This window comes from Homarus americanus, unplaced genomic scaffold (assembly GCF_018991925.1).
Source record: "Homarus americanus isolate GMGI-L3 unplaced genomic scaffold, GMGI_Hamer_2.0 scaffold38618, whole genome shotgun sequence".
NCBI lineage: Eukaryota > Metazoa > Arthropoda > Malacostraca > Decapoda > Nephropidae > Homarus > Homarus americanus.
In genome coordinates, this window is record NW_024745077.1 from 13692 (window position 1) to 85780 (window position 72089).

At 44.3% G+C, this 72089-nt stretch overlaps 1 protein-coding gene across 1 annotated transcript; it reads right to left on the bottom strand.

Annotated features, from left to right (window-relative positions):
- Window positions 1–9351: 9351 nt before the first annotated feature.
- On the bottom strand, window positions 9352–41906 carry LOC121878570. Its single transcript, XM_042384907.1, has 3 exons — window positions 41574–41906; window positions 34814–34965; window positions 9352–9538 (listed from the first exon to the last, which is right to left on the bottom strand). The coding sequence occupies exons 1-3, from the start codon at window positions 41835–41837 to the stop codon at window positions 9352–9354; spliced, it is 603 nt and encodes a 200-aa protein (XP_042240841.1). The 5' UTR covers window positions 41838–41906.
- Window positions 41907–72089: the final 30183 nt, after the last annotated feature.

Genomic DNA, 72089 nt, shown 5'->3' on the forward strand with positions numbered 1-72089 from the left:
AAGTGTCGTGAAGTGTGAGAGGGTGTGGGAAGTGTGGAGGTGGGGAGGTGAGTGGGAGGTGGGAAGGTGTGTGTTGGGAAGAGTGTGGGGGGGGGTGTGGGAGGGTGTGGGAGGTGTGGGAGGTGTGGGAAGGTGTGGGAGGTGTGGGGTGTGTGGAGGGTATAGAGGGAGGTGAGGTGTGGGGGTGTGGAGGTGTGTGTTGGGAGAAGTGTGGGGGGTGGTCTCTCTCTCTCTCTCTCTCTCTCTCTCTCTCTCTCTCTCTCTCTCTCTCTCTCTCTCTCTCTCTCTCTCTCTCTCCCTGCCACAGTGTCGGCCAGCACCAGACACCAAGGAGCCTCTCAACGGCAATGACCGCGGTGCTCAGTGGCCGTATGTAACCGTCGACTGTCTCTGACGCCCACACGCCGCCCACACACCCATCATGCCGCCAAACACGCCATTCATCCCGCCCACACGCTCAACATGCCCCCAGACACGCCCTCCATGCCGCCAAACACGCCCACAACGCCGCCTACCACCACCAAAGAGTGATTATTACGCCTTGTCCTTTAATTACCTAACAAGCAAAGTCTCAGAGTAATTAAGACGTCATTTTAACCACGCCATAAGTGAGGTAGTTAGGATAGTCTCGTTTTACAAGGGAAAGAATCCATACATACGAACGCTTACGAGTCCGAACGAAACCCTTTGATATTACTCCAATGTTCATATCTTAACCACGAATGAATGACTAAAAAGGTAAAATAACATTGTCAAATAACATAGTTTCGTTATCAAGTACAAATGTTTGTAAATCATGACGTTATTAAGTGAAAATGATAACACGTGACGTCATCAAGTAGGATGTAAACAATAATCGTAATACCATAGAGTGGAACGTCAACAAAGCGTGACCTCATCGAGAAGAATGTAAACATACTGTGACGTAGTGGTGATGTCATCAACTACAATACTCACACCACTTCATGATGGAATTAAATAAGAACCATTCAGCCGTCATCATCATTAAGGCTCAACGTACCAGCTGACACACACACACACACACACACACACACACACACACACACACACACACACACACACACACACACACACACACACACACACACACACACACACACACACACACACACACACACACACACACACACACACACACACACACACACACTAATATAAGTATTGCATCACTTATTATAAAATCATTAACTAGATAATTATAGGAGTAAAGGTGATTACTAAACGAACAGTCAAATACTGATTAATTACCCTCACCTATACTGTAAGACCAGGTAGGTACACCGTGTATCACCTGTGCTGAGAGATAAATACCTGTAATTATCTCCTCCTTCCTCACTACTCCACAATCATCTTACCTTACAAGACCAGTTAATTATTCCATACCTACGATAAAAATTACCTGTAATCAACCTGCGTCTTGTTTCCGCCTGCACCTCCTTCACCTGCCAGACTTAAACATAATCTTACCTGTGTCTCAGAAAAAAACAAAATGTATACACACTGTCTGTATTAACGTGAACACCAAGGGTAATCAGTAAGGTATTCTGTATACAATTTTCGGAGACAGGTATGATCCAATTTAATTAACTACACCTGGACGAAAACATCTTATTACCAAGAATAGATTCGCCTTACCTGCCTTAACACAGTATCGTAGAAATTACCATACTATCTCTACAACACTCGTCACAAACCTTTACCTTGCAGGGTGTCGTAACCACCACCTTGTCAGCGCCATTGTTGTAGCAGTAAAAGGAAGACACGGAGGAGGAGTTGGAGAAGCCGCCCCCAGACGACCCGCCTCCCCCGCTGTTGCCTCCCGGGTTAGCAGAGGAGGCATACTCGGAGTAGGAGATGGTGTCCACGAACGAGTCGAACCTAACCACCTTTCTACGATGGCGAGGAGGACACAGTGTACACATCCTCACCCCTTGACCATGGTGGCTGAGGGCGAGGAGGTGGGTGGGGGAGCTCTCTGGTGGGTGGGTGGGTGGGTTGGTAGGTGGCTCTCTGGTGGTGTCAGGTGAGTGGGCGGGTTGTGGAAGACGACGGGCGCTTGGCTGAGGGGGAGGGAGAGGAAGAGCAACGGGACTATCTGGTGCTGTCAGGTAGGTGGGTGGGCAGGTGGGTGGGTGGGCAGGTGGGTAAGTGGGTGGGTAAGTGGGTGGGTAAGTGTGTGGGTAAGTGGAAGACGACGGTTACTGATGATATACACACAGCAGCCTATTGATCTCTAATTAAGTCGTAGGTCGTTAAAAATGGAAGCCCAATTGACGAACCCCCCCCAAAAAAAACACCTTTAAAGTCGATTAATTTCTACACTACACTTGTTATGGTTTTGTCTACACCTCTTCTTCCTCCTCCTCCTTCTTCTTCTTCTTCCTCTTCTTCTTATTCCTTTTTATCATCCAGTTTCTCTTTATATATTAATTATCACAGTTCCACACTCCACCTACCCCATCACTTATAGACCACCCACATAGGTTATAGAACAGTGCCGATTATCACCACATCTAAACGGCACTGAAGTCAATAACACGTCAACACTATCGAACTCTTGAGAATATTCCATCTTGGGCAAAATCGTAAACTCACTCAGTTACTCGTCCCAACTTGGTATAAAATCTCTTGCAACCAATGAGATTAATTTTTTTTTACTAAAGTTTAGGCCAAGAATGATGGTGGTTTAAGATGCTGTGATGGCACTCCTTGGCATATGACCCTCCATGTTGGCCCTCTTAGTAGTGGCACCTCACAGGCACTCATTGTGTTTCAGATTATTTTTATTTTCCTTCTTACTGGGGTCAAATTAGGTCATATCTGTCACGTTCTCTTACTTAACACTTATATTGTCCCTTTAAGTTCTTTTTTTCCTTTACTTTATTCATTGTTACCTGTATAAGTGAAAAATATTGGAACACTTAGAAATTCATCTGATTTAAGTATTGTATAAAGTTTGATAAGTATGGGAGATAAATACTTATAAAATACATCTTCTTTAATTAATATGTATGTAGAGATTCATAAAGTAGGACACATTTAAGTAAAGGTTGATTAAGTAGAGAAAACGTATGTAAGTAACTATTCACTTTTACATAATGACGAGCACACCATACAGTACACTCCTTCCCTCACTACACCCCGCTACACCCTCACTACATCTCACTACACCCTCACTACACCCCGCAAGACCCTCACTACACCCCCGCAAGACCCTCATTACACCTCACTACACCCCGCTACACCCTCACTACACCTCACTACACCCTCACTACACCCTCACTACACCTCACTAAACCCTCACTACACCCCGCAAGACCCTCATTACATCTCACTACACCCTCACTACACCCTAATGAGACGCACCATCCATAACCTGTACCTCTGCTGTGATATATAACTTGTATTTAACAGATGTAGTTAACTTACGATACAAAGACAGACTCACAGTGAAGGAGGGAGGAGAGGGCGAGAGGAAGATGGCAAGGAAAGAAGGAAGGAGAAGAAGAAAGGAAGTGAGGAGGGAGAAAAGAAAGGAAGGAAGGAAGGAAGGAAGGAAGGAAGGAAGGAAGGAAGGAAGGAAGGACAAAACTGCTCTTTACCAAAAAAGTTACAAAAATCCCACAAGTAAATTCACATTGTTGTATACATCAAGACTTGACTTAGATCTTTCACCTCAGTCGTACAAAAGCTCTCATTCCCCCCCGACTCCCACCAACAATACTATAGTTTTGTGAGAGAGAAATAAGAAGGAGGAGGACTTCTTCTTCTTCTTCTTCTTCTTATGCTTCGTTCTTCTTCTTCTTCTTCTTCTTCTTCTTCTTTCTTCTTCTTCTTCTTCTTCTTCTTCTTCTTCTTCTTCTTCATGAGGAGGAGACTAGGAGCTTCCATAGCCCATTAATAAGTCTTATTGGGTCCCCTTTATTATTATTATTATTATTATTATTATTATTATTATTATTATTATTATTATTATTATTATTTTATTAAGTTTTGCGTGTTGTAGCTTTCCAGTGAACGATATTTTCTTTTCTTTTTACAGTTCTATAGTTTAGGTCCTTTCCAGATCCTAAATACGTCCTTTCCAGCGCCAATTACGTCCTTTCCAGAATTAATTACTTCCTTTCCAGCGCTAATTACCTCCTTTCCAAAGCCAATTACTTCCTTTCCAGATCCTAAAATGTCCCTTCCAAACCGAAACATTTCCCTTCCAATACTAGAAATTTCCCTTCCAGTACTAAAAGTTTCCCATCCATTACCCCAAAAAAATTCCCGATAGCAATATTACAAATTCCAACTCCTGATACAACCCTTAAAAAAAAAAGCCTATATATTCTTAAATTCTCCCCAAATTTCCCTCAGAATTAAGAAATTTCCCCTCTACACCTCCTCCAGTTCCAGAAATTCCCTGTTTTATTCCCCCGCGTCGTAACATAAATATCCCTGATAGCAGTTCTTTCCCTGACCTTCGTTCTCGCCCCACCCCTTGTCTCTGGTATCACTTTATCTGTCCTGACCCTAACTTTCCCCAGGTAAAAGTCTCTTACCTTTCTCTAGGCCAAAATATTAACTTTCCAAAGCTCTAATTCTTCCCTCTTGTGTCGTGGTCGCAACTATCCCCAGGTGAAAGTCCTTTACTTTTCTTCTGACTAAAATATCAACTTTCTTTTCTATTTCTAAATATTGCCTTTTATATAATGAGGTACCTTCTCTCCCATATCAAGGTACCTTCTCTCCCATATCGAGGTACCTTCTCTCCCATATCAAGGTACCTTCTCTCCCATATCAGGGTACCTTCTCTCCCATATCAAGGTACCTTCTCTCCCATATCAAGGTACCTTCTCTCCCATAATGAGGTACATTCTTTCCCCAATCGAGACACTTTCTTTTCCAGCTACAAATATTGCCTAACCTATCCCGCTTTACGACATCGTCTCTCTCTCTCTCTCTTCTTGGAGAGAGAGAAAATAAATAAAAGAAGAAAAAAAGAAAGAAAAAGAAAAGAAAGGAAAAAGAAAAAAAAAGCAAGAGAACACACACACACACACACACAAAAAGGCACCAAACCAAAACAGTGTTCGTAATTCATTCCAGGAGTGCCTCAGGAACCTACTCAAGGACACAGTGCCAATGTATTACCCTGGGAAAGAGGTTGGCACCATTCCAGAGTCATGTTGTCCGTACCATGAAGGTCAGATGGGAACGTTTCCATGCTTTCAAGACCACGTTTTCCCCATTCCTTACTTCAGGGTTGGGTGTTGGAGCCAAATTTCCTTCAAATCCTGCATACAAGGGCTCTAGGCATTTTTTTTTTTTTTGGGGGGCGGGGCTTTTCATAATGCCCTACACGTGATTGATCAATGGTCAGGGCATTTGGGCATCTGAAGAAGAATCTAATTTACCTGTCCCATAATGACTGCCGTGATGTTAATTAAAGTATGATTACATGTCTCACCTGATGTTACCTGCAAATGTAAGACATTCATCACCATCACCACACCACCATCACCATACCACCACCGTCTTCACCACAACAACCACCATCCCCACCATCAACACCATACCACAGTTTCCACAGAAATACACTATCATCACCACCACTACCACAGTCAAAAGCAGGACAGGGGAGAGGGAGAGTGGGAAGGAGGGAGGGGGAGAGAGATGAGAGGAGGAGAAGAGTGGAAGAGAGGGAGGATAGAGAAAAGAGAAAAGGATGGAAGGGATGAGAGGGGAGATGAAAGGAGAGTGGAGAAAAGGAAGGAAAGGATTGGAGGGAAGAGAGAGGAGGGGAGGATAAGAGAGAGAGAGAGAGAGAGGGGGGGGGGGGGGGGGGGGGGGGGGGGGGGGGGTTGAGTCGCCGCCACAAATCTCAACTTTGGTTTTTGCTTCAGTAAGTCAAGGAATTTATATCCGGCGGTAGAAGAGGGAGTCTTCTGCCCTGACAGGTAGTGAGTCGACCCAGCTACACACTGAGGGTCTGGTCTGGCCTGATAGCTGCCTCAAAGCTGGCTACAGGGTTTCGGCTCTTGATGTCATGTAGAGAGAGCCAGAATGAATGTAATCAACGATGTCACATGATTGGGATAGGATGTTTTGCGACGTTATATATTAGTGGAAATGGTTATAATGACGTCATATATTGGTGTGTAATGGTTAGTGACGTCATATATTGGAGTGTAATTGCAGGATAATTAGTATAATGAGAACAACATTACCAGTGACGTCACACAACACGAAATACGTATAATTTATGACGTCATAGAAGTAAACAAGAGTGTTGCACCTCAACCTAAACAATATATTATAAACAATAAACAATAATGACTAATAACTCGTTACTAGATGCGTTAAGAGACATCAAAATAATTCCCTCATGGTACAAAGAACATTTACATCAGGTCAGAAAAGGCGGAAAAATAGCTATGGATCCGAACAAACAAACACTAGACCCTAAACAAACAAGAAGATAGACCCAAACAAACAAACACTAAACCCACAAACAACCAAAAAACACAACTCATTAAAAAACAGAACAAACACACAAAAACCAACAAACAAGCAAACAGTAGACCCACAAAGAAACAAACAAACATAAAAACATGACCCAAAACAGAAGATCAAACACCCAAAAGACCCCCAACAAATAAAAACAAGACCCCAAAACAAAATAAACAACCCTCTTCACCCCTCACTAATGACCCTCGACCACTCCAACTCTTCACTCTCTCTCTTCACTCTGTTCTGGTAAAACTCTTAACTAATGACAAACCTGGGACGCTTATGGCAGACTCCATCTCCACCCTGCTAGTCTTTCACTGTCTCTCTGGGTCATAGGGTTGTCCTAGGGTCTTGGGGGTCGTTAGGGTCGTCTCAGGGTCTCTGGGGTCGTTAGGGTCGTCTCAGGGGTCTCTGGGGTAGTTAGGGTCGTCTCAGGGGTAGTCTTAGAGTCTCTCAAAGGGGGCTTTAGGTCGTCTCATTGTCTGCCAGGGGGTCTCTCTGGGGTGGTCTCAATATCTCTCCGGAGTCTCTGGGGTTGTCTCAGTGTGTCTCAAGGGTCTCTAGGTCATCTCAATACCTCTCGGGAGTCTCTTATCTCTGTGTGTCTCTCCAGGTCTCTGTGTCATCAAAGGCGGTGGTCGGGAACAGCTGCTTCACGGACCAATAGCGAGAGAGAGAGAGAGAGAGAGAGAGAGAGAGAGAGAGAGAGAGAGAGAGACAATCAAATACACACCCGCCAACCTCCCTCTCGCGCATACACACACACGCGCACACACGTACACACACACACACATGTACGTTTCAACATCTGGCTTAGTTACTAAACGTTCCGACTCGAAACAAGATGGCGGCTCATCATCGTTATGACTGTAGGCTACACAGCAACTCATTAGGTAAATCTCCCCGTGAAATTACCGCCATGTTCCCCCTCGAGCAATGAAGGTAGGAGGAGAGGGAGGGATGGAGGGAGGGAGGGAGGAGGGAAAGAGGGCGGAAGGAAAAATGAAAGGAAGGGAGGGAGAAACTCTCTCTCTCTTTCAGTATTCCTCCTTCCACTCTCTTTCTCTCCTTTCCTCCTCTCTAATTTCCCCCCCTCTCCCTCCCTCCTTCCCTACCTCCACGTCACGAGGTCGGCAGCACCTTATAAAGACGTCGTGAAGGAGTTGGGTATTAAGCTGATCACCTACCTGGCCCGACCATGGTCTATTGGCCGTTCATGATATATAATTCTACGGTCAACTAAACCCACATTTCACTACACCTCAACGTCATTAGACATACATATGATGATTACTCTCTCTCTATTATCCCAGACAGGCAGAAGGTGGTCTTGGAAGCTCTTATTAATTAGTCATATAAATCATTATTAAAAAAGTTTTACCACAACCAAAGTCTTCAGGAGGGGAGTGGATGAGGGAGGGTGGATGGAGGGAGAGGGAGTGAGGGGACGGAGGAGGGAGGGAGTGGAAGGATGTTGAGATTTACTTTTATTATTACATTAGATACCGAAGAGAGAGAGAGAGAGAGAGAGAGAGAGAGAGAGAGAGTGTACTGACTGACCAGTGGACTCAAATGCAGTAATTCAGGCTAAGGTTCTGCCCTCAGGGTATAGTGACTCAAAACAGAGACAATAATGAAAGATAGAAGAAGAAAGAAGGAAGTAGAAGTGGAAGAAAGACGTGAATAGAAGAATGACAAAGATGAAGCAGGAAGAGGATAGAACAGGGGTTCTCAACCAGGGGGGAATTCAGGTTTTCAGGGGGGGGGGGAACTGATTCGGGAGCAAGAGATATGTTCGATGAGAAATCAGTCACAGAATTTTGGCCTTGATGTGCGATTCCTACCCAAAAGTGGCAGAAAGAGCTATCCGTGCATTGCTTCCGTTTGTGTCGACATATCTTTGTGAGTCAGGCTTTTCAACTCTGTTGCAAATTAAAACGAAGCAACGTAGTAGATTAGAGGTAGAAAATGACCTGCGCTGTGCCCTTTCAAGCACTCCTCCGCGTATCCCAGAATTGGCGAAGAAAAAACAATCACAGGTTTCTCATTGACTGTAATTTTCATCTGAATAAAATTAATTACAAATTTACAATATCCTGGTATTCTATTGAACTTTTTGTTTATTGCATTATGCTTCAGTTTGGTCTGTTAAGTAATTCATTATAAATAAAAAAAAAACTATTTTACTTTTATTCAAGTTTTATAAATCCATCAACATTTTCAATTGGCATTTAATATGTAAAACTCCACTATAAAAATAATCCATGTAAAATTTTAAATGTATCTGTACTAATATGGAAAAAATAAAGGATTTTCAGTATTATATGCATATTATTTGGAATGCACTTTTTGAGGCAGACAATCTTGGAAAGGAGGGGGGAATGACATTCTGACATATGGTGAAAGGGGTGCATGGGGCAAACAAGGTTGAGAACCACTGGGATAGAAGAAAGAGAGAGAGAGAAGGAAGAAAAAGGAAGAAGGAAGAATGAAGGAATATAAAATAAATGTGGAAGGAAAGGAATACAAGGAGGAGAAGGAGAGAAGGCAAGAAAGAGAAGGAGAAGAAGAGGAGGAGAAGAGAAAGAGGAGGAGGAGGAGGAGGAGGTTGGAAAGCGAAGGAGGAACCTGCTGGTTGTGGCCTTCGCCAGAGACGTCCCACTGTATATGGGTGTTAAAATACAGTTACTGGTAGCTCTGGGGCCATTGGCATAGCCTGGGGTCATTGGTAGCCTGGGGCCATTGGTAGCCTGGGGCCATTGGCAGCCTGGGGCCATTGGTAGCCTGGGGGCCATTGGTAGCTCAGTCATTGGCAGCTCAAATATTGGCAGCTCAGTCATTGGCAGCCTGGGGCCATTGGTAGCCTGGGGCCATTGGTAGCCTGGGGCCATTGGTAGCCTGGGGCCATTGGTAGCCTGGGGCCATTGGTAGACTGGGGCCATTGGTAGCCTGGGGCCATTGGTAGCCTGGAGCCATTGGTAGACTGGGGCCATTGGTAGTCTGGGGGCCATTGGTAGCCCTGGAACAGTAATAGCCTATGACCTCAAGAACAACATGATATCCCGGTGACAAGAAATAGCCCTGGAATTTTGGCACCCATAAGAAATAGTAGCTAGCAGTTAGAAAAAAATAACCCGAAACAATAGCCCGGAATAACACACAGACTACCCCACACCATAAACAAAGTAGCCTAGACTACTAAAAACTACTACATACATCTATACATACTTTAGTCAACCAAACGGTAATAGTATTGTACAGTAATTGATGTCAGCGAAGGTGTGTGTGTGTGTGTGTGTGTGTGTGTGTGTGTGTGTGTGTGTGTGTGTGTGTGTGTGTGTGTGTGTGTGTGTGTGTAAGTTTTAGTTAAAAAAAAAGTCAATAATGTCTAGAATTATCACAGTCATCTAATAATTCCAATAAGTTGTAAAGATTATCATTATTATTATTATTATTATTATTATTATTATTATTATTATTATTATTATTATTATTATTATTATCGTCTTATTTCTTGTCATTTCCATAAAAAAATCATGGAAATTTTTTTTAATTAACACAATCAACTCAAGAGATAAAATTAATTGCCTTTTAACAATTTTTCCGCCCATACTGACTTGACCATTTACCGAAGCAAATAATTTCACTGTCGAGGCGCAGTCATTTAATTTGACCATTTTCTTTTTACTAATTGATAATAATTAACAAAAAAATATTCGTATTGGTTAACTGTGTGTGTATGTGTGTGTGTGTGTGTGTGTGTGTGTGTGTGTGTGTTTCTCTCTCTCTCTTTCTCTACTTTTGTTTCTCTCTCATCCCTCTCTTTCATTGACCTCCTTAAGGCCCCTCTCCCTCCCCTACCTCTACCTCTACCTCTCACTGCTGGGAGAGTGATATGTGGGAGCAAATTATTCACTCCCACAAAAGGTTCTTGGGTTATCCCTGAGAGAGAGAGAGAGAGAATCACACACACACACACACACACACACACACACACACACACACACACACACACACACACACACACACACACACACACACACACACACACACACACACACACACACACACACACACACCTCCCCCACATCACAGCAAATAGACAATAAAGAGTAACTATGAGAGAATGAAGAAGGTGGATAGTGGCGAGGGGAAGAACAAGGAACAATGATGAGAGAGAGAGAAAAGAGAGAGAGAGAGAGAGAGAGAGAGAGAGAGAACTGAGGAAAAAGAGAGAGAGAGAGAATGGTGGAGTAATGACCAATGTTTTCGCTAATAAATCCTCAGTGCCCTTCTGACTCTCTGTTACGGTCTGTCATAAGTGTCTATATGTGTCTGTCTATTTCTGTGTCTGTCAGTTTGTTTTATATTTACACTACAACTATTTGTGTGTTGTCGAAATATGTCTCTCTATCTGTCTGTCTGTCTGTCTGTCTGTCTGTTGTCTGTCTGTCTGTCTGTCTGTCTGTCTGTCTCTATCTGTCTGTCTGTCTGTCTCTCTATCTGTCTATTGCCTGTCTGTCTCTATCTGTCTGGTTGTCTGTCTGTCTGTCTGTCTGTCTTCTATTCATGTCTGTTCAGGTCTGTCTTTCATCTGTCTGTCTTGTCTGTTCCCCATTCGTCTGTCGTTGTCTGTCTTCGTCTGTCTGGTTCGTCTTCATCTGTCTGTCTGTCTGTCTGTCTGTCTGTCTGTCTGTCTGTCTCTCTGTCTGTCTATCTGTCTGTCTGTCTGTCTGTCTGTCTGTCTGTCTGTCTGTCTCACTACGCTTCCTTTAACACAAATATTTAAGTCTCCTTCCGATATATCTTTACTTAATGGTCCGTAAACCCATCCATCAACGGGCTGAAGGAAGGACTGAAGGAAGGACTGAAGGAAGGAGGAACGAAAATAAAGAGGGGAGGAAGAAAAGAAAAAAGGAAGAAAAGAAGCAAAGAAGAAAAAAAGGAATGAAGGAAGGAAGGAAATAAGAAATGGATGAAGGAAGGAAGGAAGGAAATAAGGACTGGATGAAGGAAGGAATGAAGGAAGAAAAAAGAAAGAAGAGAAGAGGAAGCGAAGAAGCGTTAAGAAAGTTGAAAGAAAGAAACAAACAAACAAACAAGCAAACGGAAGGTAGGAAAGAAGGAAGAAATGAAGGAAAGATTAAAGGACAAGCCAAGACCAAAATATCCTTCAATTTTTCCAATTGACTGGATAATAAGGTCAAGTCTATACCTCTATTTCGGTCTACAGTGACCTCTAAAAGCTTGACCTCGTGACCTTAAAAGCTTGACCTCGTGACCTTAAAAGCTTGACCTCGTGACCTTAAAAGCTTGACCTCGTGACCATAAAAGCTTGACATCGTGACCTCTAAAAGCTTGATCTCATGACCTTTTAAAGCTTACCTTCATGACTTTTAAAGCTTGACCTCTTTAAAAGCTTGGCCATTTGACAATTCATGACACATTAGAGCAAAGTATAAACAAATTAATTCTATTTTGAGCAACATTGAACCTCACCTCTGGTCCATCAACAAGAAAATCAATAATCTCTCTCTCTCTCTCTCTCTCTCTCTCTCTCTCTCTCTCTGGACTGGGGGGAGACATGAGGGAGAGGGGGAGAGGTGGGGGGAGGTAGCGGTCATGAGGTTCAGTGATAGGTTAATTATGCAGATCGGAAACAGGTTGTCTAGAGACGGACGGGCAGGCAGACAGACAGACAGATAAATGGACAGACAGACGGTATAATTATTCTATTTTTTATATATCTCTTTTGTCGGATGAAAAATAACAGTAGGAAATAACAATAGGAAATAATAATAATAATAATAATAATAATAATAATAATAATAATAATAATAATAATAATAATAATAATAATAATAATAATAATGGCGCTTTAGGGACAGGTTATGCTTGAGTGTATTCTGAGACGATCACTTAACGAGACAGTTGGGGATCTCTCAGCACTTATCTCCAATACGGGCGAGAGATCTTCATATGACGTCAGTGTGATGACCTTTGCTTCCGGGGTAATCTCTCTCTCTCGTTTTACATGATCAAGTTTTATTCTTGTACAGTATTAATATTTATTCTTAGTAGTAGTAGTCGTAAAAAATTAGTAGTAGTAGCAATAGTAGTAAAAAGTAGTAGTAGTTGTAGTAAAAAAGTTGTTGTAGTAGTAGTAGTAGAGTATATAATTCGTGTACATATAGAAATTATTGACATAATCATTGTCACCATAATTATTGTTGACCCTAATTGAGTTTCCAGACAAGAACGACAACTCAGACAATGACGACGAGTGGCGGAGGCTCCATCCCCCACCCCCCATTTACCCGGCCACCAGATGTTCGATAATCAATAACAGGTTCGAAGACAATACAGGAGAACTAGTGCGTTAAATAATGCAATATTGGGAAGAATTCATTTTTGTCTCTTTAAAACTCTTATCATATTTTTGCTTTAAACTACAAAAAATACTATTAGAAGAGGATTTATGTATCGTTTAGTCATTGAACTGAATTTTCGACTTGGTGAATATTGCCATCGAGCAGGTTATGTTTTTTTTTGTAGCTGGGAGTAAATTCCTTATAAAAGTTAATTCATGAGGTGATTAGCGCTTTCTTTTATAGGTAATTACTCTTAAACTTATTTATAGGATAATAATATATGTCTCTGTAATTTTTATATTGAGGAATAATATAAACTTTGATCATTATTGGCAAAGTCTTATGAAATATACAAAAGTTACTGAAAATGAATCGAGTAGAGAGAAGCAATGATATAGATAAAACGTATATTACTCTTTTAATATTTAGTAAGATCTAACAGTCAACAGAAGCAACAGACACAACAGAAATCAACAGAATAAAACAGGGAAGGAGCATTAATAAACAATCGTGGTTCCTCATTGCCTTGCGGAACACCACTTAATACATTATGTGACGGGGTGAATGCTAGCTCAAGGTGCCGTTCCATTCTGTTCCGTCCTCCTATTCCGCTCTGTTCTCCTCTATTCCGTCCTTCACCATTCTATTACATCCTGCTTCCCCCTATTCCGTCCTGTTACATCATGTCCCATCCTATTATTGCCTGTCCCATCCTATTACGTCCTATTACTGCCTGTCCCGTCCTATTCCGCCCTATTACTGCCTGCCCCGTCCTATTCCGTCCGTCCCAAGTAAGACAGGTTTCCTCTCAATGGTGAAGACTTCAAAGCGGCCTTTTCCTGTCCATCACGCGTAATGCAATTCACATCCGAGGTAAGCGTGGCGGTGGTGTGTGGTGGTGATGGTGTGTGATGATGGTGTGTGGTGGTGTGTGATGATGGTGTGTGGTGGTGTGTGATGATGGTGATGGTTTGTGGTGATGGTGTGTTGTGGTGTGTGATGATGGTGATGGTGTGTTGTGGTGATGGTGTGTGATGATGGTGTGTGGTGGTGTGTGATGATGGTGTGTGGTGGTGTGTGATGATGGTGATGGTTTGTGGTGATGGTGTGTTGTGGTGTGTGATGATGGTGATGGTGTGTTGTGGTGTGTGATGATGGTGTGTGTGGTGGTGTGTGATGATGGTGATGTGTGTGGTGGTGTGATGATGGTGATGGTGTGTGGTGAGGGTGTGTTGTGGTGTGTGATGATGGTGATGGTGTGTGGTGGTGATGGTGTGTGATGATGGTGTGTGTGGTGGTGTATGGTGGTGATGGTGATGATGGTGTATGGTGATGGTGTGTGTGGTGGTGATGCAGGTGATTGTGTGTGTGGTGGTGGTGGTGGTGGTGATGGTGTGTGGTAATGGTGTGTGGTGATGGTGTGTGATGATGGTGATGGTGTGTGTGTGTGTGTGTGTGTGTGTGTGTGTGTGTGTGTTTGTTCTGTGTGTGCGTATGTGTGTGTGTACATCATCTGCTATAAACACAATCACTGGCCCTATTAGTTCGTCGTCCAATCTTTATTCCAACATTACTCCAATCCTTAGTCGAGTCAGAAGTCCAATCAATATGCCAGTCATTAGTCGAGGCAGTTATTGAAACACCACTCCAATCCACAGTGCTGCTAATGGCCTAATCATTGATCGTTGTCACCACGCCATATTAAATCAGTTCACGAGCGTAAATGGGATGACTTTGAGAGAGAGAGAGAGAGAGAGAGAGAGAGAGAGTTACTCAGGTCATCTACATATTAATTCCTCAATTACACTAGGTCACTGGCACAATTCTCTCCCCTCACTCACCCTCTTCCCTCTTCGCCCTCTCACTTACTATAACTTCCCCTCACTCTCACCTTCTCCCCTTCCCTCACTATCCCATCCACCCACTCATCTCCCCTTACTTACTCTCCCACTCACATCCCCTCTCTCACCCTCCTTCCCATCCCCTCACTCAACTTCTCCCCTCATTCACTCCCTCTCACTCCATTTCCCACCTCCCACTCCTCCCACTCTCCTCCCACAGTTGAGAGGAAAATCATTTTGGTTTTCACCGAATTTGCGACAAATTTCGCCAAATTATTCTCCTAATGAACTGACACAAAAACACGTAATTTTTCCTTCATACTAACATTGGCGTTAATTTGGCGAAAACAAATAATTATAAAAAAGTTTCCAGAAGGATAGTTTTATATTCTGACATACATACATACATACATACATACATACATACATACATACATACATACATACATACATACATACATACATACATACATACTCTCAGGTGGAAAGACTCAGCGCAAACCTAAAAAACAAACAAAAACAAACTGTCAACACCAGATGACGTCATACCAAGTTAATCCCACCCAAGTGTGTTTACACAGAAGGTACGAGTCTAAAATGTTTTCTGGGAACACAAAATAAACATATCTCGACGTACAGTAGGAGTTGACATAATGCTACTTTGGCAACATAGGGTTAAGTTAGGTTAGGTTAGGTTAGGTTTAAACCCCGTGACGATCATAGCTAGACCCGGTGCAGACGGTTAGGTTGTGACACTCACCAATACTGACCTTCAAAAGACAAATGATACCAACTCACTACCACCTCCCAACTCAGATGACCCTCATATTGATTCAATCTCTAGCCGCCAGGGGGAGGGAGGAGGGGATTTATTTTAGTCTTTCGATGTGGTAACTATGTTCATGTTTCACCTTCCTAATGATGTCAAGTGTAATAGTTATTATGTTATTAAGCTTGAAAGTTAATATCGTAAAAAATGTGATAATTCGTAATAACGCCTGAGGATAGGACGCGGAGATGGCACCACTGACTGAGGCGCCATACCGCTCTCTCGCGTATATATATTTTTTCCCCAAGACGAACAAAGACCAATACACTGTCACTCAAGATTTAAGATTATCGAATAAAAACTTCAAAACATAAATTTACCTCAAGTTAGGACATGACAGCTGCAGGGAGGCAATTTTATGCTACGTTGGCACTAAAGAAGTTCATAACATTGGGTCCAGTACTACTTGAACATTTTCCAGAAGGTTGAATTAGAAGATAGTTCTGTTTACTCTGGGAATTGCAATTTCCCTCGCAGCCCAGCCAAAGTGGTGAGTGATCCGAGACTGAGAACGGACCTTGTAAGATGCTAAAGTCCCTAAGAGTCTCGAACTGGGTTATTTTAGTTTGAGAAAATATCCAGTAAATACAAACTGAGAATGAAAATACGATGCTGGAGGCGAACCATCAACCAATCAATACCCCGAGATTGAGAAGAAAGGACAATTTTGCTTCCAGAGTCTTCAATTGTTTTTTCTCTGCAGACCCGAGTATTCTGAAAATAATCCGAGACTGAGAAAGCACTGTCTATACTCCTCTTGAAAGCTTCCAGAGTCTCGAATTGTTTTTTTCTTGTGAGCCAACCATCCGGAAAATAATCCGAGACTGGGAATGCACTAGCCACATACTCCCCATGAAATCTTCCAGGGTCTCGGATTGTTTATTTTTCCCTCGCACTTCTAAAAAAAAAACCACGTGAGAGAGAGAGAGAGAGAGAGAGAGAGAGAGAGAGAGAGAGAGAGAGAGAGGAGAGAGAGAGAGAGAGAGAGAGAGAGAGAGAGAGAGAGAGAGAGAGAGAGAGAGAGAGAGACATTTTCAATCATTTCGCCTTATCTTCCATCACTCGTTAATAGTGTGTGTCAGGCGCCCCCAAAAAATTCACATTTCATTCACACAAAAAAAATAAATTAAAGCAGTGTAGTTGTTTGTTTTTGTTATTATTTTAATATTTTACGTCTGAGAACACAATGAGCACATCCTATTTCACCCTATTTAGAAACTCTATAATGCCACACCCTATTTCACCCTATTCTTAGAGTCTAGGTAATTCCCACGTGCGTCAATAAGGACGAGGAAGATGAGGAGGAAGAGGAGCAGGAGAATGAAGATAAGGAGGATGAAGAGGAGGAGAAGGAAGAGGAGGAAGTATGGAAAGGGCACAGAAGATGACCCATGATGACGTCATAGATATTAGTCAATTGGACCAGGATGACGTCACAGATAATCGATGAGGTCAACGCGTTTCCGGGACAACACCTCAGAGGATAAGTGACTCCCCCTCCCCCACCGAAAAAAACCTTGGACCCTCCTAATGGCAATGGGGGGAGTGGGAGGAGGGGGGGAGTGGGAGGAGGAGGGAGTGGGAGGAGGGGGGATGGGAGGCGGTGGGGAGGAATGGGGATGGAGATTTGAGGGGGAAGGAAAGGTGGTGGGAGGGAGAGAGAGAGAGAGAGTAGAGAGAGAGAGAGAGAGAGAGAGAGAGGAGAGGAGAGAGAGAGTCGCCCTCAACCTTCTGGCTCCACTCTATCACCACCACCACCACCACCACTCACCTCATCCTATATGACCTCCTTCAATTTGCATGACTCTCCTCACTCCCTATGAATCTCCCCCCCTCACCCCATGACTCCCTCCTCACCCCATGACTCTCCCATCACCTCACCCTGAAGGACTTTCCTCACCCCATGACTTCCTCACCCCATGACTCTCCCCTCACCCCATGACTCTCCCTCACCCCATGACTCTCCTCACCCCATGACTTTCCCCCTCACTCCATGACTCCTCCCCTAATCCCAAGACTCTCCTCACCCCATGATTCCCTCCCCCTCACTCCCATGACTTCCTCACTTACATGACTCTTCACCCCATGACCTCCCCTCACCTTCTATGACTCTCCCTCACTTATGATATTCTCCTCACCATGATTCCCCACCATGATCTCCCTCACCTCAGACTCTCCCTCACCCCATGACCTCACCTGAAGACTCTCACCCCATGACTCTCACCCCAAGACTCTCCTTCACCATTGTCAAGTGCCCCACAAGAGGACTCAGAGCCTGGGAGAGGAGTCAAGTGCCTCACCGTCGGGAGAAAGGAAACTCGCGTAACTGGAGACGCAACAATGCTTCAAATCTTCAGATGACGTCATTAAACTGAGGAACTGAAAGAAACATCTACTATGGTTTGGTTAGGTTAGGTTAGCAGCGCGCGCACACACACACACACACACACACACACACACACACACACACACACACACACACACACACACACACTTCGTTAAAAAAAATTATAGAAACCACATTAAACCCATGAACTAGCCCATTAAACCCATGAACTAGCTCATTAAACCGACGAACAAGCTAATTAAACCCACGAACTAGCCCATGAGTAAATTTACTAAAGACTCGACCAGGTGATTTCCCCACAAACCACAACAACTGTACACACCTGAGCTAATAAGCGAGTGATTACCAGCAGACAGATGTTCACTGATCAGGTCTTAACTAACTAACTAACTGACTGACTGACTGACTGACTGACTGACTGACTGGCTGACGGACTGACTGACTGGCTGACTGACTGACTGACTGGCTGACGGACTGACTGACTGGCTGACGGACTGACTGACTGGCTGACTGACTGACTGACGGACTGACTGACTGACTGACGGACTTCTTGTAGGGGTTGTCTAACTTGTCTCACTCCAAACTACTTTGAGGTAAAACTCCAGTGAGGTATTTGAAGGCCCACATCTCTCTCCAAAAGACCACTTCACCTCTGCCACTGATGTGTCTATCAGATAAGTGTTGACTGAGGGAGGGGTTGAGGGGAGGGGTGGTAGGGAGGGGTGAGGGAGGGGGTGATGGGGAGGGTTGAGGAGGTGGTAGGGAGGGTTGAGGGAGGGTGGCTGGGAGGTTGAGAGGAGAGGGAGTGGTAAGGGAGGGAGTTGAGGAGGTGGTAGGGAGGGTTGAGGAGGGTGGTAGAGAGGGTTGAGGGAGGGTGGTAGGAGGAGTTGAGGAGGGGGTGGTAGGGAGGGTTGAGGGAGGGTGGTAGGGAGGAGGTTGAGGGGAGGGAGTGGTGAGGAGGGTTGAGGGAGGGTGGTAGGGAGGGGTTGAGGAGGAGAGGAGTGGTAGGGAGGGGTTGAGGGGGGGAGGGGTGGTAGGGAGGTTGAGAGGGGTGGTAGGGAGGGGTTGAGGGAGGGAGTGGTGGGAGGGGGTTGAGGAGGAGAGGGAGTGGCGGGGAGGGGAATAACAGGTAGGGGAAAGTATCGAGGAGGGGAGAGGAAGGACGTGGCTAAGGGGAGTGGCAGGGAAGGGGGCAAGAGAGGAAAGGGGAGTGACAGGAAGGAGAGTGGCAGGAAGGAGGAAGGGGGGTTGTAGATCGATTTGGGTACAATGAATATGCAGGAAGGGGTCAAAGGGGGTGATTGGGAGGGGGTGAAGAGGAGGAAGAGAAAGATGAAGAAGAGAAAAGAAAGACGAAGAAGAGAAATAACTAATGCAGAAGGAGGAGGAAGAGGAACGGAGGAAGAGGAAGAGGAGGAGGAGGAACAGGAGGAAGAGGAAGAAGAGGAAGAGGAGGAGAAGCAGAAAATGAAAACTAGAAAGGAAGGAAGGAAGAAGAGGAGGAGGAGGAGAAAGAAGAGTTAGAAGAAAAAGTGAAGGAAAACCGAGGAAAAAAAGAAATATCAGGTAATGAAATGATGAAACGCTGATAAGGGGAGGAGGAGGAGGAGGAGGAGGAAGACGAAGGAGAAGGAAAAAGAAGAGAACAAGAACAGGAGTAGGAAGGAAAGGGAGGAGGAAGAAGGAGGAGAAGCCGAAGTTGAAGTAGAAGAAAAGAAGAGAAGAAGGAGGAGGACTTAAAGTAGAACAGGGAGGAGACGAACGAAGAGAAGCACAAGAGAAAGAGAAGAGAAATAGAATGAGATGAAGAAATACAGATGAAGAGATGCTGTTATAACATGTAGCTGCCATCTACCTGAACACATACCTTCCAGCGAGTTAATTAAGCACCTGAGGAAGGTTTCATTACCCGCTGAGAATACGTCTTCCTTCCAGTACCTGTAAATAACTTTCATTCCCATTAAATTCCAGTCATGCCTTTCATTCCAGTTAAATTCCAGTTTATGTAGAAGTTAGTTACAGTCCAGTTAAGCTTTTCATTCCAGTTATATTCCAGTTCCAGTCAAGCCTTCCATTCCAGTTAAATTCCAGTCAAGACTCAATTCAATTCAAGTTTTTAGTCTTTCATTCCAGTTGTATTCCAGTTCCAGAAAATATACCAGAAGGACATTTTTTTCCAGGAACTTAAAGCGATAATAAATCCTAAAGGCCACCTAACCCACTTGACCTGAGCCGTTAGGGGCCATAGAAGAGGCCATTTGGACCATCGATGGCCCTAATGGTCCTTCAGGCTGACGACCATATCCTGCCAAATCACATAATGGTAGTTTATGACTCGAATGGCCAGTTGTTTACATGGGTGATAGTGACATCTTGTGGGGAAGAAAGGAACTATTTTTTTTTTTATACTTGGAAATATAAAATGGTGAAAAAATAGTGAAAATAGTGAAGGAAATTAAGTGAAAGAAATATATTAGTGAATTACATGAAGGAAGAAAAATGAAGAAACGGATAATGAAATAGAATAAATAAATTAAAACACAAATTAATGAAGAAATTAAACAGACGAACATAAACCTAAATCGGGAACAAATTAACTAAACCATTAATAAAATAAAACACCCTAAAAGAAAGTAAAAACAAGGAAAAAATTAAATAAGAATAAAACACAAAAACACAAAGACCATAAAACTAGCGTTCAGAGTCCTTCAGTTCACCGCCTTCACCCAAGACTCAAATTCCAAGTTGTTCTCCCCACGGACCCGGGGCGACCCCTCCTCCCACTCACTTTTACTTTCTTTCTTCCTCCTCCTCCTTCTTCTCCTTCTTCTGCCCGCCCGCCCGCCCACTCTTCCCTGGAAATGAGATTGGAATCGCCGCAGGAGCGAACCTTAGCCAGGTCTACAAAGTCGTGAATAGGGTGAGAGACACGAGTACCTCCAGCGGTCATCTGACACACTCTGCAAAGACCAGCATGGTGTGGTCTGGAACATGATTATGGCTTACTGGAAGGGTGGTCTTTTGGTGGTCTGGGGAGGGATATTATGTCTTACTGGAAGGGTGGTCTTTTGGTGGTCTGGAAAACGATGGTACTTCCAGCAGCCATCCAGAGGCTCTGCAAGGTCATGGTATGGTTTGGAAGTGGACTCTAGCTACTGGAAGGTGGTTCTTGGATGGTCCGGAATGCAAGAACAATGTTGGTCTTCGGATGGTTTTCAAAATCTTTGGATGGTCTAGAACACAATAAAACTCTTGTCTTTTGAGAGGTCATAAGTTGGATCCTTGTTACTTTTGTGTAGCGAATATTGAGTTGCCTCTGAGGTGGTAGGGAGGGAGGTGGAGGGGAAGGATCGAGGAAAGAGGGGTGCAGTCGAGGAGGAGGGGGAGGTCGAGGAGGAGGGGTCGAGGAGGAAGGGGTGACAGTCGAAGAGGAGGAGGGAGGTCAAGGTGGAGGGGGAGGGTCAAGGTGGAGGGGAGGAGGAGGGAGGTTGAAGTGGAGGGGGTCGAGTGGAGGGGGGTCGAGGTGGAGGGGGAGGTCGAGGTGGAGGGGGAGGTCAAGGTGGAGGGGGGAGGGTGGAGGAGAAGAGGAGAATCAAGGAGGAGGAGGGGAAGGGACAAGGAAGGAGGGGGAAGGAACGAAGATGGGGGTGGGAGGGTCGAGGAGGAGGGTCGAGGAGGAGGTTCAACTACGTCACAATAACACTTCACCACTGTGCTATTTTGTAACAACTGGGTCGAGTATGAGTAACACTTCAACCTTGAGTCGATCCTTGGTACAATGTATACAGCAGAACCTTGACTCGACCGCTGAACAAATGAAATTCTTCGAGTCGACAATTGACAATACCCAAAGACCAAAATATTCCGTCTTGCAATAAATACTCCAAAATATTCCCCCTGTCTTGGTAATATCCGAAGATCAAGACTCGTGGCTAACAATGAGTGTCTGGGCAAGAAACATAAACCCTCATTATTACCGTCACTCACGCACTGAGGGCCGCGTTACTCCTAACTTACACCATTATCGAAGAGGCTAAATGAGTCCAGTTGTATCTGATGGTCTTGGGATACGCGGGAGTTTCATTATACTTTTGGGGTTAGGTTAGGTTAGTTAGGTTAGGTTAGGTTAGGTTGGTTGTTGGTAGGTTGGTTGTTCTGTCATCATTGAAGGTTAGGTTAGGTTAGGTTAGGTTAGGTTAGTTCTGTCATCGTATACTGAAGATTAATGGTGAAAAATTCTTAAGTTAATATTTATTAGTTTTTTTGTTTTTGTTCAATGTTAAAAATTCTCAGGTTAATATCGATGTTAGTATTTTTGTTCAGGGTTTTATTGATGTTATATGTTAAAATAATTCTCCTGTTAATGTTCATGTTATTATTTTTGTTTAATGAAATATTGATGTTAATAAATTCTAAAGTGGGTATTTTTATTATAAATTGGTTATAATTCTCAGTATTTTGTTTTGGTTTTTATTACAGTATGGGAGGGAAGGGGGTGGGTGGATGTTGGGGAATGGGTGGAGGAGGGAGAAGTGGGACGATGGGGAATGGGTGGAGGAAAAGGGATGGGTGGGTAGGGGTTGGAGGAAGGTGGAAAGGGTAGGGTTGAAGGGAGGAAGGGTGGGGTGAAGGGAGGAAAGAGGTAGGAAGTGAAGGAGAGGGTGAAGTGAAGGGAGGAAGGAGGGTGGAAGGGAGGAAGGGGGAGGTGAGAAGGGAGGAAGGGGGGGGGGAAGCTGGACAGGTGAGGGCCATCCAAAAATATCTTCAACTCGTGACTATTTCAGCTACTCGGCACCCTCCCTCCCACCCTCCCTTACCCCTCTTTCTCCCCCTCCTTACCCTTCTCTCCCTACCTCCCCACCCCAGTGCCACAAAAACACTCTGCTGACTTAACACCGGCACTCGTTCACGTAACCAAATTAAAAAAAAAATTAAGTACATGAATTAAAAACAAAATGATAACTAATTCCATAAACCGGTGATACAAAATGGTAATAAATTAAACTAAATGAAAAAGTAATTAAATATACGAAGAAAGAATAAGAAAATAAATAAATAAAAGAGGAAAACGAAGAGGGGAGGAAGAGAAACAGTAGTAGGAATAGGAAAATGAGGAAGAGAAGAGAAGATGAGGAAGAAGAAGAGAGAAGGAACAAGGGAGAAGAGAGAGAAAGAAGAAAAAGAAGAGAGGAAAATCAAGGGAGGAGAGAGAGGAGAGGTAGACGAAAAGGAGAGGAAGAAGAGTAATATAGGAAGAGAAGGAGGAAGAAAATAAAAAGAGGAGACGAGAGGGAGAAGAAAGAAGAAGAGGAGGAGGAAGAAAGAGGGAAGAGCAGTAGGAAGAGGAAGAGGAAGGTCATTGACAATTATCTTACACAAACTCAATTAATTAACTACAGCACAGATGGGAGAAGCCTTCATTAGCCTCTGTCTGTGTCTGTCTGTCTGTGTCTGTCTGTCTGTCTGTCTGTCTGTCTGTGTGTCTGTCAGTCTGTCTATATGGGATATGTGTGTGTGTGTGTGTGTGTGTGTGTGTGAACTAAAAACAAACAAAAACAACAAACAAACAGGTGTGAGGGAGGTGTTTATTTTACACACACACACACACACACACACACACACACACACACACACACACTATCAAGAAACAAAAAAAAAAAAAAATAACAAGGAACAATTACAAAAAAAACAAAAAAACAATTGAACAAAAATCTCTAGAAACAAAAATAAAAAAAAAACCACAAAAACAAATTATCTGCGAGACAAAGAAAAAGGGGACAACAAATATGAAAACAATAACAAAACAAAAAGAAACAAAGAAACGAAGAGAATGGAAAAACGTATCAAAAACAAGAGACAATGGAGAGAGGAAAAAATGGAGAGGAGACAAAATAGAGAAAGAGGGAAGGAGAAAAATGGAGAGAGGGAGGAAAAATAGTGAAGAAAACATAGAAGAGGAGAAAATAGAAAGAAGAAGGAAAAAAATGAAGAGAGGTGAAGAAAAATTTAATCTCCAGGGGTGATATTGCCAAACAGGTATGTCAGCCAGGTGTGCGAACTGCTACAGTGTTGATGATTGTGTTTCACTTGGATAAGCACCCCTTACCACAGTCCTAGGTCCTGAGGGGGTAGAGGGAAGGGAGAGGAGGAGGGAGAGATACTGGATGGGAGGGTGTTGGGAGATACGAGCTGGGGTGTGTGTAGGGGAGGGGGGAGGAGGGGAAGAGGGCAGGGGAAGGAAAAGGGAAAGAGAGGAAGGAGAGGGAAGGGGAGAGGACAGGAATAAAAGTTGAGATACAGAGAGAGAGAGAGAGAGGGAGAGAGAGATAAATATTCAACTTATCATTACCTAAAAATCATGACATTCCAATAAAAAAACAATAACAAAGCAAACAAAATTAAAACAACAACAACACAAAGAAAGACTCAATACAATTAATAATGTGTATGGTAACCCTCCATACACCCATAAAGACCATACTAACATACTAAGCCTTTTAATAATAACCTTTACAGACTTTATACCCTTATTTACCCTTTAGACACATGACCTAAAGACCTGACCTAAACTTACACGTCCCTTTAAAAAATACAGAAATATCCCCTAAAATACATGTCCCCTTTAATATACATAAACACTCGTGCCCTAAAACTCCATTGTACCTTAAAACACTCGTGCCCTTAAAACACTCGCTGTGCCCTTAACACTGTGCCCTTAAACACTCTCGTGCCCTTAAAATACTCGTGCCTTTAAACACCTGTGCCCTTAAAACACTCGTGCCTTTAAAACACCCGTGCCCTTAAAACACTCTGTGCCCATAAAAACATCGTGCCCTTTAAACACCCGTGCCCTTAAAACACCCGTGCCCTTTAAAACACTCGTGCCCTAAAACATACGTGCCCTTATACACCTCGTGCCCTTAAATCCCGTAGAGTCAATTAGGGCAATATAGACGTCGCTTGACAATGGACATACGAAACGCATTTAGGTCTTTTTGTTGTGTGTCTCGGTGTGTGTGTGTGTGTGTGTGTGTGTGTGTGTGTGTGTGTGTGTGTGTGTGTGTGTGTGTGTGTGTGTGTGTGTGTGTGTGTGTGTGTGTGTGTGTGGGGGAAGAAAGTTGGGGTGTGATGGAGGGAAGGTGAGGAAGAAGGAAGAAGAAGAGGGAGAGGAGAAGGAGAGAAGAAGTCTATTGTGTTGACCAGAAGGAATCGTGGACAAATTTCTAACTGTAGGATCTCTCTCTCTCTCTCTCTCTTAATCAACAAGTTGGACCAGCCCCCGCTCTCTCTCTCTCCTCCACACATTGATATAGTGAAGAGAAAAATGTTGGTTTTATTGTATTAAAGGCGATAGGCAGGACTGTGTGTGTGTGTGTGTTCAGTACTGTATACGCAAGTTATGTAGGTTGTGTGTACGGGGAAATATACGTACACAGAAATATTAGGCATTTTGATTGTACGTATACCATACTTACATACATACATACATACATAACCATTACATGTAGTACGGTATACTTGTGTATTTGTTCATGCATTATATACACAAAAGCAAACATACACGTACACTGTATGTCTACGGTAAAATTTACACACACACACACACACACACACACACACACACACACACACACACACACACACACACACACACACACACACTATAAAGCTGAATTTGGGTGAAGAGCGATTCTTGTATCCCCTTAACGTCTTAAAGTTGACCGACTCCTGCTGCCAGTCACCACCACTACCCACCTGTACCACCACCACCACCACCAGTACCACCACAACTACCACCACCACACCACCACCACAACCAGTACCAGCAGTACCACCACAACCACAACAACCACTGTCACCCTCTAATAACCACCACCACAATTACCACCACCAATACCACAACTACCACCATTACCCCACTACCACCACTTACCCGTAACCCCTAACAATGAAAATAGTATACAGTATACATACAGCATACAGTATACTAACTCTTCAGTATACAAGAAGACACTGAACTCCACCACCTTCACTTCCTCAATGGTAAAGTCAGGTCCCTGTACCCATTTACAATTGGGTGGACTAGGAGTGCCTGGGAACGAACCAGCGACCCCATAAAACGTAATTACCCTACGACAATTCTTCCCTTAAAACGTAATTAATACCGGATTATCAAAAGTCCATACCAAACACCATTAATCGAGCTCGCGATACATGACCGAACAGCCTTAATCCCCCCGCTTAAAATAATCGGATATCAACTATTAACCCGATAACCCGATAAGGAATAGCGTGTTAATGAACTTGTCTCAACTCCTAGGAAGACAGTGCACACTTGACAAGTTCTCAGATCATTCGTCATCACTTCACACACACACATTTAACTCTAATCAACTCTTCATAATTAATACCAAACTTCTCCCTCCCCTCTCCTTCCCCCCTCCCCTCTCTCCTTCCCCCCCCTCCCTCCCCCCTCCCCTCCTCCTTCCCCCCCTCCCCTCTCCTTCCCCCCTCCCTCTCCCCCCTCCCCCCTTCTCTCCAAACACCGTATTCTAAAACAAGCTCCAGAGTGAACTTGACAACCTCTTGTTATGAGATATTCAATACCAACCAACACAATTTCTCCCTTATTATACCCCCACCAACTCTGTATCTCACTCTAACAAAGTGCTGAGTTAATGTACTGGGCGAGTGTGTGTCTGTGTTTGTCTGTTTCTATGTCTGTGTGTTTTATATTTGAATGTCTGTCTGTCTGTCTGTCTGTGTTTTTATAATGGTGATTTAACCCACTGTCTTTCTGTCTGTCTGTCTGTCTAATGTTTCTGGAATGATGACCTAACGAGTGAAAGTTCTGTCTGTCTGTCTGTCTCTAATAGATACTGTATAACCTTATTCTCTTTCTCTCTATCTCTTTCCATCCCCCTATCTGTCTCTGTCTCTCTCTCCTTTCTCTATCTCCTTTCCATCATCCATCTAGCTATCTCTCTCTATCTTCGTCTGGTTGGCAGTGGTTGGCAGGACATGAGATGGATGAGTGAAGGATAACGAGAAAATAAAGCAAAATAAATAAGAAAGAGAACAACAGGACAAATGAAAATATAAAAAGGAAAGAAAAAAGAAAAAAAAAAGACTAATTAACTCTCCTCTCCCCAACAAACTCATTTCAGTTCTCATTACACCTGAACACAAACACAAAAACAAACAAACAAACAAACTGTATATATATGTTACTCCTGCTAGACGTACATTAGGTCAGCCCTGGAGAAGGTCACAAGGGTCCAGGAGCCCTTCAGAGGTCAATCTCAAATTACAGTGTTACTCAGGTCAAAACATCTAAGCATATTTCATTAAAATTGGTTTGACGTCAAAAGAATGATTGTGTTTAAAAGATTCCTGACAGGTGTAAAGACAGAGTAATAGACAGGTAAATAGATAGTAAGACAGACAGACAGTAAAACATACATAGACAGAGATCCAGAAAATTCATTACAACCTAACCTAACCTAACCTAACCTAACCTAACCTAACCTAACCTAACCTAACCTAACCTAACCTGAGTAAGACAAGGAACACAACTAAAGAGAATGACTAACACACACACACACACACACACACACACACACACACACACACACACACACACACACACACACACACACACACACACACGGGCTTAATGAAGGTGAGGTTATTATACAGAATAGTAAGGTAACCTCTCTCTATATCTCTCTCTCACACCAATACAGTCTCTCTCTCTCTCTCTCTCTCTCTCTCTCTCTCTCTCTCTCTCTCTCTCTCATGCACACAAGCGCAGTCTCTCTCTTTCTCTTTCTCTCTCCCTCTCATGCCCACAAAGGCGCAGTCTCTCTCTCTCTCTTGCCACATACATATTAATTTTATTTCTCACTAAATCCTTCTCTATTATTTCTCAAGGCACAACAAATACCTGACACATTTACGTGGATTCTCTCTATTGCAGACATAAATATCTCTCATTTAAAATTAACTCTCATAAAAGGTGCTCTTTCTCATTCTCTCTCTCTCAAAACGTCTCTCAATATCTCACATAAATTGTCTCTGTCTCTTACACAAATCTCCCTCAATTTCTCACACACATATCTCCTATCTCCCACACGTCAGGAGAGAGAGAGCATAAAGACGAAAGGAAAAAAGATCCAATAATCCATAAATACGAATTGGAGAAAAAGGGAAAATAGAGAGAAGAAAGATGGAATTGGCAGCGTGGATAAAAGATGAGAATAAGAGAAGATGGAGAAGAAAGATGGGATAGACAGTACGTGAATAAAAGACGAGAATAAGGGAAGAGAGAGACAAAGATAGATAAAACTGACATAGTAAAAATAAAGACGTAAGAATTTAAAGATAAGAAACAAGGACATAAACTTTCATATCTACAGTGAAACCTTTATTTAACGGACTATATGGAGAGAAAAATCCGTTATATAGAGGAGTCCGGTATATAGAGGAGTCTGGTATATGGAGGAGTCCGGTATATAGAGGAATCCGGTATATGGATGAGTCCGGTATATATAGGAGTCCGGTATATAGAGGAGTCCGGTATATAGAGGAGTCCGGTATATAGAGGTTTCACTGTACTCGCAAATGAGAATAATGAATGAATATCGTGTCCCTTCAGATTATTTACAGCTACAAAGACAAATACATTGTTGTTTTGTTTCTAAAAAAATATTAGACACTAAGGGAGCAGCTGCCAGGTGTTATGTTCTGTCAGCTTGTTCGATGTCAGATTTATGTGTGTGTGTGTGTGTGTGTGTGTGTGTGTGTGTGTGTGTGTGTGTGTGTGTGTGTGTGTGTGTGTGTGTGTGTGTGTTGCTTTTGTATGTGTGTTTTAGTTTGTTTTATTTTTTCTGTATAACACTACACAAATATCATCACCCATAATTATATAAACACAAATACATAAGTTCATATAAATCAACCGCATTAAAGCTGAATATCTCCTGTATATACCATAATTAAACAAACACATTCTCAGGTATACAGAAAAAATACATCAATCATAAATCACTGTATAATAAAACTACTGAATTATCTTGTATTACGTAGATATGTCAGATTTTATAGACTACAGTAACTTAATATTTAGTTCTGTAGTGTCTGAGAATTTCTAAACACACACACACTGATGGCCTAACACCTGGTCTGGCATCCACTAATTAACCTGTGTATTATTTTTTACCTGTACGTTCAAAAAACTCAAACGTTATTTAATCACAAAGACAAGACATAAGGAACACCAATTACAGTGTGAGAACCTCTATTTAACGGACTTTTTGAGGTTAGATTCCGTTATATAGAGGTTCGTTAGCTGTGGACCCTCTATATAACGGACTATACCCGTTAGTGATATCCGTTAAATGGAGGGTTTATTGTACACACACACACACACAGTTTAAGCCTCTACATCTTAATCGGGACAACATAACACTCGTCTCCATTATATTATGAACACTGATAACTACACAGGATAACCAGTTCTCTCCTATTGGCTCCTGTACACGAAGCAAACTACGCCATCTCGCCGTAGTTCAAATTTACTGGGAAATTTTCATCTCTGTTTGTAAGGTTATGGAAGAGGGAAGAAAGAGTTGGTTCTTTACATTGTATACTTGGAGATAACGGGAGATATTTCTTCTTGTATCTCTTTTATAACTGCGAGGCACTTGGAGATGTCGGGAGAGATAGTTCTTCTTGTATCTCTTTTAAAACTGAGAGAAAAAACGCTTGGAGATACCGGGAGGGAGATTCTTTCTTGTATCTCTTATAAAACTGGGAGGAGAAGCACTTGGAGATATGGAGATCTCTACCGTCAACAGCGAAGGAAAATACTGTCGAATATTTACCCAACAATGTAAAAATTACACTTCCAAACCCTTTTTTTTCCTTTCGCCGGTAAACACACTCGTTACAGCTGAAGAATACTCAGGAAAACCAGAGCTACACACACACACACACACAAACACAGACACTTCCTCGACACTGAAAAAAAAAATCAACTGGGGGTGTTAACTCTGCCAGTAATATTCCTTACAACAAAAACATAAATGCGCGGGAACACTGGGACGTCTTGTTGACATCCTTAAATTGCGCGGGAAAAATCACGTGGTGGTTCGTAGTGGTGTGGGGGCAGAGAGGTGGTGTGTGTAGGCCCCGAGACACAGAAGGATCTAGGCATTACATCAGTGGCCTCTCGTACATAACACGGCTTTACTGCTCCCTCCGCTCTCTCTACCGTACCGTAAGGCTCGAGATGGCACACCTCCCAGAGCTTAAATTAAACCCCTCGTATCTCATAAAGTGGATATACATCACTTCCTTTAATATCTAAGGAAATATTAATCATAATCCGAGTATTTTTCTGTAATAGCTTAAGATGTTTTATTCATTCATCCATGCTGTTAAGTTTTAGGGTTGCATTGTTTACAAATTATCAGTACGTGTTAAGAGGAGCTGATGAAGGCACGCAATACTATATAACGCTGGCCCCTCCTCCTTGTTGGGTCTGTGAGGGAGCGACGGTGTCCACGATGAGTGAATGTCAGGAGACCTTTTGATCGTCTCAGTGTGGAAATATTGAACACAGGAGGTGAATGCACAACTCGAGAGAGAGAGAGAGAGAGACAGAGAGGGAGTGAGAGAAAGGAGGAGAAGAGTTGTACGCTACCACTACCGGGGCTGAGGCTACTGAGCTCTGTCTGGCGGCGGCGTCACTGACTGCCTGGCCCTGGCCTCCCTCCACTCCACCACCACCACCACTACCACAACCACCACCACCACCTCCACCTACACTCCCTCCCTCTCTCTGCCTCTCACATATACTTATACATGTACACGTATACACACAGAGGCACACACGGACATTACCTTCCCTCTCTCCCTCTCTCTCCCCTCTCTCTCCTCCCCTCCCTCTCTCCCTCCCTCTCTCTCCCTCCCTCTCTTTGTTTGCCTGATTCCCGCCTTACATACTGTATATACATAAACATACACACGCACGTGCACTTAAACTCACTCACACTATACCACTAACGCCTCTCTCTCTCTCTCTCTTTTTTTTTTTTTTTTTTTTTCTTAAACACACACAATACACTCATCAATTAGTCATTAAGCCTCACGTTTCAACACACTTTCAGTCAATCAATCATACCGCCATTATTACATGTCTGAGGGATGGCGACCACAGCCCTCCTACCCTTAGTTTTACCCATTAATATCTCAACCATTATCTCCTCATCCCTAATTATATGACACCCACTTCATATCCACATCTCTACCATATCCACACCTTCCTACTATATCCACATCTCTACCATATCCACACCTTCCTACTATATCCACATCTCAACCATATCCACACCACTTCACCACATCCATCCACACGTTTCCCTAAAGCAAGAAACTGGTGGGCATGACTCACTCTCTGTCCGCTCGAGGTGGCAGAAGAAATGAAAACAAATGAACAGATGACTCGAGTGTGGCCAAGTGATGCATAAACAACACCCGACAATACCCGACAATACAAAACAGCCGACAATACCCGACAATACCCGAAAACAGCCGACAATACCCGACAATACCCGACAATAGCCGAAAACAGCCGACAATAGCTGATAACAGCCGACAACAGCCGACAATAGCCGATAACAGCCGACAACAGCCGACAATAGCCGATAACAGCCAACAATAGCCGACAATAGCCGATATAACAGCCGACAATAGCCGATAAAAGCCGACAATAATCAATAACAGCCGACAATACCCGACAATAGAAGGAATATTATTCGACTTTTTTATTATCCTTCTGGAGGTTGGGGAAGGGTGGGTGAGGGTGAGGAGAAGGGCAGGGAGAAGAGATGGGGGAGGATGGAGAGATGAGGAAGAGAAGAAAGGGATGAGGATATTATGCTATCAATGATGTTAACTCTACAGGAAATATTTTGATTAATCTCTTAACTTACGGGAACAACAGGACTGCAATACAGATTTGGGTTAATATACGATTTAATTTTTTTAACTTACGATTATTTTTTTTTCACGTAAACTGTTGAGAAATAAGGTGTTGTTGGGTTAATTGTAGAGTAAATATTCACGTTAGAAAAGAATTAAAATTTATCAATGTATTTAAATGTGAGGGAAAAAATAGTGAAACCTCCATATACCGGACTTTTCTCTCCATATCATCTGTTATATGGAGGTGTCACATTTAACGGACCCTCGATATAAGGGAATTTCATCCCTCTCTAATCCATTACAGGGAGGTATCACACATAACAAACCCTCTCAATAACGGACTCACCATATAATCCGTTAAAAAGAGGGGTTTATTAACTATATCCAGACATATGGCTCAATCTACGACAACTCCCACACGATAGATATTACATGACTTAAAAGAGAAGACAATTGTAAACACTAAACACAATGGGTCACTCCTCTGTGTTGACAACTATTAGGTGCTGACGTCAAGGGAGACGCCGCAGTCAGGAAGTCATAACAGGGAGAGAGGGAGGAGGGAGGGAGGGAGAGGGAGAAGAGGAGAGGGGGAGAGAGATTCATAGTAGGGAGAGAATGTGTTTGTCAGGTGTGTGTGCGTGTGTGTGTGTGTGTGTGTGTGTGTGTGTGTGTGTGTGTGTGTGTATGTGTGTGTGTGTGTGTGTGTGTGTGTGTGTGTGTGTGTGTGTGTGTCGTGACCTATACCTGTGTGGAGTGACTCCAGACAAAATGTAAACAAACGGTTCAAGGTGACTTCGCGCGTGTAAACAAGAGGCTCATAGTGAGGCGCTTGAGGGTAAACAACTTCTTGCTTTCCTCTTAGCATGAAGATGCAGTACAAAATCTGCTCTCTCTCTCTCTCTCTCTCTCTCTCTCTCTCTCTCTCTCTCTCTCTCTCTCTCTTCATCTCCCTCCTCCTTCCCTCCAGACGTCCACCCTCTCCATGATCATTCCTGAAACCATATCTCACTTCCTTCCTTCCCTCCCTCCCTCCCTCACTTCCTCTTCCCTCCACTCATTTCCCTCACAGCCAGCTATTTCCCCTTCCTTCTCCTCCTCCCACCCACCCGCCTTCCCTTACTTCGTCCACCCTCCCCTCCTCCCCTTTGACCTTGGGAGGAAGGAGGTCACGCCATCAGAATGCAGGACGAGGCGTGGAAGGATCCTTGATACGAATCTCGGATCCTACACGACAAGGATTCCCCGGCGTGTGTGGGGTGTGGGCGTGATGGGCTGGGTGTGGGCGTGATGGGTGGGTGTGGGCGTGATGGGTTGGGTGTGGGCGTGATGGGTGGGACGTGGGAGTTATAGATGGAACGGAACAAATATATGAGAGAGAGAAACAAACATTCACAAAATAACATAACCTCGACTTTCCTGTCTCCCAGTTATTGACCAAGTCCCCCCCCACCCCTCTGTCCCTTCCACACCCTCTTCCCTCCCAAACCCCTCCCCTACAATCCCCTCCCAACACCCTCTTCCCTCCCCTACCCCAATATTCCCCTTCCCTACCTCCTTTCCCTCCACCTACCCCCTCCCCAATCTCCCTACCCTCTTCCCCTCCTTAGCTGCCCCCACCCACCTGTAATTAATGTTGTCAATCACTCGGTATTAATAAAACTCTTCCTGTCATATTATTAAAAAAAGGTGAACGGAATTGACACGAGGCAGAGTAATATATAATGTAATATATAATGTAATCTTACAGATGATGTATATTTTTAATACGGTCATAAACTGAAGGTGACTGATATATTATGTAAAATTCACCCACTTTACGAATCATTACATGAAATATTCCTTTAAAATGTATTCTAATATGAGGAAATTAAATAAAAATAATAATAATTAAAATAGCGACTCGAGGACAACTGGATAAGCACTAGGCGGTTTAAGATATCATTTTAACTACAATCATCGTTTACCTACCGATTATAACACTTCTGTTGCACTTAGAATATAACATAGCCTTAACACCTTCCTCTTAAATAAATCTAAGTAGCGTAGGGATGTTAAACGTGGTGATATAAGCGAGTTTTAATATAATTCAAGTTACCCTTAAAACACTCTCAGGCTGTGTCCGTTTCTTCTTATCGTAGAAAATGGTCCCACTTTCCTCTGTAGCGTGAACTAACTTACTACACTGTTTTCCGTCCTGTAGCGTATGTATTCACCTTTAAAACTGTATTATGTAGCTTATATTCTTACTAAACTACAAAAATTAAATAGTACTTTCTATCACACGAATCAATCTCTATCTATCACACGACCAGTAATCTTCACAATGTTTCGTATTTCTGAGAATTCGTAAAAAAAAAGTAATAAAAATAAGGACAACTTTCTTTCCTGCCATTTTCCTCACGATCAATAATACCTCCGACCTACCAAACTTTTCCTCCTTTACCTTCGTTATCATTCGCTATCCCCCCCTGGCTATCACCCACGCCCACCACATAATACGATAGCTCCCCGGGTTATGATATCGCAACTGTATTCTAATTTTCATAATGGATTTAGTATCGTAGGTATGGATACTAGGATAACATCAAGGTATATAACGAAGGTAGAGATTGTGGATGTGGGAGGGAGGGGGGGTAGTTAGTTATGGGTAAAGGACATTTATTCTAACAGATGCCGTGGTTATGGTCGTGTTTAGGACATTGAGTGATGTTATTATTAGGACATCAGTACCTTATGACACGTTGAGGATTTTGTTATGGTTGGGACATTCAGCTTAAGAGATATCGTGGTTTGGGACACCTATACATCCAGCCGACGTGGTTAAGGACATGGTTATGGTCATGGTTAGGACACTTACCTCGGAGACGATATAGTTTGGACATCAACTTAGAGAAACCGTAATTGAGACACGTACCTTACAGAGAGTCGTGATTCTGGACATGGGACATTCACACTTACCTTGGACACGTCGTGGTTGTGAGCGTTGCGTGGGACACCGTCTAGAGAGGACATGTCAATCATCTGGGAGGCGCTGACAGGTGGGACACTGTCATCGTAACGAGACTTCTGTTGACAAGAAGAGAAAGAGAAACGAATTTTAATCAGCTGTTTGGTTAGGTTAGGTTAAGATACGTTAGGTTAAAGTATAGTAGGTTAGGTTTAGGTGAGGTCAAGTTAGGTCAGGGTTAGGTTAGGTCAAGATACGTTAGGTTAAAGTATAGTAGGTTAGGTTTATTAGTGGGTTAGGTCAGTTAGGTTAGGTTAAGATACGTTAGGTTAAAGTATAGTAGGTTAGGTTTAGGTGAGGTGTTAGGTCAGGGTTAGGTTAGGTCAAGATACGTTAGGTTAAAGTATAGTAGGTTAGGTTTAGGTTAGGTCAAGTTAGGTCAGGGTTAGGTTAGGTCCCGGTTAACCACAAGGATCCAGGGTCCAAGGGTCCATGGTCATAAAGACAAAGTGGGCCATAACTTCAAATTTAGGAGGAAACAGGTGACTATTGACCTTATACCTGACGTAATTGCTTGACTTCCAGGTGTACAGGTTCATTAAAAGCTACTTATATTTGTGTGATTTATGACGCTCACATGATGCCAGAAAATACACCCCCCACACACACACACACCGGTTCCAATATCGTAGCAATATATTAGTAAACTCTAAGGTAAGATGCCTCCAGTTTTGACCTGAGAGAGAGAGAGAGAGGGAGAGAGAGAGAGAGAGAGAGAGAGAAATCTACCCTCGTATCTACCAAAGGCCTAAACATCAATGCACCACCATTGATTACTTCCTCCTCCTTCGCCTCTTTCTCCTTTGCCTTCTCTCCTCCTCTCTCTCTCCTCCTCCTTCCCTCCTCCTCCCCAGAAGAGAAACAGAGACAGAACGTATCTTTGAGAAGTTGAAAGTTGATTGGTTGAATCCTGAAGAGATCCTTAAGAACCTGAGCGTTGATTGGTCGACGCCTGAACAAACTTTAATAACCTGAGTGTTGATTGGTCGACGCCTGAAGAGATCCTTAAAAACCTGAGCGTTGATTGGTCGACATCTGAACAGGCAACTATACAAGGTTCTCTGATTGGCCAAGGCAGCTTCATATAATAGGCTTCACTGAGTAGGTTTTAAAAGACACAAAAATGGACTTTCGTGACAACATTAAATGGCAGGAAGATCTGATTTCCTCTATTTATTTATACGATCAGATAAGAGGGAGGGAGGGAGGGGAGGGAGGGGAGGATGCAGGAGGAGGGAGGTAGAGGGAAATCATGACTGTTTCACTATACACACACACACACACACACACACACACACACACACACGAGAGAGTATTTTAATTGGCACTACATAATGGCACTGGTCACTGGTCAAAACATCATTAATTATACCCATCTTGGCACTGTCCTTGGCACTGTCGTCAGTCCTGTGCCTTCAAGATGTTCCGCTAAATTAACTGCCTCGTTAATATCTTGTTTATGTTCATTGTTTATTGTGTTTAATGGTGTAAACAAAACAAAACAAACACATAGAGGTATAATACACACACACACACACACACACACACACACACACACACACACACACACACACACACACACACACACAGGTACTTGGCAAGTAGACATGATCGAGTGAGTCATGAACACTCTCTCTCCTCCTCCTCCCTTCTACCCGCATCTCTTGAAGATAAGGAAAATAAAAGATAAAACAAGAGGAAGAAAATCGGAGGAGGAGGAGGAGGAGGAGGAGGAGGGAGGAGGAGGAGGAGGAGAGACACATATCAAAGCGTCAGTCTGGTGAGAGCTATAAATAGAACACCTCTCATACGCCCCTCTCACCTCCACCTCTCTCTCATACGCCCCTCTCACTCCTTCTCCACCTCCCATACGCCCCCTCCCACCCTTCTCCCTCTCCACCCCTCTCACCACCCTCACCTCCCACGCCCTCTCCACCTCACCTCACCTCCCACGCCCTCCCACTCCCTGTCATACCCTCTCTCTCTCCCCATTACCTGCAGACCGCCCTCCTCACCTCACCTCACCTCCTCTCACGCCCTCCACCTCCTCTCATACGCCCTCCTCACTCACCTCACCTCCCATACGGCCCTCCCACCACCACCATACGCCCTCCCACCCCCTCTCACACACCCTCTCTCCCCATACCTTGCATACGCCCCTCTCACTCACTCACCTCACCTTCCATGCTCTCACCTCACCTCCCACAGCCCTCACTCACCACTCACCATACACCTCTCACTCTCATACACCTCTTCCCCATTACCAGATACGCCCTTCCACTCTTTCCTCACCTCTCATACGCCCTTCACTCACTTCCACTCCACTCTCCTTCACTCATCTCCCTCTCACTCCACTCTCCTTCCACTCCCTTCACCCACCTCTCACTCACTTTCTCCCATATGTTTTACAAAGATAAAACATAAAAGAAATAATGAAATAAAAATAATAATGATGTGAGGGGTGAGGAAGGGGGGAGGGGGGGGGGAGGGGGGGGGAGGAGGAGGAGAGGGGAGAAGAGGAGGAGGAGGAGGAGGGAGGGAGGAGGAGAAGGAGGGGGGAGGGAGGAGAGGAGGAGGAGGAGGAAGGTGAGGGAGGAGGGAGGAGGAGGACGAGGAGGAGGAGGGGAGGAGGAGGGGAGGGAGAGGAGAGGAGAGGAGGAGGAGGAGGAGGAGGAGGAGAGGTGAGGGGAGAAGAGGAGGAGGGAGGGAGGAGAGAGGTGAGGGGAGGGGAGAAGAGGAGGAGGAGAGGAGGTGAGGGGGAGAGGAGGAGAGGAGAGGAGAGAGGAGGAGAGGAGGGGAGGGGAGGGAGGAGAGGGAGGAGGAGGAGGAGGAGGAGAGAAGGAGAGGGGGGAGAGAGGAGGAGGAGGACGAGGAGAGAAGGTGGTGAGGGGAGAAGAGGAGGAGGAGGAGGAGGAGGAGGTGAGGGGGGAGATGAGGGGAGAAGGGAGGAGGAGGAGGAGGAGGAGAGGTGAGGGGGAGAAGAGGAGGAGGAGGAGGACGAGGAGAGAAGGTGAGGGGAGAAGAGGAGGAGGAGGAGGCATAGAAAGGTAGGAGGGGAAGGAGGTAGAGAAGTGGAGTAAAAAAAAATGCCATCTAGCAAAACAAAAATATAGTGACGTCACAGAAAATATAGTGACGTCACATTGTCATGGCGGAGCATTTATTTATAACATACATACATACATACATACATACATACATACATACATACATACATACATACATACATACATACATACATACATACATACATACAGGCGCCAAGAGAAACTCGTCAACCTATCAGTAGATAACACGTTAATTAAGGTGACAGATGTAAGTGTCGGAGGTGTGTCAGGTATGTCAGAAGTAAGATATCAAGTGTGTCAAGTGTCAGGTGTGTCTAGTGTCAGATGTGTCTAGTGTCAGGTATGTCAGAAGTAAGGTGTCTAGTGTCAGATGTGTCTAGTGTCAGGTGTGTCTAGTGTCAGGTGTGTCTAGTGTCAGATGTGTCTAAGTGCCAGGTGTGTTAATAAGTCTGGGGTGTCAGGTGTCCAGTGTCAATCCCTCACTGAATCCCCCAATACGTCCTAATCCCATAAAAATTCCCATTAATCCTCAATTTTCCCGAAATCCCCCAATAAAGCCAATATATTAAACCCTATATCACCATGTAAATCCCTTAATCCTGAACTCTCGTTAATCCTCAGTTGAGAGAGAGAGAGAGAGAGAGAGAGTGTATGTGTGTGTGTGTGTGTGTACAGTAGATGTGCGTATCTATGCCTACTTTTAGCGTCCTTAGCAACCGGATTCTGGCGTGTTGATTGGTCGATGGTTGCTAAGAGAGCTACCTACCTGACTTACCTAGCAACAAGCAACCAATCAACACCCAAGGATTACATCTGGTTGCTAAGGACGCTAAAAGGGGGCGGGGTTTGGTTGTATCAGCTGGTCTATCAACACACTTGTTGTTTATAAGCAACAGGAGCTAAGAGTCCCATAACCTCACCTCTCACACTGGTTTCTCACCTCTCACACAATTCTCTCACCTCTCACACTGGTTTCTCACCTCTCACACAATTCTCTCACCTCTCACACCCAGATGAAAATAAATTTGCCACAGGTAAAAAATTAAACCGACATTTCATCCACCTGTCCACCCTCTCTACCTGTTCATAATAAGTTAATTACTAATCCCTACCTTAAATTATGGACAATTAGTACCCAGACTACCATATCTACTAGAGTAAAGATGTTAATATTCTGAAGTTAATATATCTAACATGTTTTACAGGTAAGAATATTAATACTCTTTGGGCTAAAGAATTTAACACATCAATGAGTAAATATTTTAACACATTCCGTAGTTAAAATATTCAACAAATTCCAGTGAAAATATTCGTCGCAATACAATGTTGAAATATTTAACACAATTTAACACAATTTAGCTTAGAGATATTTAACCTTACAGACAAAAAAGTAAAAACATTCAATTTAGCTTAGAGATATTTAACCTTACAGACAAAAAAGTAAAAAAAACATTCCAATGTTAATGTTAAAATAATAATCTTTACATCTGTTAATGGTTAATTTCAGGAAAGATTAACATAAGCTCACAAAGGCAACTAACACACGCTTGGAAAATACGAGAATGATAATAATTACAAACAGACGTGATAATTGCTATAGAAGAGGTAGTTTACATAATAACGAGGGGAGAGGGGGAGGGAGTTAAGTGAGGGAGGGAGGGAAGGAAGGAAGGGGGAGAAGGGAGGGAGAGGGTTACTGGGAGGGAAGGAAGGGAGGAGGGAAGGAGGAAGAGAAGAAAAGGGTTAATGCGAAGGAAGGAGGGAAGAAGGAAAGGAGGGAGTGAGGGAGGAAGGGAGTGAGGGAGGGAGGGAAGCATTGATTAGATTAGATAAGGTAAATTAAGGTAAGCTAAGGAAAGGTTAGGTTAGGTTAGGTTAGGTTAGGTTAGGTTAATCATATCACAAGTCAGAAAAATTTATTACCCATTATCCCACCTTGCCTGAACCAGCTGTCTCGAGCCACCTAACCAGCTGGCCTAGTTATTAATATGGGAGTCTCAAAGACACATGTGTATATATATAGTCACATCTGCACACGTCGTCAGTCACGCTCATAAATCACACCAGGAGTGACGTGTTGTCATCCTCGTCCAATACACAAACACTAACTGGCAACCCTCTACCATACATACATACATACATACATACATACATACATACATACATACACACATACATACATACATACATACCCCGATACATACATACCCCGATACATACATACATACAGAAAGAACATACCAATTTACGTGAAGATTAGACACCCCAGCTTATTTCACTTGATGATTAAGCACCCTAATCTAACCTAACCTAACCTAATCTAACCTAACCTAACCTAATCTAACCTAACCTAATCTAATCTAACCTAACCCACCAAGTAGCAAGCGTTAGGATGTTTTAATCATCAGGTGAAATAAAAAGCAAGGGGTGTCTAATGTTCAGGTGATCATAGTTATCACTCGCTACCCACACATCTACCATCTGGGTACGTGGTCTCAACAGGGCATGTTCACCCCCTACCCTTCCCCTACCTCAACAGGGCATGGATACCCCCTACACTTCCTCTACCTCAACAGGGCATGGATACCCCCTACCCTTCCCCTACCTCAACAGGGCATGGATACCCCCTACCCTTCCCCTACCTCAACAGGGCATGGATACCCCCTACCCTTCCCCTACCTCAACAGGGCATGGATACCCCCTACCCTTCCCCTACCCTCCTTCCCCCTCCCTTGGGATCAACTACCCAATGATTCGCTCGTTAAAAATATTTCACCTGCCAACTCTGGGGAGGGGGAGGCAGGAAGGGGAGGGGGTTATGGGAGGAGGAAGAAGGAGGACAAGAAGGAGAAGGAGGGGAGGAAGGAAAGAAGAGAAGGAAGGGGAAGGGAAAATCTTAAATGCACGAATGATTGAGAATTTACGAAACACACACACACACACACACACACACACACACACACACACACACACACACACACACACACACACACACACACACACACACACACACACAACACTCTTGACGTGGCATAAATAGACGTGTTCCCGAGATTGCCAACAGATCAGTCTCGCCATATTATTAAACCTTTATAAGATATAAAAAAAAAATACTTATATTCTCCCGGTAAAAAATATTATACTTTTGGCGGGAAATAGTAGTTTGTGGTTTTAATTACGTAGTGAATTAATCCTTGAGTACGGTATTAACTCTTTGAGTACGGTCATTAACCCTTTGAGTACGGTACTAAACCTTTGAGTACTGTCATTAACCTTTTGAGTACTGTATTAACCCTCCGAGTACTGTATTACCCCTTTGAGTACTGTATTACCCCTTTGAGTACGGTGTCAACCCCCCCTGAGTACAATTATTAGCCCAAAGTATCATATTTGCTTGAGTACGATGATTAAAGTTGTATTTAACCACAACAACTACAACCAAACTCTGTAAACAAGAATACAACTGGAACACGAATCAACGAAAGTTCGTAAACAAAACAATCCATATGTGTAAACAAAATCACGAATGGAGGAAATACCTGGAAGTATCTCAATGTCTGTAAACAATAAAGTACACATTCATGACGGTTGGTACTTACGTATTTCTTAGGCAGACAACCACAGAGATCACAGGGATAAAACAAGCCCACTAGTCCTCCTTGTCTGCCTTCCTCTTCCTCCTCCTCCTCCTCCTCGTTCTTCCTGTCTCCTTTAACCTCTGCGGCGAGGGAGGAGGAGGCGGCGGCAGCGTGGGCAGGTAGGATAGGTTTCTTTCTCCTCCGACGCACCCTGGAGGGCCCGGCGTACATGTAGTTGCTGAATCTACGCCGGGAGTGACGCACGATGCTTACCCAGTCAATCATGGTGGTGGTGTGGTGCTAGTGGTGTGGTGCTAGTGGTGTGGTGCTAGTGGTGTGGTATTATTGGTGGTGTGGTGCTAGTAGTGTGGTATTATTGGTGGTGTGGTGCTAGTAGTGTGGTATTATTGGTGGTGTGGTGCTAGTGGTGTGGTATTATTGGTGGTGTGGTGCTAGTGGTGTGGTATTATTGGTACAGTGAAGCTAGTAATGTTGTGTGGTTTTAATGGTGCTGGTAGTGTGGTTGTGGTGTGGTGTGGTGTTATTGGTGCATTGAAGTTAGTAGTGTGGTGTGGCTCTGATGGCGCTAGTAGTGTGGTGTGGTGTTAGTGGTGTAATGACGCTAAGGGTGTGATAGTAACGGTGGTGTTGTTATGTAGCAGTAATAGTGGTAGTAGTAACAGCAATAACAGTAATAGTGGTAATGGTGGTGTGGTGCTAGTGGTGTGGTATTATTGGTACAGTGAAGCTAGTAATGTTGTGTGGTTTTAATGGTGCTGGTAGTGTGGTTGTGGTGTGGTGTGGTGTTATTGGTGCATTGAAGTTAGTAGTGTGGTGTGGCTCTGATGGCGCTAGTAGTGTGGTGTGGTGTTAGTGGTGTAATGACGCTAAGGGTGTGATAGTAACGGTGGTGTTGTTATGTAGCAGTAATAGTGGTAGTAGTAACAGCAATAACAGTAATAGTGGTAATGAACTTGTTACTAATAGATGACGCGTTAGATACATGTTGATGACCTCTTGGTAACAGGACTTGTGATGGGTGGGCGTAACGCAGCGTAACGTGACGAACCAGCGGCCTCTGAGTAACGAAACTTGTGACGGAAGTGGGTAACGTCACAGGCATTCGTCACCACAATAAGACAGGTGTGTAGTAATTAACGTCTAGCTCAGGTGACGTCTACTAGGATATCTTCACTAGTTTTCACCTTGAAGCAACACTCAAATTCTTTACTTCACTTCCCTACTTCACGTCTCATCATTTTTCTAGCTTCAAGTAAATGTATCTTCGTAAAATTATCTTCAAATTACATTTTTTTCAATCTTTAATTAAAAAAAATCAAATTCCATTACTTCACACAGCATTCTAATTATCTTCACGTAACATCACTATCTTCAGGTAAACGTAACGAATTACCTTAAAAAAAAGTGTTTGTACGTAATTTCTATACACTACTTAGATTATATTCTCGTGAGGATTTAAGTTTTATAAGTAACATCACAACACACTTAACATTGCCTTCACTTAGAAAATGTCACTAGTCACTTCAGTAAATTAATAATAAAGTATTTTTTTCTTTCCTTTTATTTATTCTATTGCGAAATAAGATAACAAAAACCCTCCTATTCAGACATTTTCATCATCTTCAGTAAAAAGGGATAAATTATCGTAAGGTCCGCCAGTAGTGATGTTATTATGTGTGATTGGCTAGGGATACCTACCTTTAGGGACCCCAGCTTATTTTACCTGGTGATTAAAACACCTAATGCTAACCTAACCTAACATAACATAATCAAACATAACCTAACTTAAGCTAATCTAACCTAACCTAACATAACATAATCAAACATAACCTAACTTAAGCTAATCTAACGTAATCTAATCTAACCTAACCTAACCTAACCTAACATAACATAATCAAACATAACCTAACTTAAGCTAATCTAACGTAATCTAACCTAACCTAATCTAGCCTAAACTAACCTAACCTAACATACCATAAGCTAACCTAACCTACGCTAATCTAACTCAACCTAACTCTAACCTAACCTAATCAAACCTGCTCTAATCTCACGTTTAATCACCTGGGTTGTGTTAGGTTAGATTAGGTTAGGTTAAGTCTGGTTAAAGTGTTTAATCATCCTGGTGAAATAAGTTAAGGGTGATTAATCTTCATGTGAACCCTTCCCTTATGAGCTCTTATGGGCTATCTGGCAACTCTTTGACGTCACTGTACATTATTAACATTGTATGACGTCACTGTACATTATTAACATTGTATGACGTCACTGGTGGTATATAATGTGTTTGTTTTTGTTGTGTTTTTGTTCTTTGTAGTTTTGCCTTCTTTTTTATTTTCTATTTTTCTCTCTCTCTCTCTCTCTCTCTCTCTCTCTCTCTCTCTCTCTCTCTCTCTCTCTTTACCTTCTCCTTCTCACCTTCCTCCTTCATTATCTCTCCCAACCTTCCCTCCTCCTTACCACACGCCCCCTCTCCCTCCTTCTCCCCCTCCCTCCCTCTCTCTCCTCCTTCTCCCCTCCCTCCCCTCCCTCCCTCCCTCCTTATCTGTCCATCCTTCAAGTCAAATCGATGCCACTTCAGCCATTGACAAGGTAGGGAACACTCTCCTACCTCCACCACAAGCAACTTTCAACTCACTATTTCTCAGGATGATCTGCTATACCTAGTGAGTCAGTCGATAAGTCAGTCAATAAGTGAGTCAGTTAATAAGTGAGTCAGTCGATAAGTGAGTCAGTCAATCATTCAACTCATAAAAATTTTTAATATTACGACTCTTTTTTTTTGGGGGGGGGAATGTCAGTCTCTCTCTCTCTCTCTCTCTCTCTCTCTCTCTCTCACACACACACACACACACACACACACACACACACACAATAGACTACCCTAGCCAGCCAGTAGGCGTCTAAAAGCTCCCCTTTCTACAGCTTAACTTACTCCAGCTGCCTATGAATGAATGACCCTTAGGCTATTTAACCCTTTTATTTAACCCTTTTCCTCCTAATTACCTTCCTATTAAAGGGGCAATGGGGTTCAAATGACCTAATGAGACCTAGATTGAATAATTACCCTTAGACTGATTGAAATGTTAAAGTCTCAGTATAATTGCAGCGCCATCTTGGAACTATTCGTTATGTTAAGTGTTTATGAGTTTTTTATTTACATTCTAACAAGAGAAATAAGTTTAGGTATAGTCTCAATGTCATATCGGCGCCATTTTGAAAGTTATCTCTTGTGTTAGAGCTGAAATGTGTCTCTTTTGGGATTCTATTCTTAGCTCTTAATTCTTTCTCCTTTTTTTTCTCATCTTTTTCTTATTTATAATCTTTATCTCAACTGGTTATTACATTTTCTCATCTCTCTCTCTCTCTCTCTCTCTCTCTCTCTCTCTCTCTCTTATTCTCTCTCTATTAAGTCCAATCACACTCTCCCTCTCTCCATCTCTCTCTAATTCCAATCTCCCTCTCTCCCACCCCCTCTCTCTCCCTCCCCTTCTCTCTCAATATTTACACTTCCTTCCCCCCATCTTTATCAAGTGTTTCCACATCTGCTCCACCCTTAAAAACAGACCCCTTTACTATTTATAGGTCGCCAGCTGGTTTACTTAAAGGTCTGTTTACACTTATAAGGTCTGTGTATGTCGCGCCCCTTCCCACCTGTACTTAAGAGTCACTAACAAGGTGTGAGTCTTTAGTGTACCTGTACTTAAGAGGTTAATTAACAGGTGAGAATTGTTTTGTGTTTCTGTCTGTCTGTCTGTGCTAATCTTCTCTCTCTCTCTCTCTCTCTCTCTCTCTCTCTCTCTCTCTCTCTCTCTCACCCAATACATGTACCAAACAGAGTTACGACCCGGGGAAAGAATTTAATGCCGTGTAAAGTCTCGTCTCTCAGCATTTTGTTCACGATGGTGAGTCAAGAGACAAAATGGTGAGTCAGTGGTGAGTCAAGAGACAAAATAGTGACTCAGTGGTGAGTTAAAGCTGAAATGGTGAGTCAGAGCTGAAATAGTGAGTCAGTAGCAAGTAACAAATGTAAATGTCTCTCAGTAACAAGTGAAAATGTCTCTCAGTAACAAGTGTTAATGTATCTCAGCCATAAATGTGTCTCGTTACTTACGTTTAAATTTTTTTTCTCTCTCAGGATTATAAGACGACAGGTAAAGTGAGTCAGCAGGAGGGTGAATCAGTGAGTCAGCAGGAGGGTGAATCAGTGAGTCAGCAGGAGGGTGAATCAGTGAGTCAGCAGGAGGGTGAATCAGTGAGTCAGCAGGAGGGTGAATCAGTGAGTCAGCAGGAGGGTGAATCAGTGAGTCATCATGAGGGAGAATCAGTGAGTCATCATGAGGGAGAATCAGTGAGTCAGCAGGAGGGTGATCAGTGAGTCAGCAGAGAGTGGTGAATCAGTGAGTCATCATGAGGGAGAATCAGTGAGTCAGCAGAGGATCAGTGAGTCAGCAGGAGGAGTGATCAGTGAGTCAGCAGGAGGGTGATCAGTGAGTCAGCAGGAGGTGATCAGTGAGTCAGCAGGAGGTGCAGTGAGTCAGCAGGAGGTGAATCAGTGAGTCAGCAGTAGAGGGTGAATCCAGTGTGAGTCAGCAGGAGGGTGAATCAGTGAGTCAGCAGTAGGGTGAATCAGTGAGTCAGCAGGAGGGTGAATCAGTGAGTCAGCAGTAGGGTGAATCAGTGAGTCAGCAGGAGGGTGAATCAGTGAGTCAGCAGGAGGGTGAATCAGTGAGTCAGCAGGAGGGTGAATCAGTGAGTCAGCAGTAGGGTGAATCAGTGAGTCAGCAGGAGGGTGAATCAGTGAGTCAGCAGTAGGGTGAATCAGTGAGTCAGCAGGAAGGTGAGTCAGTAAATCGGTCAGTGAGTCAGTGAGTCAGGACCACCACACCATAAAGAAAATTTATCTCTTCTCTTGTCTTCAGTTCACACTTCATTAACCTTCAGACTTTGGCCTCTCTCTCTCTCTCTCTCTCTCTCTCTCTCTCTCTCTCTCTCTCTCTCTTAAAGTCTTTCTATTTATCTTATTAAATTTTCCCTCCATTCTTCCTTCCTCTCTCTCTTTCTCAGTCCTTCCCTCCTTTTATCCTCTGCCTCTTCCTTACCGCCCTTTATTCCACCTTACATCGTCCCTCTACCTCTCCCAGTCTTTCTCTTCTCCATCTACCTCTTTCTTTCCTTCCTTATTCCCTTCCCCCTTCTTTTCCTTCATTACTCCTTACTCCTCTTCTTTTTTTCCTTACTCCCTCCTCATTTTCCTCCTACTCTCTTCCTTCGTTCCTTACTCCCTTTCCTCCTACTCCTCCTCTCCCCCACATCCTTCGTTCCTACCTCTTCCTTACTCCCTCCTTCTCCTCCTCCCACCCCTCCTCCTCATTTTTCCTTCCTTCCTTCCTCCCTTCCTTCCTTCCTTCCTTCCTTCCTTCCTTCCCTCCTTCCACCCCTCGACACTTCCTTCGGGAGGAAAAAAGTTGAAAGAAGAGAAGCCGTAAAGTGGGAGCTGTCTTTTTACCATCCTGAGGAGGAGGAGGAGGGAGGAGAGAAGAGAGGAGGAGGAGGAGGAGGAGGAGGAGGGAATCAAGAGGAGGGAGGAGGGAAGGTCAGAAGGAGGAAGAAGAAGGTCAAGAGGGAAGGAGGGAGGAGGAAAGGTGAAGAGGAGGAGGAGGAAGGAAGAAGAAGGAGGAAGGAGAAGGTCAAGAGGAAGAGGAGGAGGAGGAAGGTCAAGAGGAAAAGGAGGAGGAGGAAGGTCAAGAGGAGGAAGACAATGAAGAACATGAAGAGGAAGAGGAGGAAGAAAGAGAAGAGGAAGAAGAAGAAATACAAAGAGAGAGAGAAAGCTAAGAAAGCAAAGAGACGAAGACGATCTCTCTCTCTCTCTCTCTCTCTCTCTCTCTCTCTCTCTCTCTTTCTCTCTCTCTCTCTCTCTCTCAGGTAGTTCTCAAAGGCCGCGTGCTTTAACTGTGATAAATCTTACTAACCCGTGTCTAAGAGGAGGAGGAGGAGGAGGACAAGGAGGGGACGAAGAGGAGGAGGAAAAGGAGAAGGAGGAGAAGGATGAGAAGGAAAATGGAGAAAAAGGGGAGGAAAGGGATAAAGAAAGAAGATACCAAGGAGTAAAAGGAACAAGATAACGGGAAGGAAGGAAGGAAGAGATAAAATAAGGAAGGAATGATGGAAGGTATAACACTTAATAACCTTCCTCCTAACCTAACCTAACCCAACACTAACTTAATCCACCCTAACCTAACCCAACTCTAACCTAACCTAACCTAACCTGTCCATCAGCAAGGGTCTCGACTCCCCCGGGGACCATCAGCCAACCATCTTGAGTTACCAATAATAGGAATTTAACGAGGAATAAATGGATGTCAGTCAATGTGTGTGTGTGTGTGTGTGTGTGTGTGTGTGTGTGTGTGTGTGTGTGTGTGTGCAAAACTAATTAGTAAACATGTCATGATAATATTTTACGAAGGACAAAAAGAAACGAAATAAAAACAATAATAAGAGAAATGAATGTGTATTATGCTGATGCTCTCTCTCTCTCTCTCTCTCTCTCTCTCTCTCTCTCTCTCTCTCTCTCTCTTACTTTCTCTCTTTCTTTCTCTTTTTCTCACTTTCTCTCTCTTTCTCTTGCTGTCTCTCTCTCTCTCTCTCTCTCTCTCTCTCTAAGTTTCCTTTCGTCTATCTTTACTTTTATCTTTCCCCTCCTCACCCCTTATCTATCACTTGCGTTTCCTTCTCCTTCTTTCATTTCCTTCTTTCTTCTTCCCCTCTCTCTCTCAAACCTTCCCTGCCTCCTTCACTCCCTTTCCTCTTTCTCCTCCTCTCTATCCTTCTTTCCTTCCTCTCCCTTCTCTCACCTTCTCTCGCCTTCTCTCTTCTTTCTTATCCTTCTCCCCCTCCTTTCCTCTCCCTCACCTCTCTCCCTCCCTTCTTACGCGTCAACGGGATCAGTTTTTATAAAGCTTACAACACACGAACGAAACCTCGAGTCATAACAAAACATTACGTACCAAAATACATCGTCCGTAATTCCCAAACTTTTCGTCCCACTCTTGCTGTAGTTACTGGGAATTCGTCGTATTTCATGTGTAGAGAACGAAACTATTTGGAAATAATTACGATCCAGAATGTTTCGTCTCTGAACTTAGTGAACGAAATCTTGTGAATATCTAAGACACAATGTAAAGTGAAATTAAGTGTGAATTGAACGAAATATTTGATTATTGGTATAATTCAAAGTCATTCGTGCTTATTTTCTAAGAATTTCGTCCCACTCTAGGTATGGTGAACGAATTATTACGGAAAATAGTGTTAATGTCCAAATATTTCCATCGTAGAAGTTTTCGTTTTAGTTTTTTGGTGTAAACGAACGAAATCTTACGAATAATTATAACTTAAGGAATGATTAACGAGTATTTTCTAAACACACACACACACACACACACACACACACACACACACACACACACACACACACACACACACACTTCATTCACCCTTTCAAATTTCCTTCAAAGAATGCAATTTACAATCACTATTACTGACAGGTGATTGAAGTGAAATTGAAGTGTGATGTCAGCTCCCCCATCACCACCAGGTACAAGAGGAACCATAACTCTGGGAAATAATCATAAAATACACTCATTATCCAACTTGACCAAGATTTCTGTAGTATGAATCTAAATAATAATATTCATTTCGATCGGCCAATTATTTTTTTAAGTTTATAACACGGACACGCCATATTCTACGAACTAACGGACAAACAGACGCACGGACGGGGCTAATTATCAAACCTGACTTAGAAACCCGTAATACAAACCTGAAAAAAAAAACATCTACGAACGGACAAACAAACAGACAAGGTTTATTACCCCGTCTTCCAAACCTCTCTCTCTCTCTCTCTCTCTCTCTCTCTCTCTCTACAACATTCTGACACCCCCAACAAGCAAATACCTCCAATTTGACCTCAATTAATTACCTCACTGTACCTTTACATGTGTGAGTGATTAAAACACCTTTGTGACGTAAGAGAAAGTTTAGTAAAGGTGTGAAAACATCTCACCTGAGCTCTGAGTTAATGGAGCTAATGAGGCGTGTTCGAAGGAGCCATTAAGCACCAATGAGTTAAAATGAATGGCGTTACGGGTAGATGTATGTTGACATCAAAGGTGGATAAGTTTTAAGTCTTACTGGTTTATTTTTTGTGGTTTAAGGTAAAGATCAGTGGGGTTTTTTTTTGGTGTGTTAGGTGATGTAGTCTTTAAGTGGTTTAAGGGTTAATCAATGGTTTAGTTTTTTGGGGGGAGGGAGTTAGGTGATGTAGTGTTTAAGTCTGGTTTAAGGGTTAATCAATGGTTTAGTTTTTTGGGGGGAGGGAGTTAGGTGATGTAGTGTTTAAGTCTGGTTTAAGGGTTAATCAATGGTTTAGTTTTTTGGGGGGAGGGAGTTAGGTGATGTAGTGTTTAAGTCTGGTTTAAGGTAATGGTTAATGGTTTAAGGTTTGTTTTAGGTGTGTTAGGTGACGTGGTTTTAGTCAGGTAGGATAAATTTTCAAAGGTTTATTTATGTTGTTTTTTTCCTAAAGTCAGTTTTAATAAATGACTTCCTGGTTTAATACACAATGGTGATGAGTTTTATTATCTTAATCTAGTTTTAAAAATTCTCTCACCCACTCACTCTTCTCCCCCAACACACACTCATTCCCTCTCACACACTCCACCCTCTCAGAAGCTCCTATTACGCGTTCTTTTGCTCACTCCCAATTTCACGTTTCATCCAATTTAATAGGGAGGAGGCGAGTGAGTTATTTAGGGTGGCCAGTGAAAGAAGTGGAGCCAAAAAAAATCAATAGGAGTTATTTTTAAATACCTCTTACCGCCCGTGGCTAAGGTGAGGGGTGAGAGGAAGGGAGGGGGGAGGGTGAGAGGTGTGGAGGAGGGAGGGAGGAGAGGGTGGAGAGGGGGGAGGGTGTGAGAGGTGGGGAGGGGGAGAGAGGACGGGAGGGGGGGAGGGTGAGAGGCGGGAGAGGTGAGAGGGGGAGGGGGGGTGTGAGAGGGGTGGAGAGAGGGAAGGGAGGGTATGATAGGGTGTAAGGATGAGAGGGAGGGTGAAAGGGAGAATGAAAAGGGTGTGTGAGAGGGTAAGAGGGAAGGGAAGAGGAGGAGGGTGAAATGGAAGGAGGTGAAAGGAAGGGAAGGGAGAGAGGGAGAGGGCGAGAGGGGGTGAGAGGGAGAGAGAGGGAAGTTTGCTTTCTACGTCTCTTTCTATTCTTAACTCGGTTCGTCCCACCCTCCTCTCCCCTCCTCCCTCTAACCTTCCTCCTCTCAATTCCTTATTCCTCCATCCTCTCTTCTTCCCCTTCTCCCATTCCTCTTATCTCTTCCTTCCCCCACTCCCCCTCTTCGTCTCTCTTCTTCACCCCTCCCTTCTTCCTCTCCTTCCCCCACTCCCCTTCACCCTCTCTCCCCTCCTTCCTTTCCTTCCTCCCCTCCTTCCTTCTACCCCCCACCCCCCAACATTCATGATTAGCCATAATTAAGAACGTGACGTCATAAAGGTTTAAGGATGCAATTTAAAGGATAAATGACTTTAATTTTAAGGAGAGATGTGTGACATATCTTTAGGGAGGTGAAGACACATACCTGCTGTCTTACAGGTGATGTGGGCTAATAATTCCTCTACCTGTAACTATTACCTTATGAGTGTGACTAATTGTTCCCTGATCTACTTGACCGTGACTATCAGAGTAAAATACAGGTAAGGACCAGTTTATTAATGTGTCACCTGTGCGTCAGTACCCCTTTTCTCTCTCTATTCTCTCTTCCCTCTCTCTCCCACTCACCCTTCCTTTTCCATCATCGCCTCCCCTACATCTCTTATTCTTCCTCCTCTTCCTCCTCTCCCATCTGTACCTTCCTCACTCTTTCTCTCCCAATCACCCCTCCCCAACCTCTCCTCCTCTTCCTTCTCTCTCACTCCCCCTCCTCCCTCCCTCCAAACCTCCATTGAGTCGCTAACACATAAAACGATGCTGATGAAACCTTGTAGACGAGGTGGAGGAGGAGCAAGGCGTGTGGCAAGGTCAAGGAGGAGGAGCAAGGTGTGTGGCAAGGTCAAGGAGGAGGAGCAAGGTGTGTGGCAAGGTCAAGGAGGAGGAGCAAGGTGTGTGGCAAGGTCAAGGAGGAGGAGCAAGGCGTGTGGCAAGGTCAAGGAGGAGGAGCAAGGCGTGTGGCAAGGGAGGTGGAGGAGGAGCAAGGCGTGTGGCAAGGTCAAGGAGGAGGAGCAAGGTGTGTGGCAAGGTCAAGGAGGAGGAGCAAGGTGTGTGGCAAGGTCAAGGAGGAGGAGCAAGGTGTGTGGCAAGGTCAAGGAGGAGGAGCAAGGCGTGTGGCAAGGTCAAGGAGGAGGAGCAAGGCGTGTGGCAAGGTCAAGGAGGAGGAGCAAGGCGTGTGGCAAGGTCAAGGAGGAGGAGCAAGGCGTGTGGCAAGGTCAAGGAGGAAGGATACCACGGAGGAGAGGCGCAACAACAACAACAACATCAACAACAACAACAACAACAACAACTACGAAAACATCACCAAAGTAAAAATAATAACAACAACAACGAGAACATCAAAATCAAAACAATAAAAAATCTAAATATTAATAACACAAATAACAAAATAATAACATCAATAATAATAAATAATAATAAAATGTACTAACAACTATATTCTTACAACCTCTAGAAGCATTTTCACCAATTTTGATGACACAGCTTTGTCTTGACATCTAAACACTGGGGAGGGGGGGCGGGGAAGGGGTAGGGGTAGGGGGAGGGGGCGGAGGGGGAATTGGAGGGGGGAGGGAGGAGGTGAGGGAGTAAGAGGGAGGAGGGGAGGATGTGGGGGGTGGGGGGGTGGTGGGAAGTAAGGGGAGGTGAGGGAGGGGAGGGGGAGGTGGGGGGAAAGGGGGTTTGATTTTGCCCTAAACGAAGTAAATACAGAATTTAATGAAGTTACGTGACGAGCGGTAATGAAATTGAGAGAGAAAGAGAGAGATAGAGAGAGGAAAATTGATAGAGAAAGGGAGATCGAGAGAAGGAAAGGGAGATAACATGGATGTAAGCTAATAACACAAAAGAAAGACAACTATCTTTACTTTCTCAATTAAAAAGTGACCGTTATTACGACAGACCTAAATAATTGGCAAAATTGGGTTAATTTCCTGCTGTTTACACCTGAACACACTTTAACGCTCTCGTAAACCCTAAAATTTGATGTGTGTGTGTGTGTGTGTGTGTGTGTGTGTGTGTGTGTGTGTGCGTGTGTGTGTGTGTGTGTGTGTGTGTGTGTGTAAAACGCTAATAATCAACATAAAACAGTAAAAAAAAAAAATAATATCTCGCTAGGGGACAGGTGAAGGGCGTAAAGGCAGGACTATCAGAAAGGGGATGAGCCTCAGAAGCCACAATAATACTAAAAAATATTCAACTCTAATGAAATATAAACTTGTATGATGACCTACACAGTATATGGAAAGGTATCCCAATTAACAGTAGAACAGACTATATACAAAATCAACGTTATGAAATAGGTTAAGTGGGTGAATATAAACCTGGAAATAAGAAAAAGCAGAAGAGGAGGGAGGTGGGAGAAGAGATGTTTTGGAAAGACCTGAATAACTGTATTGAATGGTTCTTTGTTATAAATAGACTACAGGTGAGAGTTGAAATGCAGAGGATTGTCGATGGTAAATATGGAATGGCAGGAGTAAATGGAAATGGAAATTGAGAGACAGACGTTGAGAAGAGATGATTGGTATTGTGAGGGAAATATGAACTGCCAAGAGAATGGACACGGAGAGAAGGTTGGGTTGTGGGGTGTATACTGTATATGTATGAGTGGCTGTAGAGGTAACATTATTGTGAATTGACATGGAGTTGAGGAGGCGAGGTTGAAGGTAGAGGAGTGTAAGGTTTGTGTTTTGGTGGATGAGAGATTGATTTCTAAAATCTAGAGGCATCTCGCTAATTTTAATCGACCAAATCCAAGACCCTCTAAAAATGTCAAGAATTCCACCAGACTCAAGGACCTACCTCCCCCACTGTCGCCACTACCACCATCACCACTACTACTACCACCATAACCACCCCTTCCAAGACAACAATTCTCCCCAAATCCTTTTACAGTGCCAAATGATAGATAATTCTGGAGGCGGTAGAGCAATTTCTCGCTTCATGAGACGCCCAGGAACTATAAGAACCAATTGTCCAAAAATGCTGAAGGAAAAATTTCTTTCAGGTTTAAAATTCTCGTTTTTTTTTTCTTTTTACGGGGATTAGCCCACACAGGCACAGGTCACTGATCCACATCGGGGCCTAGGGGGCGAAAATATAATAATAATAATAATAATAATAATAATAATAATAATAATAATAATAATAATAATAATAATAATAATAATAATAATAATAATAATAATAATAAACCACAAAGAAATACAAAATGAAAAAAAATCAAGTGAGAAACAATATATGAATGTTGTGTTGTCAATATCAAGCAAGAGAAACAATTGAGACCCTGCAATTGTGTGTAAATGAGGCAGAAAGTCAGATCAGCAACCTGGGACTTGGTCACAATTTTCATCCGTCCGTCCATCTATCCACCCGTCCATTTATCCATCCGCCTGTCCGTGTATCATTCCGGCCGTCTGTCCGTCTATCTATCCACCCGACAATTGACGTTCCGTGACGAGATAAACTACATCGCCTCCACAACAACACAGTGACCAAGAGTCTGTCACTGGCTATTAGTCTTGTGTAAGTTACCCCCCCCCCTTCCATCCTCTCTCTCTCTCTCTCTCTCTCTCAATGATTGAACTCTACTCCACCGCCCACTGGAATTTGCTGTGACCGCTGACCGAGATATTACCCACAAACTCTTCAGTCCCATGACCTCTTACCGCTAAATTACACGCCAATCTCCCCTCCTTTGTAATCTTTAACCGCGAACTCATCATTCCATCGACCTCCATTCGTCAAAGACCAAGCCAACTCTCCCCCCCCCTTTATAATCTTTTACCGTGAACTTTACACATTTACGACCTACAACCAAAGCATTCTCCGCCAACTCTCCTTCCTCTCTCCCACCACCGCCAACTCTCCCTTTCAACTATCGCCAAAAGGCTTCTCACATTCTTGGCGCATTGGCAAAACGGAAGGCCTTAATATTCACGAGACCCCACGTTCGAGCCCCAGGGATTCATGAACTAATGGTAGAGTTGGCTGGTGGGGAGAGTCAACCCGCTTGTGGTTCAACTCGTAGATATTAATGGAAGGGAAGTTGGAGGGAGGATGGAGGGAAGGAGGGAGGGAGGATGGAGGGAAGGAGAGAGGGAGGGAGGATGGAGGGGAAGGAGAGGGAGGAGGATGGAGGGAAGGAGAGAGAGGAGGAGGACGGAGGGAAGGAGGGGAGGAGGATGGAGGAAGGAGAGAGAGAGGGAGGATGGAGGGAAGGAGAGAGGGAGGGAGGATGGAGGGAAGGAGGAGGGAAGGATGGAGGGGGAAGGGAGAGAGGGAGGGAGGGTGGAGGGGAAGGAGGAGGAGGGACGGAGGGAAGGAGAGAGGGAGGGAGGGATGGAGGGAAGGAGAGAGGGAGGGAGGATGGAGGGAAGGAGAGAGGGAGGGAGGATGGAGGGAAGGGGATTGAGGGTAGAGAAAGAAGGAGGGAGGATGGGAGGGAAGGAAGGAGAGAGGGAGGGAGATGGAGGCAATAAGAGAGAAGAGAAAAAACAGAGAGATAACCCCAGCCCAATTCTCCTCTGTGACACCCGCCATCATCCTTCATTATCTGTCCACTTCCCTCTTTTAATGGTATTTGTCTCTTCCCTCTTCGCTTCCCACCTCCCCCTCTGCATTTACATAACACCTCCTTATTCTCCTCATCCACTCTCTCCCTCCCTCCTTTATCTAATCCTCCCTTCTATCTACCTTTAAGACAATAACCATAAATCCTCCTCTTTTTTTAGTCTCCCCTCCAACGATGCGCCCGTTTTCTATATCCTCTTCCTCCACATTCACGTTATTTCTTTACTAATTATTATCTCTTTACACTTCTATTTCCTTTTATCAATCTTATTTATTTTCTTTTCCTTGTCTGCTATTTTTTTCCCACCAAGTTAAAGAATAAATTGATGGGAATTTTATCATCCAAGAATTTATTTATCTTTTTGTTTGTTTGATTTTTTTTTACTTTGGTGTAATTGTTTTTGTTTTTATTATTGTCTTAACTCTCTCTCTCTCTCTCTCTCTCTCTCTCTCGAATAAAAGTTGTTCGATGTTCCCTCACTTAATCTTCCCCTTCAGTGCAGCAGTGTTTATGTGCGTGAGACCTGTACACACACACACACACACACACACACATTGGGGTCGAGTCTCAGAGTAACTTAGGAGACATCTTAGCCACCTGTCATTGAAGGCCGTGTAGATGTGATCTTAAACCCTAAAGTTACGAGACAAAAATTTATCTTACGATGTTTTGATAATCCTGGGCCAAGAGAGGGGTGGGGGAGAGATTGAGGGAGGGGAGGAGAAAGGAGGTGGTAGAGAGAGAGAGAAGTGGCGTGTGAGGAGAGGAGAGAGTGGTGAGGGTTAGGGGAGGAGAGAGATGGAGGGGTGAGGGTAGGAAGAAGGAGAATGTGAACAACTCTTCCCTCACTTTTCCTTCTTCTTGTTTATCTATCTCTTTCCTCCTCCCTCTTCCTAATTACCTTCCATCATTTATTCTGTTTCTCTTCCCCCCCTTTCACCCTCTCTCACTTTCTTCCTCTCTCTCCTCCTCCTCTCCTCTCCCTCTCCTTTCTTCCTCTCTCTCTCCCTCTCCTCTCCTCTCACTCTCCCTCTCCTCTCCTCTCCTCTCTCCCTCTCCTCTCCTCTCTCTCCCTCTCACTCTCCCTCTCCCTCTCACTTTCTTCCTCTCCCTCTCTCTCTCTCCCCTCTCCCTCTCCCTCATTCTCCCTCACTTTCCTCGCCTCTACCGTGTTCCCTCAGTAAGATGCCCCAAAATAAGCAGAATCGGGTGTATTTTTGGGAGATAAGACTCACGTTTTTTTTTTTTAATCTGATATTTTGTCTTTGTTTAATGTTTTGTTTTGGCTCTGTTTTATTTTTAATTGTTATTGTTGTTATTGTTATTGTTGTTATTGTTATTGTTGTTGTTGTTGTTATTGTTGTTGTTGTTGTTGTTGTTGTTGTTGTATTAGTACCTCTCCTCCTCACCAACTTGTCCCTCTTATCCATCCCTCCCCCTCCCTTTCACCTCTCACCCATCCCTCTTTCCTTACATCCTACCCACCTCTCCTTCCTTCCTTCGCTCCTCTCTTCTCCTCCTCCTCTTCCCTCTTCTCACCATAAAGAAGTAACACACGACATAAAACACAGAGACCAAGACCCAGGGATAAGGAACGCCTCACCCTGGTCTGGTGTGAAGCCAGGATGGAGAGACGCCAGAAATTTGGAACCAACCAACCACCGTCTAGACTCCCAGGAGGACAGTCAACCAGTCTCCTAAAAACAACCTGACATAAAACTAATTCAATATTTTTTTTCTTCCACCTTAAAGCACATGTTTCTTTATTCCTGGTTGATTTATTCTTCAATGTATTTTAAAATCATTCGGAAATTATGAAGTTTATTCTGATTTAATCATCCATAAATAGAGATAAAATCCTTTATTTTTTCATACACGTTTATATTTATTCTAATTTACTTCCTTAATAAATGTAACGAAAGTGAATAAAAAACTACATGAATTACCCGATAAAATAGAGAATAATGGCAAATATTCAGTAAAATTTCGAACGTGTAATCTGAATGTGGGATAATTCAGGCCGTCAGATTTGTTTACAAAATATTAGACGCTGCCAGGTGTACGATAACGCTAAACACACACCGTACTGAGTTTCAACAACTGAGAGAAAGTCAACAGCATCACGTTTGGTTCTTGTACGGGATAAAAATGCGACCTAACCTAAACAAACCAAGCGTGACGTTACAAACCAGACCAGTGACGTCATCAACCAGACTAGTGACGTTATAAACCAGACCAGTGACGTCATCAACCAGACTAGTGACGTTATAAACCAGACCAGTGACGACCTAAACCAGATTAGTGACGTCATAAACCAGACTAGTGACGTCATAACTACACTAGTGATGTCAAAATCATACTAGTGATGCCATAAACCAGACTAGTGATGTCATAAACCAGACCAATGAGATCATAAACCAGACTGGCAACGTCATAAAGACCAATGACGTCATAACCTGATGTTGATAGTTTGTTTCTCTCTCTCTCTCTCTCTTCCCATTTATTCCTATCTTCCAGTTCCGTCTTTCTGATCGTTTTCTTCTCCATCAACTTCCCTCTTTCTATTCTTCCTCTTCTTCATTATCCCTATCTTTATTACCTCTTTGTCTTACGCCCATCTTTCCTCTATACTTTTTCTTCGTTCCTTATCCACCACATTTATTTCCTTTCCTGTCCCTTATCTCTTATTTCCTCCTCATTAACTACCACCCTTATCTCTTCCTTGTTATCTCCCATCTTTATTGTCGTTTTATCTTCCACCTCCCTCTTCACCCAGTATTTTTACCTCCTCATTTTCTTCTTCCTGTTCTCTTGACATTTTTATCACCTTCTCCTGCTTCTATTCTTCCTCCTCCTTCTTTCTCCTCTTCTTCTCCTTCTTTTCTTTCTCTTTTATCTCCTCCTCCTCTTTTATCCCCTCTTCCTTATTTATCTGTTCCTTCTGCTCTGCTTCCTCCTCCTAGTCCTCTTTTATCCCTCTTTCTCCTCCTCTTATTCATTTATCCCCTCCTTCTCTTCCTCCTATAACCCTCCTTTATCACCTCCTTCTCTTCCTCCTATAACCCTCCTTTATCACCTCCTTCTCTTCCTCCTATAACCCTCCTTTATCACCTCCTTCTCTTCCTCCATAACCCTCCTTTATCACCTCCTTCTCTTCCTCCTTTATTCCTTCCTCCTCCTCTTCCTCCGTCGCCCTCTCAACACCCACACAGACTTGCATTTCCATCTTTCTACCTGGTAAGCAAACTCTCTCTCTCTCTCTCTCTCTCTCTCTCTCTCTCTCTCTCTCTCTCTCTCTTCATCTTCTCCCCTCTTTAACCTCACCCCCTCACCTCTTTCCTTAGCCCCTTTTATCCTCACCTCTTCACCTCCCCCCTCTTTAACCTCTTATCTTTCACCCCTCCCCCTCTTACCCCTCCCCCCCCTCTTCTCCCCAGCAGCCATCTTGGAATGCCGGTTCCTATGTTCATCTGGCTGCGTGGCCGTCATTCCCGTTTCCAGTCAAATAAATCGGCCCTTATCGCCTCCAGGTTCAGAGTTACAGTGACGGCATATATTCTCTCTCTCTCTCTCTCTCTCTCTCTCTCTCTCTCTCTCTCTTTACTGTTTTTAGTTTTTTATTTGCGTTAATTCCTCCTCCCGTATTTATTAGGTTTTTTTGCTATTAATTTTCTCTCTCTCTCTCTCTCTCTCTCTCTCTCTCTCTCTCTCTCTCTCTCTCTCAATGGGACACGAAGCAGAAGGGTGAGATAAGAGATAGGAACGGGTCTGTCTTTCTCCTAAACTCGACTCCAATTGGTTAGGGCTAAACGTGACGTCATCGATCAGCTGATGGTTTGTTTACATAACGACAAACGGCTGACCTACCTTTACCACCACAACCCGCGCTCACATATGTAGGTGGTCAAAAATAATCCACTAACCTAACCTAAGCCAACCCAACTCAACCCAATCCACCCTAACCTAACCTAAGCCAACCCAACTCCACCCTAATCTAACCTAACCTAACCTAACTGGCTGACAATTGTTGGAATTAATGCAAATATTAATTTTTTTTAGGTAATGATAAAAAATTCAGGAGTTGTAAATAGTGAATTAATTGAGCTGTGAATTAATGATGACTGCTTGTATCTCTCTCTCTCTCTCTCTCTCTCTCTCTCTCTCTCTCTCTCTCTCCTCTCTCTCTCTCTCACTCTCTCTCTCTCTCTTTCTCTCTCTCTCTCTCTCTCTCTCTCTCTCTCTCTCTCTCTCTCTCTCTCTCCTTTCTTCCCTCCTTCCACTATAAAATATCTCCCTCACTCTTCTTCCTACTTCCCTCCAACACTCCCTCCTATCCTCCCTCCATCATCAACTCCTTCCCTCCTCCCTCCATCCTTCTGTCTCGTGTCACTAACCACCTCCCTATTTCCCTTACCCCCCTCCCTCTCTCCTCACTAATCACCCTTACCTTACTTCTCACCCTCACCATCCTTCCTTTCTCTCCTCCCTCACCCCCTTCCTCACCCCCTACCCCCCTCACCCCCACCCTTCCTCACCCCCACCCCCCTACCACCTCCCCTACCTCCACCCCCCCTCACCCCTCCCCACCTCCCTCACCACCCCCTCCCCACCTCCCCTACCACCTCCCCACCTCCCTCACCCCTCTCACCACCCTCCCCTCCCTCCCTCACCCCCTTCCTCACCCCTACCCCCTCACCACCCTACCACCCTCCCCCTCCCTCACCCCTTCCCCTCCCCTCACCCCTCCCCACCCCCTACCCCCCCTCACCACCCCTACCACCCCTCCCCTACCTCCCTCACCCCCCCCTCACCACCCTACCACCCTCCCCTACCTCCCTCACCCCCTCACCCACCTCCCCTCACCCCCCCTCCCACTATTCCCCCCTATCTCCCACCCCTCCCTCCCTCACCCCCTTCCTCACCCCCTACCCCCTCCACCACCCTCCCTTACATCCCTCACCCCCTCACCCTCCCTTCCTCACCCCTACCCCCCCTCACCACCCTCCCCTACCTCCCTCCCCCCCCCACCCCCTTCTTCACCCCCCTCACCCCCTACCCCCTCACCACCCTCCCCTACCTCCCTCACCCCCCCTCACCCCTCTTCACCCCTCACCCCCTACCCCCCTCACCTCCCCTACCCCCTTCACCTCCCCACCATAACATACCCCTAAAGCAAGAACAAACTTGAACAAACTTTGACTATAAAACCATCCGATATATTACCCTCTGAGTATAACCTAATATACTCAGACCCAACTAGACTAATATACTATAACTTTAAGCTCGTGTTATATGCTGTTCCTATATCACCCCCACCATATAACACTGTCGAGTATAACCCTAAGTATAACAGTAGTATATAAGGGTTAAATATATACTCCTGATATATTTAGTCTATTATAACATTATGGGATATACTAGGATGTGGTATATCATATAGGATGTTAAAGGAAGGAGAGATGGAAGTGAATGAGGGAAGAGGGAAGGAAAAGAGAGAAGGAAGGGAAGGAATGAGGAGGGAGGTAATGAAGAAAAGTAGAGAAGAAAAATGAGAGGAGAATGATAGACAAACACAAGGAGGGAGGGATGGACTGTACACACACACACACACACACACACACACACACACACACACACATAAGCGTCGTTATGGCAACACAAGTGGTTTTCTCTCTCTCTTGTCTCCCCCACCACAAGAATGTCCCCTCCCCTCCCCTACCCTCCCCTCTAATCTCCCCTCACCTCAACAATTTTCCCTCCCTTTAGTGAACATCTTCACTTATCACTTCCCTATTCCCTCCCCTCCTCACCCCTCCCAACACCCCTCACCCCTCCCCACACCTCCACCCCTCCCTCACCCCTCCCCACCCCTCACCCCCCTACCCCTCAACCCCCCCCAACCCCTCATTTCCCCTCATAACAGATCTCAGGCGTCGTGTTTTGCTTTGTAAGACTCGAGGATATAAACACAACATGTAAACAGATGTACGTGTGTGTGTGTGTGTGTGTGTGTGCGATATGTCTCTCTCTCTCTCTCTCTCTCTCTCTCTCTCTCTCTCTCTCTCTCTCTCTCTCTCTCTCCTCTCTCTCTCACTTTAATGATGCATTGTTGCCGGAAGTTCCAACGAGGTCCATCTCTCTCAATTTCTTCATCGATTTGCTTCCTCTCCTTAGCTGTGGCCTGCATAGCTGTGGCCTGCTTCATATCCTTAGCTGTGGCCCTAAAGCTTCCTTATCCTTAGCTGTGGCCCCCTAAGCTTCCCTTACCCTTAGCTGTGGCCCCCTTAGCTTCCGTTACCCTTAGCTGCACTCCCTTAGATGTGACAACAATAATACACAAATAATAATAATAATAATAATTATAATAATAATAATAATAATAATAATAATATACCAAAACTAAGTATTTACGTTTAAATTTGTACAAAAAATATTAAAAAATCAGCTAAAATTATAAAAATCCTTTAAATTTGAAATAAAAAATAAAAAGTATTAAATGTATCTGTAGTTAATTAGCACACACACACACACACACACACACACACACACACACACACACACACACACACCAGTGACATATGTGTACTGTAGCATCATACACCTAACCTACCTCACATACTTGTATATCTTAAGGAATATATCAACGTCATACTCAAAATATACACAAGACATACACCTAACCTTGTCATCATACCAGAGTATAACCCAAACTCATTATCTTCTGAGTATATTTACATTATACTTTCATTATGTATACAACATTAATTTTACTGCTTATTTGCATTAATGTGTATATTTTGTCGTTATAATATCCAGAAAATATTTACACAGTACTTTGGTTTGGTAAAAATATATATATATACTTTCCTCACCCTTCTTAATCCTATGTTGAGGTGAAAGTAACTCGATTATACTTTGATAAAAATACTAAAACATGTATTACTTTGTATCGTTTCACTAATAAACTTGAAACTATAGATATTTTTTCTTCTCGTCTTGTACTGAAATGTCACACAAAAGTTATTTCAAAGTTGTTCAATATTCTTCTTAAAATTTGGGGGAAAACTTGAGAGAAAAGTTAAAAGGAAAAATACTCAGACACTGGACATAAACTTTTGGGTAAGTTCCTTTAGAAGTGAAAGTAATAAAGTTGAGAAAAAAATATAAAAAAAATGAGAAAAAGTTTAAAAAATATATTGTTTTTCGACCCATTGTGATTTTTTTTATAAAATATATATTTTTAATTATTTTGGTTTTCTTCCCTATAGACCTATATGGATTTGCGTTATATACATAACTATATAAATTCCTAATGAATATACATACAGGAAATACAAAACATATAATTTATATTCATATATATATTTTACCATATATATATAACACACTATAAGGTATTTTGAGCTGAATATATTAATACGTAATACAGAACAAATTATACATGAATATTCTTTGTTATTTGGGGAGGATTTATGTATTTTCATCATCGTCTGACAAGTTTTAATACGATAGTGAGGATGTCTTTGTGTATGTCGTGTGTATATATAAGTATGACAGATATACACCACCATACACAAGGAATGAATTATGTCGTTATCACCTTCACAAATTGTACATAAAGTTGTATATTTCCAGTATACACCATCGTTATACACACACTATACTTCCATACACTATACATTTCCCCAATAGTATAATATTTCCCTTATAAAAAGTATATCATGTTATTTTTTTCCTAGTGTATATAGAGAATATACACACTATAATCTATACACTATGTACCCCCAGGGAGTCACTTGTTCATCCTGGGGTAAAGAAAACAACATACGTAAACATCTATACACAGAGAGGTACTGTGTGTGTGTGTGTGTGTGTGTGTGTGTGTGTGTGTGGAGGAATACTACAGATACGAGAGCCACACATACACAGGCATAATCTATTATACACATAGAGGTACACAGTGATATACACGGCCATAAACACATACACATACACACACAGGCCATGACGCCATGCACACACACACACACACACACACACACACACACACACACACACACACACACACACACACACACACACACACACAAGGTTCAACCCAGCACACGAGATGCACTTACACCCACACACACATACCACTACACCCAGCCCACACACACACACACACACACACACACACACACACACACACACACACACACACACACACACACACACACACACCCAAAGCAAAAGAAACATCACGACGCTTTATACCAAAACTAAAATCAAATACACAATTTTCTTGAAGCATTTTTTTCCATAACGTTACACAGATTCCACTACACCCAGTACACAGGTGACACTACACTCGGTACACCCACTAGGGGGAACGAGGGAGCATGGTAGGGCACGGGAGTACACCCTGATGTTAAAGTGACCCCAATCTTCAAGCAGTGCCACAGATCAACCGACGGTGTGGGTACCGGGCACTGCTCGATAGCTGCTAGGGGAGGAGAGGTGGTGGTGGTGGTGGTGGTGGTGGTGGTGGTGGTGTGGTGGTGGTGGTGGTGGGGGTGAGGGTGAGGTGAGGTGAGGGGTGAGGGCAGGAAGGAGGAGGAGGAGGACAGAGAGAGAGGAGAAAGAAGAGGAAGAGAGGAGGAGGAGGAGTACAGTGAATGAGTAGAAAGGGAGAGAGTGGAGAGAAAACGTAAAGAAGAATAAATAAGAATAAAATAAACAGATAAGACGAGAGGAAAGAGAGAAGGGATAAAAACAAAGTAATGACAATAAAATAAATAAACAAATAAATAAATAAATAAATAAATAAATAAATAAAGATTAGAAGGTAAGGAAAGAGAAAATGCTGAAGAAAGACAAACCATAAAACCGATAAAAATTAATAGAGCGAAAACAAGCGCTAAAAATAGTAAGAATGGAGGCTTCCTACTGTCAGGACGGAGGCTTCCTACTGTCAGGACGGAGGCTTCCTACTGTCAGGATGGAGGCTTCCTACTGTCAGGACGGAGGCTTCCTACTGTCAGGACGGAGGCTTCCTACTGTCAGGACGGAGGCTTCCTACTGTCAGGACGGAGGCTTCCTACTGTCGGACGGAGGCTTCTACTGTCGGGACGGAGGCTTCCTGCTGTCAGGACGGAGGCTTCCTACTGTCAGGACGGAGGCTTCCCTGTCGGGACGGAGGCTTCCTACTGTCAGGACGGAGGCTTCCCTACTGTCAGGAGGGGCTTCCTACTGTCAGGATGGAGGCTACTGTCAGGAGGGCTACTGAGAGGGCTTCCTACTGTCAGGACGGAGGCTTCCTACTGTCAGGACGGAGGCTTCCTACTGTCAGAGGAGGCTTCCTACTGTCAGGATGAGGCTTCCTACTGTCAGGAGGCTTCCTGCCAGGATGGAGGCTTCCTACTGTCAGGACGGAGGCTTCCTACTGTCAGGACGGAGGCTCCCTGTCAGGAGGGAGGCTTCCTACTGTCAGGATGGGCTTCCTACTGTCAGGGGAGGCTCTACTGTCAGGGATGGAGGCTTCCTACTGTCAGGATGGAGGCTTCCTACTGTCAGGATGGAGGCTTCCTACTGTCAGGATGGAGGCTTCCACCACTGTCAGGACGGCTACTGTCAGGAGGCTTCTACTGTCAGGATGGGCTTCTCTGTCAGGAGGGAGGCTTCCTACTGTCAGGACGGAGGCTTCCTACTGTCAGGACGGAGGCTTCCTACTGTCAGGAGGGCTTCCTACTGTCAGGATGGAGGCTTCCTACTGTCAGGAGGAGGCCTTCTGTCAGGATGGGCTCTACTGTCAGGACAGGCTTCCTAGAGGCTTTTGGGGCTTCTGTGGGATGGAGGCTTCCCTGCTGTCAGGAAGGCTTCCTACTGTCAGGATGGAGGCTTCCTACTGTCAGGACGGAGGCTTCCTACTGTCAGGACGGGCTTCCTACTGTCAGGAGAGGCTTCCTGTCAGGATGGGCTACTGCAGGAGGGCTTCCTACTGTCAGGATGGGCTTCCTACTGTCAGGATGGAGGCTTCCTACTGTCAGGATGGAGGCTTCCTACTGTCAGAAGGAGGCTTCCTACTGTCAGGATGGAGGCTTCCTACTGTCAGAGGGCTACTGTCGACGGGAGGCTTCCTCACTGTCAGGACGGAGGCTTCCTACTGTCAGGATGGGAGGCTTCCTACTGTCAGGACGGAGGCTCTACTGTCAGGATGGAGGCTTCCTACTGTCAGGACGGAGGCTTCCTACTGTCAGGATGGAGGCTTCCTACTGTCAGGACGGAGGCTTCCTACTGTCAGACGGGAGGCTTCCTACTGTCAGACGGAGGCTTCCTACTGTCAGGATGGAGGCTTCCTACTGTCAGGATGGAGGCTTCCACTGTCAGGACGGAGGCTTCCTACTGTCAGGATGGAGGCTTCCTACTGTCAGGATGGAGGCTTCCTACTGTCAGGATGGAGGCTTCCTACTGTCAGGACGGAGGCTTCCTACTGTCAGGATGGAGGCTTCTACTGTCAGACGGAGCTTCCTACTGTCAGAGGAGGCTTCCTACTGTCAGGATGGAGGCTTCCTGTCAGGATGGAGGCTTCCTACTGTCAGGATGGAGGCTTCCTACTGTCAGGATGGAGGCTTCCTACTGTCAGGATGGAGGCTTCCTACTGTCAGGATGGAGGCTTCCTACCAGGACGGAGGCTTCTACTGTCAGATGGAGGCTTCTACTGTCAGGATGGAGGCTTCCTCGCTGGAGGAGGCTTCACTGTCAGGAGGAGCTTCCTACTGTCGACGGAGGCTTCCTACTGTCAGGATGGAGGCTTCCTACTGTCAGGACGGAGGCTTCCTCGTCAGACGGAGGCTTCTACTGTCAGGACGGAGGCTTCCTACTGTCAGGATGGAGGCTTCCTACTGTCAGGACGGAGGCTTCCTACTGTCAGGATGGAGGCTTCTACTGTCAGGACGGAGGCTTCCTACTGTCAGGATGGAGGCTTCCTACTGTCAGGACGGAGGCTTCCACCGTCAGGACGGAGGCTTCCTACTGTCAGGACGGAGGCTTCCTACTGTCAGGATGGAGGCTTCCTACTGTCAGGATGGAGGTTCCCTACTGTCAGGACGGAGGCTTCCTACTGTCAGGATGGAGGCTTCCTACTGTCAGGATGGAGGCTTCCTACTGTCAGGATGGAGGCTTCCTACTGTCAGACGGAGGCTTCCTACTGTCAGGATGGAGGCTTCACTGTCAGACGGAGGCTTCCTACTGTCAGGACGGAGGCTTCCTACTGTCAGGACGGAGGCTTCCTACTGTCAGGATGGAGGCTTCCTACTGTCAGGATGGAGGCTTCCTACTGTCAGGACGGAGGCTTCCTACTGTCAGGATGAGGCTTCCTACTGTGGGATGGAGGCTTCCACTGTCAGGATGGAGGCTTCCTACTGTCAGGACGGGCTTCCTACTGTCAGGATGGGAGGCTTCCTACTGTCAGGATGGAGGCTCCTACTGTCAGGATGGGCTTTGAGGGCTTCTACTGTCAGGATGGGTCCTACTGTCAGGATGGAGGCTTCCTACTGTCAGGAGGCTTCCTACTGTCAGGATGGAGGCTTCCTACTGTCAGACGGAGGCTTCCTACTGTCAGGATGGAGGCTTCCTACTGTCAGGATGGAGGCTTCCTACTGTCAGGACGGAGGCTTCCTACTGTCAGGATGGAGGCTTCCTACTGTCAGATGGGCTTCCACTGTCAGGATGGAGGCTTCACTGTCAGGACGGAGGCTTCCTACTGTCAGGATGGAGGCTTCCTACTGTCAGGACGGAGGCTTCCTACTGTCAGGATGGAGGCTTCCTACTGTCAGGACGGAGGCTTCCTACTGTCAGGATGGAGGCTTCCTACTGTCAGGACGGAGGCTTCCTACTGTCAGGATGGAGGCTTCCTACTGTCAGGATGGAGGCTTCTACTGTCAGGATGGAGGCTTCCTACTGTCAGGATGGAGGCTTCCTACGTCAGATGGAGGCTTCCTACTGTCAGGACGGAGGCTTCCTACTGTCAGGACGGAGCTTCACTGTCAGGATGGAGGCTTCCTTGCAGATGGGGCTTCGGGCTCAGGAGGCTTCTACTGTCAGGATGGAGGCTTCCTACTGTCAGGATGGAGGCTTCCTACTGTCAGGATGGGAGGCTTCCTACTGTCAGGACGGAGGCTTCTACTGTCAGGATGGAGGCTTCCTACTGTCAGGATCCTAGTCAGGAGCGAGGCTCTACTGTCAGGATGGAGGCTTCCTACTGTCAGACGGGAGGCTTCCTACTGTCAGGACGGAGGCTTCCTACTGTCAGAGGAGGCTTCCTACTGTCAGGATGGAGGCTTCCTACTGTCAGGATGGAGGCTTCCTACTGTCAGGAGGAGGCTCCTACTGTCAGGATGGAGGCTTCCTACTGTCAGGATGGAGGCTTCCTACTGTCAGGATGGAGGCTTCCTACTGTCAGGACGGAGGCTTCCCTGGAGGAGGCTTCCTACTGTCAGGATGGAGGCTTCCTACTGTCAGGATGGAGGCTTCCTACTGTCAGGATGGAGGCTTCCTACTGTCAGAGAGGCTTCTACTGTCAGGATGGAGGCTTCCTACTGTCAGACGGGAGGCTTCCTACTGTCAGGATGGAGGCTTCCTACTGTCAGGATGGAGGCTTCCCCTCTACTGTCAGGATGGAGGCTTCCTACTGTCAGGATGGAGGCTCCTACTGTCAGGATGGAGGCTTCCTACTGTGGCTACTGTCAGGACGGAGGCTTCCTACTGTCAGGCGGAGGCTTCCTACTGTCAGGATGGAGGCTTCCTACTGTCAGGATGGAGGCTTCCTACTGTCAGGACGGAGGCTTCTACTGTCAGGATGGAGCTTCCTACTGTCAGGACGGCTTCTGGAGGCTTCCTACTGTCAGGATGGAGGCTTCCTACTGTCAGGATGGAGGCTTCCTACTGTCAGGATGGAGCTCTTGGGGAGGCTTCTACTGTCAGGATGGAGGCTTCCTACTGTCAGGATGGAGGCTTCCTACTGTCAGGACGGAGGCTTCCTACTGTCAGGACGGAGGCTTCCTACGTCAGGACGGAGGCTTCCTACCGTCAGGATGGAGGCTTCCTACGTCAGGATGGAGCTTCCTACTGTCAGGATGGAGGCTTCCTACTGTCAGGATGGGAGTCTACGTCAGATGGAGGCTTCACTGTCAGGATGGAGGCTTCCTACTGTCAGGACGGAGGCTTCCTACTGTCAGGATGGAGGCTTCCTACTGTCAGGATGGAGGCTTCCTACTGTCAGGACGGAGGCTTCCTACTGTCAGGATGGAGGCTTCCTACTGTCAGGATGGAGGCTTCCTACTGTCAGGATGGAGGCTTCCTACTGTCAGGATGGAGGCTTCCTACTGTCAGGATGGAGGCTTCTACTGTCAGGATGGAGGCTTCCTACTGTCAGGATGGAGGCTTCCTACTGTCAGATGGAGGCTTCCTACTGTCAGACGGAGGCTTCCTACTGTCAGGACGGAGGCTTCCTACTGTCAGGACGGAGCCCTACTGTCAGGATGGAGGCTTCCTACTGTCAGGACGGAGGCTTCCTACTGTCAGGATGGAGGCTTCCTACTGTCAGGATGGAGGCTTCCTACTGTCAGGATGGGAGGCTTCCTACTGTCAGGATGGAGGCTTCCTACTGTCAGATGGAGGCTTCACTGTCAGGAGGCTTCACTGTCAGAGGAGGCTTCCTACTGTCAGACGGAGGCTTCCTACTGTCAGGACGGAGGCTTCACTGTCAGATGGAGGCTTCCTACTGTCAGGATGGAGGCTTCCTACTGTCAGGATGGAGGCTTCCTACTGTCAGGATGGAGGCTTCCTACTGTCAGGATGGAGGCTTCCTACTGTCAGGATGGAGGCTTCCTACTGTCAGGATGGAGGCTTCCTACTGTCAGGATGGAGGCTTCCTACTGTCAGGATGGAGGCTTCCTACTGTCAGGATGGAGGCTTCCTACTGTCAGGATGGAGGCTTCCTACTGTCAGGATGGAGGCTTCCTACTGTCAGGATGGAGGCTTCCTACTGTCAGGACGGAGGCTTCCTACTGTCAGGATGGAGGCTTCTTATTTTCAGAATGGAGGCTTCTTTTCAGAATGGAGGCTTCCTACTGTCAGAATGGAGGCTTCTTATATTTCAACTGACATTCCTACTTTAAGTTCCGAGCCGTCAAACTCTTTTTAACCTTGAAAAGAGCAATCACCATTCTACCACCACCATCATCACTACTACCACCATCATCACTACTACTACTACAACCAACCACCACCACTATCACGACTACAACCATCATACATCAACGACCACTATCACCACCACCGACACCACTATCACCACTACAACCACCATCACCACCAACCACCACCACCACCAACCACCACCACCACTAACATACACGATGAGTCACAAGTCGTACATTTTTCTATACATAACATGATATAGTCTTGTGTATACATAGTTACCAGAATTCTTAAAAAGATCTTACATTAAATTCTTCCTCATAAATTCTCAAGGCTCATAACTAATTCTTAAACAATCTTAGGGTATATTCTCCCTCCTAACTAATTCCCAAGACATCTTACGTGAAATTATTCTTCATTTTAACTAATTCTCAAAGATCGTAACTAATCCTCAAGTTTGGTAGCTAATTCTCAAGGTTCTTAACTAATTCTCAAGGTATCTTATGTTAAATCTCTGCCTTTAACTTAGATTAGGCGAACATACTGGTGGGTATTTGGGTTAAGATTAGCGTCGTTCATTTAATTAAATTCTTTGACGAGAGTTTTTCTGATGAATGGAACCTTTTAATTCTCACGTAATGAATATTTTTAAATCTATTTGTTATTTATATTTCTGGGTGGACGAGGTGGAGGGGGGGTGGGGGAAGGTGTAGGTGGGGAGTGGTGGGTGTATAGGTGGGGTGGGGTGGGGGAGGTGGGGAGGGAGGTAGCAGGGTGTTGAAGGTGAGGGAATTTTAATCATAATTAGTTCAGGTGAGTATCAGAGAAACCACAAAAACCTCACCTCACCTCACCCCACCTAACCCCACCTAACCCCACCTAACCTCACCCCACCTAACCCAACCTAACCTAACCTAATCTTTCTCGCAACACACACCTAAGATCCAACCATCGATAATTAGAGGTATCAGCTCAGGTGTGATGCCGACCAGGTGATCAAATCCCTCGTTGACAGCCCACACCCTCCCACACTATGACGTCACTGTTGAGGGATCTTTAAACACGAGAGGTTACGTTTTAGGAATTTTTCTTCATTTAAAATAAAAAAAATATATTATAAAATCTGAAAGGTTTTTCTTTCGACAATATTAAAAAAAAGTTATTTTATTTATATAATTTTTTCTTCATAACCACTGACCACCAGTTATTTTACTAAATATTTCACCCAATCGTTCCCAGGATTTCAGAATATTGCACCAATCACAACTAGTCCCTCAAAATATCTATCCAATCACAATCATTCTCACAATATCTAGCCAATCACAATCATTCTCACAATATCTAGCCAATCACAATCATTCTCACAATATCTAGCCAATCACAATCATTCTCACAATATCTAGCCAATCACAATCATTCTCACAATATCTAGCCAATCACAATCATTCTCACAATATCTAGCCAATCACAATCATTCTCACAATATCTAGCCAATCACAATCATTCTCACAATATCTAGCCAATCACAACCATTCTCACAATATCTAGCCAATCACAATCATTCTCACAATATCTAGCCAATCACAATCATTCTCACAATATCTAGCCAATCACAATCATTCTCACAATATCTAGCCAATCACAATCATTCTCACAATATCTAGCCAATCACAATCATTCTCACAATATCTAGCCAATCACAATCATTCTCACAATATCTAGCCAATCACAATCATTCTCACAATATCTAGCCAATCACAATCATTCTCACAATATCTAGCCAATCACAATCATTCTCACAATATCTAGCCAATCACAATCATTCTCACAATATCTAGCCAATCACAATCATTCTCACAATATCTAGCCAATCACAATCATTCTCACAATATCTAGCCAATCACAACCTTCCCCTCAAAAGTAATACATTAAAAATATTATCCAGCAAAAACAACAAACACAACACATCAGCTGATCCAATGTAAACAAACACACATAAGGGCGTCGGTAGGTCACACCTCAATAAGATTAAACGTAGGAATGTCAACTTTGTGTACAGCCTTCTGGCTCGGGTCAATATAGTGGTGTAGGGTGGAGGTCGTTCGTGTGATTTCTCTCTCTCTCTCTCTCTCTCTCTCTCTCTCTCTCTCTCTCTCTCTCTCTCTCCCGTTCAGATGTAAGCCAGGGTTAAGACAGAGTGTTATCTCTCGTTACAACAGCCTTCCATAGCCTCTCCAAGTACAGGGTGTCACAAGAATGTATACAAACTACTTGAGAGGTTTTGCTGGTCTAGTTGTGAGACATACTGTAAGGAACCGCCGGGATGTGTTAAAGGTGTGTGTGTGTGTGTGTGTGTGTGTGTGTGTGTGTGTGTGTGTGTGTGTGTGTGTGTGTGTGTGTGTGTGTGTGTGTGTGTGTGTGTGTGTGTGTGTGTGTGTGTGTGTGTGTGTGTGTGTGTGTGTGTGTGTGTGTGTGTGTGTGTGTGTGTGTG

Bases quoted from the DNA above. Each gene is read 5' to 3' on its own strand.
- LOC121878570 (XM_042384907.1), bottom strand. From the start codon at position 41,837: ATGATTGACTGGGTAAGCATCGTGCGTCACTCCCGGCGTAGATTCAGC. The intron at 34,966-41,573 runs GTAAGTACCAAC...TCTTGTCAACAG, and splicing joins GTTGTCTGCCTAAGAAATAC to AAGTCTCGTTACGATGACAG. The intron at 9,539-34,813 runs GTACGTGTCTCA...TTACTGTTCCAG, and splicing joins GAATCACGACTCTCTGTAAG to GGCTACCAATGGCCCCCAGA.